Source organism: Taudactylus pleione, unplaced genomic scaffold (assembly GCF_031769625.1).
Source record: "Taudactylus pleione unplaced genomic scaffold, aTauple2 ptg000318l, whole genome shotgun sequence".
Classification (NCBI taxonomy): Eukaryota; Metazoa; Chordata; class Amphibia; order Anura; family Myobatrachidae; genus Taudactylus; species Taudactylus pleione.
The window spans coordinates 4,270,728-4,340,000 of record NW_028284719.1 but is presented as its reverse complement, the minus strand read 5'-3'; the positions used below and the strand labels follow the sequence as shown (position 1 = coordinate 4,340,000).

General features: G+C 43.8%; 1 protein-coding gene across 1 annotated transcript; it reads right to left on the bottom strand.

Moving 5' to 3' along the window:
- Window positions 1-11,832: 11,832 nt before the first annotated feature.
- Window positions 11,833-21,679, bottom strand: LOC148509681 (indolethylamine N-methyltransferase-like). Its single transcript, XM_088442947.1, has 3 exons — window positions 21,532-21,679; window positions 12,482-12,689; window positions 11,833-12,259 (listed from the first exon to the last, which is right to left on the bottom strand). Exons 1-3 carry the CDS (start codon window positions 21,677-21,679, stop codon window positions 11,833-11,835), a joined length of 783 nt encoding a protein of 260 aa, XP_088299073.1.
- Window positions 21,680-69,273: the final 47,594 nt, after the last annotated feature.

Below are 69,273 nucleotides of genomic sequence, written 5' to 3'. Positions count from 1 at the left end.
AAGGGTGATGACGCTATCCCTGGCAGGGTGATCCAGCAAACTTAACAAGTCAAAGAGGGTGAGCGCACCCAAAGACTATAATACTAAAAACTGAAAGATATTTGTACCCCAGGCGGTGACCTGCCATTCTTTCCAGCCACAGTAAACAGCTAACTCAGACAATCCCACTGAATCCACATAGGGAGGGATGGTGGGAAGACAGGAACAAAAGAGGCTTTGTCTCAGCCCACATAGTCTCACATTCCAAGTTAAAACACACACACCTATCCTAATAGGGCAAACTAAGTCACATGGTGTTACCTAAGCCAGCCCCCCAGACTCGAAGTTTAACCCACACCGTTGTCATGCAATCACTCTGTTTGTCTTCTATTCTAAACTGTGTTTTGGGGGAACTACTACTGGGGGGGAAACTCAAGAAAAACCTGAATCCTCACTCCGGCTCCTGCTCCCTCTGCCGCGCTCACCTCGGTCTTCCTGGGCAGGCACGCATTGCATTATGGGAGAGATTTCATGATGTCTCTCCCATAACCCATTGCAGGAGCTGGAAAGCGGAGCTCATGAGTGTCTTCTGCCCGGCTCTTGCAGTGGGCGCAGCAGCAGCCAATGACAGTCTGACTATCAATGGCTGCTGAAACACACATTGCCGTCGCGTTGGCAGTGATGTGTGTGTAAATGCACTGGCTAGCCTGAGCCCGCTTCCCACTCTTTGTCTGGCGCTATTGGGTAAGCACTCAGGGGGAGGTAAGGGGCGTGGCTGTGCAGCACAGGACGGCACTCGGTGGTCCCGAGTAAATGTGTAGTGCTGACCGCACTAACTCGGTTGGCACTACACTGGCTAACTAGGACGGGCCAGTACCATGGCCAGCGCCGGCCTCCCCCACGCCGCTGGTCCCATGGTGCCCAGGGCACAAGCCTTGGTGGCCCTGCCCTAGTTATGCCACTGGACAGAGCACAGCTGGGGAGACCTGATTGCCGCTGCTTTGTGACAGTACCCCTCCTTTAGAAGCAGCCTCCGGATGCTTTTTGGAACTTGATGTCTAATTTCATGATAAGTAGAGGAGCATGAACATCCTCTGAAAAGACCCAGGACCTTTCCAGTCACATAAATATTGAAGACATCTGTAGCTTAAGCAAGGACCCAGAATTCTTTCTATCTCAAATTCCACTCCATGTTGGGTTTGAACTTTAGGTCCCTTTAGAAGCATAGGGGGTGATTCATACCCGGACGCTATGCTGTGCTCTCTCGCAGCTGTCAGGGAGCAGATATTCAAATGCTGTGATCACCCAGCCCAGCTAAAGGACGCCCTCTATGTCTCAGAGAGCAATGGTAGAATGATTGCACGCTGGTGTAATGACACCCACTTCTCTTTTTTATCACACATCATCTCCAGAAAGTGTATGATTAATCTGTAACATCGAGAGCCATCGGAGCTGCTCACAGTCCTTAAGGTAGACCCTACCCTGCCGCAAGCACTGCGATTACTGCAGGCTGAAATACAACCAGGTGACGTGTACAATGACACTTCCATGTTAAATATGGATGCCCGAAGAACGCCATTTTGATGCTCAGACACGTCTGCGTACGCACATCCACTCCCCTGTTTTTCAGGTCCTTCCCGTTACCACCCACAAATGGCACTATCTGTCACTCATAGGAGTGGCCCATCTGCTGGCTTCGAGCAAGCACTTCCCCATCGCACAGACTGATTTGCGCACTGCGATGCATACGCATGCGCAGATGGCCGACAAACGCCCATACCGAGCGATTGCAGCTTAGCGTCCGGGTCTGAATCGGGCCCATAGTTTGGAAGCGATTCAAGACAAGATGCTTAAGCAATGAGATATGGAAAGTATTTGGTATCTGAAGTGAAGGAAGTAAATGAAATTGGTAGGCAACTGGGTTTATGACTTTTAAGATAGGAAATGGCCCAATGTAACAAGGTGCGAACTTCATTGAAGGTACTCTTAATCTTATATTTTATGTAAATGAAAAATCTCTGAAATAAGCAACTGGGCCAAATGTGGAGCTAAGTTTATGCCGAACAAAGGAATAAAATGAGCCATTTTCAAGAACCAGTCAACTATGACCCAGATTGTGTTAAATCCTTTAGATGGTGGAAGATCGGTCATGAAATCCATTGAAATATAGGACTAGAGTCGGAATGGAATGGATAAAGGATGAAGAGGACTTGCAGGAGCTTGACATGGAAATTTGTACTTGCCAAAGTTTACACAAGAGGTGGTTTTGGATGAGTTTTTTCTGTATCTCAGGTTTCATGAAGGTTTTCCCCCAGAGCCGGCCCTAGGCATAGGCATTCTAAGCAAATGCCTAGGGCGACTGGAATGCCTAGGGTCATCCACAGCTCTGCATCTCTGCCCCCCGCTGCCGCGAATGGAGCTCAGATCCGATCGGGCAGCCCAGCTGTCAGCCGATGAGATGACTGTGTTTACAGCTGAACCTTGCTGTGCACTGCGCGCATGCGCCACTGCGCCCACACTTCAGTTAGATCAGGCGCACACAGGCTCTGACTAGTGTGGCGGGGAATCAGATAATTCCCTTATGGGCCCCACTGCATTGTAATCACGCCCCTTTCTTTGATGAGGCAGGGCTTTGCGGGCCGTGAATGGGGGTGGGGGCAGGGAATGCTGCTATCAGGCCTGATTTACAATGGGCGGGTTAAGCACAAGAGCCCCTTGCCTATTCAGCCCCCTGCCGTGTGAAGCCCCACCCACCTAGTAAGCTCCGCCCACCCTCGGCAACAGAAGCTCCGCCCATTCCCGGGTTAATGACGTTCCAACTGCACCCACCTAAACCTCCCGAGCACGAGCCTTTGGAATGTCCCTGGATGCAGGGCAGCAACATGCACCCTCACAGGTCAGTGAGTGTAATATCTGGTGCTGCTCCGCCTGCTCTGGGAAAGTGATCATTCCTTGGGGCTGATATATATATATATATATATATATATATCTGTATATATATCTATATCTATGTATACATATGTCAACATATATATATCTGTGTATACATATGTCTACATATATATATATCTGTATATATATATATATATATATATATATATATTAATATATATATATCTTTGTAGACATATGTCTACATATATATATCTGTGATATACATATGTCTACATATATATCTGTGTATATAAATATATATATCTCTATATATATTTATATATGTAGAAATATGTATGTAAATATATATATATATATATATATATATCTATATATATGTGATAGCGGTCTGCCCTGCACAGACACAAACACACAGCCACCAGCGGCAGCTGTGTGTTTGTTACAGCAGCCAATGAGAGTCACACAGACTCTCATTGGCTGCTGCATGGAGGGAGCCGGCTAGAGCTCACTCATGAGCTCCATCTTCCTGCTCCCTCCTCATCGCGTGGATGCAGAGCGGACGGCGCGGGAGCGGGGATACAGGTAAGTTTTTTATTTTTTGAAGTGTGTAAGGGCCGGGGGCGCTACAGGGGGGCACAGCTACTGGGGGGCTCAACTACTGGGGGCCATTCTACTGGGGGGGCCATTATACTGGGAGGGCCATTCTACTGGGGGGGCCTGCTTCTGGGGGGGCCTGCTTCTGGGGGGGCATACTACTGGGGGGCATACTACTGGGGGGCCACACTACTGGGGAAGCCTGCTACTGGGGGGCCATAATACTGGGGGGGCATACCACTGGTGGGGTCATACTACTGGGGGGCCTGCTACTGGGTTGGGGTCTGCTACTTAGGGGGGCCTGCTACTGGGGGGGCCTGCTACTGGGGGGCATAATAATGGGGGCCTTCTACTGGGGGGCCATACTACTGGGGGGGCCTGCTACTGGGGGGGGCATACTACTGGGGGGGCATACTACTGGGGGGCATACTACTGTTGGCATTGTGTAAAAGGGGCACTACTGTGGGCATTGTGTAAAAGGGGCACTACTGTGTGTCGTAACATAAATAAGAGACACTACTTTATGGTGTAATGTGAATCAGGGGCACTATGTGCGGTGTAATGTGAATAAGATTGTGCACTGTGACTCCTAGGGCCATAGCCCACTTGTTAACAAGTACTGTGACTCTGCAGACCGTACCCCACTGGGTGGGTGCAATACTTTTAATTTCTGCCAGTGCTGTGTGGCAATGTGTCATTGATGTGCTTTAAATTGTGGTGTCTGTGTCGTTGTGCCGCTGCTTTGTCACTTAGTAACCAGTCAGCTCACTGCAACCTTTGGCCAATAATGTTGAAAACAATATTATGAGCTGTTTTTTGGTCTAAATTGACTGGAAATTAATGTTAATGAGGTTAATAATACTCTAGGAAGAAAAAAAAGACCAATTTATGTGATTTTAGCTTTTTTTGTAAATTTTTGTAAAAAATCCAAATCCAAATCCAAAGCCAGTCACCACAGTTTGGCAAATCTAAATCCAAATCCAAAGCCGGACGACGAATTAGAACCAAATCCAAATCTGGCAAAAATGGTCTGGCGCACATCCCTACTTCAAAGGCGCATGCACTAGTGCCCCAGTCCCATGCGTCCTGCCCTCCCCTAATCCTAGCGGGAACACTATGTATAATTACTATTTATATAATATATAAATATATATACACACACACAACTCCAATACGGCGGCATTCATGGACTGAGACACAGCAAGGAAGGAGTTTACTTCCTTGTTGTGTCTCATTACATGAATGCCGCCGTATTGGAGTCCCGTATACAGCTTCACTACCTGTGTTTAGCTCGGAAGGCATCGGATTGTAATTATGTATTTGTTTGCTATATTTGCACATTAGAGGAGTGCCGCTTTCAAGAGTGAGTGTGTGTGTGTGTATATATTATTATTACATTGTTTTTAAACATATGCTGAGATATATTGATTTGTATTATGTTTTAAATATTGACAATATATTTTTTTATTTCAAACTGCTTTAAAAATAATACACTGATAACATTTAGGGACATATTTATCAAATATAAAATTTTAGACCCGATATAATTGAAATTTCTTATCGCTGTTATTCATGGTAATAAGAAATTTACCGCACAAATGTATAAAGAATACACATGCAGGGACATGGGCTCCTAAAGGAGCCCATCCCTGCAATGTGTTAGTAGTGAAGTGATCGCATTATCGGTCACCTCACTACTATATCGGGGCCCCCGGCACGCTACTGTGCATGCGCGGTGAGGAACTCTCACCCAGTAAATGTAGCAAATTATAGCCCATAGGTTACAGCAGCTAATGCCATCTTCAGATGGTGTTTGCTGCCAAGGCCAATCTCCGGAATGGTTAATCTGACAGTTTTGCTGCCCCCATAGAAACCAACAGGACTGCAACTGCTGTACAAAGTGGAGAGGCCACCGGAGACCTGGCGGTAACACATTAGTGCATACGGAAAATGCGGTAAAACCCTGGAAACAGGGTTTTTACAGCATTTTTTGTTTAGTACATTATGTCCTCCGCTTCAGGGTAATTTTCAAGAAGTCAACACATTCAGTTTAAACTTTAAACCATCCCCCTCACCCTCAAATATATAGGGGTATTCCTGCTATCTTTCAGTTGAGGTTTGTTGCGCTGTGACACTGTTGCGCTTCTGCTTTCCCAAGATTTCTGCAGCCCTATCACTGCTTTTGCCGCAAATACCCATCCAATCAGTGCGGAGATGTCAATCAGTCTTTCTGCTGCTGATTAATACGAAAGTGCTGCACTGATTTCCTGGGTTACACGCAGCACAAAAGGGACTGTGGGGCCGGTCTTCCTGTTGCATGGCCCCACTCCCAGTAGCGCATCACGCATATTCAAGCCAGGCTGTCTGTCAGTGGCCCGGTTGCTTCCAGCCCACTCTTAACCAACGCTGAAGCACTTACGTGTGGTAGCGCCGCCGGAGTCCATGATCATTGGCTGGAGGTAGGACCGGCTCCAGGCACGTTAAGTCTGTGCGGCTGTGAGTAGGATATCCCCGCCCTCCACCCACCACCAGTAGAGAAGCAGTTATGGCCAGGAAGAGGGTGCAGGCTGAGGAGAACTACGGAACGGCACTGGGTGCAAAGGCAGCTAGCCCCGACACTGGCTGGAGGGAGCAGTATGCATGCAGAAGGGGCCTGTGAGCAGGGTCCACTGGTCTCCCAGGTCATGGCAGCAGCTAGATACGAAGCAGAGATGGGGGCTGAGGAGCACCTCACGGCTGCTGTGGGTTTGCTGGGCCAGGCTTGCTGTCAACTCATACTGCAAAACAGGTTAGTGCTCTATACCCCCAAGCCCAGTAACCCCCTCTCCCCAGCCCTGTGCCCCCCATACAAATGACCCCAGTGTATCCCCCTTCTCCAGCCCAGTGAACACCACCATCTCTGACTGCCCCAACCCAGTGTCTCCCACCAAGCCAGCTCAGTGTCTCCCCTTTCTCTCCCTGATGGCTTGTGGGCATGTCATGTCACATGAGGTCACTCCCCTTGCAACAATACCACACCCACTTTTTTGGGCACGCGCCTCCGGCGTGTGCATGCAGGGCCACTTTTGGATCTAATTCCAGGGCCACGTTCATTTCCCTATCCATCCCTGTATATATGGCTACATAAGTCAATACGTGTTATTTTTGGTGTCCGGTTAAAAACACCAAGATTTTTTGTGGGATTATCTGCTAGGGGGCACCAGCCCAAATTTTGCCTAGGGCACCAAATTGGCTAGGGCCGGCTCTGTTTTCCCCAGTGGAGGATGGAAATACAGTAGGAACAAAGTATTGAAACAGTTCCTCTGGAGAGAGATCTTCCTCTTGTGACAAAGAGTGAGATAAAGCATCCTCCTTCACATTCTGGGATCACTGACAGTAAATTAATTTGAAATTGAAGCACTTAAAGAATAAGGTCCATCTAGCTTGCCTGGAAAACTGACATTGCACGGTTTTTAGGAAAAGGAGATTGTTATAATCTGTGAATACTGTGATGGGAAATTGAGCACCCTCTAATAGATAGCACCATTCTTTGAATGCCAATTTTATGGCAAGAAGTTAATTCTCCCTGATTGGGTAGTTTCTTTCCACTGGAGACAATATTCTGGACAAGAATACACATGGATGAAGCATTATTATCTGTGGACTTTTGAGAAAGAGAAAGAATTGCTTCTACTCCCAAGGTAGATCGGTCTATCTCCACGATAAATGGGCATGCAACATCTGGTTTTGATTTTGCTTTTGGAGGCTATTGAGTTGGGTTTGTATCCTTCTGTGTAAGGGCAGTTATGGGAGCTACCAAGGTGTGGAGAAACCATGAATAAACTTCTTATAGTGATTAGCGAACCATAAGAATCTTTGAGTCACCTTTAGTGATGAAGGTTCGGACCATGTTTGAATTGCTTTTACTTTCTCAGGGTCCATTTGAAGACTTATTCCAGATATGATATAGCCTAAGAACGCAATGGATGGAACAGGGCAGGGGGCGCTGTTTGGGCCTGTCAATTTTCCTGTTTATTATCATTCTCACTTGTAGCTTCCTTTTCTTTTATCCCCAGCATCTCCTGGCCTCCCCTATCTATTCCCTGGCCCTTCCCCATGAGGCCATGGCCCTTTTTCAGGTGCACTATCTTATGTCCCTATTTCAAAAATGGGGGGAGGCACCAATGCTCTCTCAGCACAGGGCACCAAAAAGTCTAGTTACAGCTCTGGGAGAAGGGCAGACAGGGGCTAGCGGGGTCTAGGGAGGTGGCTCAGGCTGGGGCACAGTTCCAGAGCTGTAACTTAACAAAACCCAACACAAAATAACAATGAAATATTTAGGGGGGATGGCTGGTTCCCCTCTTGGGCTTGATAGTTGAACTTTCAACTGGACAATGCTGGTTTCAGGTCCTGGACTTTCAATTTTCTATGTCTGGCCCCTGAGTTCCAGCAAGCACCCCCCTGTTACCATTGGAAAGGCAGTGGCCAAGGCTACCAGGGGGTACCAGTCTCGAGTGCCCCCATAGAACTGAAGATATGACCAGTCAAATGAGCAATGCAATGAGGTGCAGTGTAATGAACAGCCTGTGAAAGGTGAGGTGCTTTGCAGCCAGACCCAGAGAGGCATTATTGGTAGACTGAGAGGTGAGGTGCTGTGCTGCCAGCTTGTGAGAGGTGTGATGCTGTGCTGCCAGCTTGTGACAGGTGTGATGCTGTTCTTCCAGCCTGTGAGAAGTGAGGTGCATGAAGGTCACCCCTAAGGATGAACGGGTTTGGTTCTCAGAGAACCAAACCCACACGAATTTCGGGGATCCGGGGCGATCCGAGCCAAGCTCAGATCTCCCTGCCTGCCCCGGATCCTTCACCCGAGGCAAAACCTTGTGATCCTGTTGTCAGTCATAAAGCACACAGTCATAAAGCTAAGGAAGATGGCGCCCGCCATCCCCTGCTGCTTGATACCGCCTGCACCCCCCGCTGCCAGCACCGCTGGCACCCACACTGACAGCATCCCCCGCTGCCGACACCACTGCTGCCAACACTGCCGGCACCCCTGCACTACTGCCCCACGTGCTGATGACACCATCAGTGACCCCCACACTGCCAACACTGCCGGCACTCTCACACTGAGGACACCACCAGCACCCTTGCACTGCCGACACTGTCAGCACAAATGCACCCCACTCTGCCGACACCACCATCACACATGCACTGAGGACACCGCTAGCACCCCTGCTCCAGCACCCTGCATTGAGAACACCCCAGCACTGCCGACACAGTCAGCAAAGCTGCACTAAATTCCACCACTGGCACTGCCGAAATCGCCGGTACCCTTCACTGAGGACACTGCCAGCACCGCAGCACTGCCATTCCATGTACTGAGGACACCGTCAGCAACCCCTGCTCTGCCAACACAACCAGCAAACCTGCATTGAAGACACCGCTGGCACCCCCTCTCTGCTGACACCGCTAATACCCTGCACATGTACTGAGGACACAGTCAGCAATCTTGCTCTGCTGACACTTCTGTCACAGTAAGTGCAATATTGGTGTATCCAAACCACACTGTATAACACACTGTATCTGTGCTGGAAGCTGAAATGCTACTTGTTAATGCTGCCCACTGCTGTCACTTAGCTTAGCAAGCCAGCTAGCTGGATGCAACTTTTTGGCCCTAAACTAGATGAAAAAAAATAAATATTGTGAGGTGGTCAACATTTATTGGAAATGACGGGAAATAAATGTTATTGAGGTTAGTAATACTGTAGGAACAAAAACAGGACCACATTATGTTATTTTAGCTGTTTTTATGATTTTTTTAGAAAAAATACAGATCCAAAACCAAAACAAAACATGCAAGGGCGGTTTAGGCAAAACCAATCCAGATCCAAAACAGGAGGAAATACAGATCCAAAACCAAAACCAAAACACGGGGGTCAGCTCACATTTCTACTTTTGTATCATTCTTTCTTATTGTTTAGTTCCTATGCTGTCTGTAATGTTCCTGTTGTTGACTGTAGAGAGAGACATGATGTTGTGCCATAAGCATTATACTGGCTGGTACTTGTAAGGTGTATTAATCTTGGCCCATACCTGCTGGATCTACCTATGTAACTTCATGTATTACGTGCCCAAGTACATGTATTGTGTTCCAAATTTAAACTTTGATTACTTTAAATAAGTCAAACATCTAGTGTGTCTAATTTCACTCAGGGGGAAGTGAAGTACAGCCTACCCACTCTGTTACCATGTAGTATACCCCACCCACTCTGTTACCATGGAGTATAGCCTAGCCACTCTGTTACCATGGAGTATAGCCTACCCACTCTGTTACTATGGAGTATAGCCCACCCACTCTGTTACCATGGAGAACAGCCCACCCACACTGTTGCCATGGAGTATAGCCAACCCACTCTGTTACTATGGAGTATAGCCCATCCACTCTGTTACCATGGAGAACAGCCCACCCACACTGTTGCCATGGAGTATAGCCAACCCACTCTGTTACTATGGAGTATAGCCCACCCACTCTGTTACCATGGAGAACAGCCCACCCACACTGTTGCCATGGAGTATAGCCAACCCACTCTGTTACTATGGAGTATAGTCCATCCACTCTGTTACTATGGAATATACCCTAGCCACACTGTTCCCATGGAGTATAGCCCACCCACTCAAAGCCCATGGAGTATAGCCCACCCACTTTGTTTGCATGGAGTATAGCCCACCCACTTTGTTTGCAAGGAGTATAGCCCACTTACTCTGTTCCCATGGAGTATAGCCCAACCACTCTGTTTCCATGGAGTATAGCCCACCCACTCAATGCCCATGGAGTATAGCCCACCCACTCAATGCCCATGGAGTATAGCCCACCCACTCAATGCCCATGGAGTATAGCCCACCCACTCAATGCCCATGGAGTATAGCCCACCCACTCAATGCCCATGGAGTATAGCCCACCCACTCAATGCCCATGGAGTATAGCCCACCCACTCAATGCCCATGGAGTATAGCCCACCCACATGGTTACTATGGTGTATAGTCCACCCACCTGGTTACTATGGAGTATAGCCCACCCATTCTGTTCCCATGGAGTATAGCCCACCCACTCTTTTAAACACAACTTTCTATTTAGGTTTTTCTGGCCTCTACACCTTCTCATTGTCATTAGTTTTGAGGTGCTCACTCTCTTCTTCTGTCTTCAACTTATACTTCCGGTTTTCACTCATATCTATTTTTCTTACTCTCTTGCTCTCATTCAATTTTTTCTTTTACTTTCACACTATTTCTATCTTGATTATCTCTAATTTTTCTCTCATAGATCTGATAATCTAGTGGTTAGTATAAGCTACTGTAAGTCAGACAATAAAAGTAACCTCTGACTGGCTTGTGTTTTGCACATTTATAAGTAAATATCTTACATTGAGTCAGGAATCACATATAAATATAGCCTTAAACCATATTACCATCATTGTGATCAGATATAATTTTCGATGGTCTCCTTTGTCTGTGGCCTAACCAATGGTGCATTGCCATCAGATATCATTTTCGATGGTCTCCTTTGTCATTGGCCCAACCATGTAGAACTGATTATATTTTGCATTAGTGATATTTTTCTGAGTGTCTTAATGGTTCTGTGGCAAAAGGGAGAGTCTACTCTGTAAGGAGCCAGGGGTGGTTGGTAGCAGGACCAGGAATATTAGGCATTTAAAATATAAAATGGGTGTTTTACCTGCTTGCAGAAAATGCTGTGTGTCTCTCACTCTCCCTCTGCAGGATAGCAGAATATCTGGCCAAATCTTAACACCTGTGAAAGCCTCTCTTTTAAAGATAAGGAGGGTGTGTGGTTTGCCTGTCAATCTGGGAGGGGTTGTAGGAATCTGGGATATATAAAGCCTTTGCAGGCCATGTGTCAGTATGATCAATGCTAGATTCTGGACAGTGACCAGGTCTCTGTTAGTAAGTGACAGGGCTTTGAACATACTTTTCTGTGAAATTCATTGTTTTGTGGTCATCCTGGAAACAAATAAACAGTAGTGGAGAAGACCAGAATCGGTGTGCGTGCTTCTAGTATAAGACTACCTAACCACAGTACTAAGTACCAACATTTCTTTTTCAGAAACAGGATAGTTCTACAATAATCCTGGGAGAGATTAACAGTCCTACCTGGAACTTGTATCACATAACTAGTCCATTCCAACAACTATATGGACCAGGGAGTCACTAACCTGTCCACAGGCCCTTCAGCAGGCTGGCAACTTTTATCCATAGTATCAGAATCTTTACCATTATATGCCCCAACCCCTTGCTTTGAATAAAAAACACAAAAACAAACCATTTTAGCAATTTTTACTTTTGGTTTATTAGAAGCATGAGTAAAACAAAGAATTAACATTTACATTTCTCAGCAGTAAGAACCATCCTTTGCTTATAATCTATGAGATCACTCTCTACTTTTCTATCAAGTAACTCACAGGAAATAATTACAAATCCTTCATCGGTGAAAGTCTTTCTTACAAAACTTTCTTCATAAGTAAATGCATGTAACCTATCATTACCAGCTGTGTAATATGTGGCATTTAGTATCCCAGTTGCAATAAAGTATCCCCCAGGTTTAAGCAGCTTTGACATCTTTCTCAGGTTTCTGATGTAATCTTCTTGGTCCTGACTAACCACATCCAGCACCCCCACTGTGACTATACAGTCGGCTTGTGGTAACATCCCCGGATCTGTGAGGTTTTCTTTGCTGAAGTCAATTTCCACAATGTGTTTTATGGTTTCCTTCACCTTTTCTTCCTTCTCTTGTTCTTTGACACTAAAATAATTAAACCATTACATTATATAGTACAGCAAGCTCAAGGGACACTGCAGAATTGTGTGTTTCACTTCCATTTCTTTAAACATCGGCCACAAAAAAAAAACAATCAAACAAAAAAATGCTCTTTGTGTGTAAGTTATCTTAATGATTTCTTAAATTTACATTTTTGTTAGTTTGACTTATCCTTTATGTTCTTATTTGTTTAGAATCACATTTTACCTGATGCCTCCCAGCTTGGTAACAATCTTAGATGCATGAGTCCAATCAAAAGCCCCAGTGCGGGTGTTCACCCATTTCTTGAGTTCCATAATACAGGATTCTCTTAATTTTAGTATAGTGATGTCTTTAAAAAATTCACTCATGACAAAAAGATGATGAACCAAGGATCCGATACTGATGTCAATCAAAGTTTCTCCTTTTATACGACCTGTAGGGAAGATTCAGATAAGAAGAAATGTAACATTCTATATAGTCACAGTGAGTTAGCGGTAAAGATAGACAATGTGAGTCCCAGCATTGGTCCCATACTGAAACGTAATTCATATATGACGTATGTTTCCTGGTGTAATACTGCCAATTAAACAACTTACTGGCAATCTGAGAGTGAATGCATTGCTCACACATGGTATAAATGATACATTGTGTTGGTAAAATAGCTTTTATTAAAAAAAAGCGTGACATATCTTATGTAATTGGTATAACACTCTTGGTTGTGTGGTCGCACCCTGATATATGCACGCATTTGTCTTCGTGCATTCAACCACCCACGGAGTGCTTAAATCAGAGCGCTGCTGTCAGGGGCGGACCATTTGGTTGCTGGACCGCTTCTCTCTTGTGGCCCCGCCCTCCTGATTTGTGTCACTCGGCCGGCTATTATTTTTTTATTTCTCAGCTGCCCGTGGCCACTATCAGCTGCCCGCGTCTGAGCCTCTCTCACAAGAGCAGTCTATCCTATTAAACCTCACCCAGAACTCCTGCTGCTTAATATGCCGCAGCACCATCGAGGAAGTGTGAATTGAAGTACCAAGCGTGGATCTGTAGGTGGTTGCGGCTGGTATGGGGTACGTTGCGGGGCCAGGTGCCATCTATGCAGTCAGCCCGATTGTCTCCTCTCTACTCGATCCCCTCCCCAGGCTGTGAAGTGTGAAGTTAAAGTTTACACCTGGCAGGCTGTGAAGTTAATGTCACATCCTGGGGACGAGGCAAAGTGGAGAGGAGACCATTGGGCTGGCTGCAGTGCCTGGTAACAGTTGTAGTCCAGAATTCAGGAAGACCTGAGCGGGGGGTTTACTTAATATTCATGAGATCCCCGACAGGGGAAGGACAACTAGGGACATAGGGCACATAGGGCCATTTTTAGAGTTTTTTCCAGAGCTAATTTACATTCCCAATCCGCTCCTGGCTGTGGTACACCCAGGAGTAGTATATCTATCTTATAAAATGGTCCCTTTTGTGACAAAATAGTCCTGGAGATGATATTAGGTCAAACAAATACAGAATAGGAGATAAAAATAGTTAAATACAGGATGTTTTATTTTAATTATTTTTAATGAATAAACATTTAACTGGATAACAGAGTTGAACATTCAGAATAAGTTGTTTAAATAGTTGTACATTAATAGCTACTGTCAGTGTAAAAGTGGTTAATTTTGGAAAGAAAACATTATGAAAAGTGAATGGTACTGGCAGGAAATGCTTAATACTTCTTCAAGGCAAAGGCTGGCATGTCTGCTCACTATGTGCTGTGCTGGATTCTGAAGTGGCTGCTCAGATAAGTCCTATTCAAGATCTTTTTTTGTACTAGTCAATCTTTGGTGAGAATTGGTGTATCTTGGCATTTGTTAATATTTTTCTGTCAGAAATGTGTATTTCAATGAGACATTGATGTGTACTGTATGTTTGTCAGTGAAGCAGTGATGTGTACTGTAAGTTTGTCAGTGAAGCAGTGATGTGTACTGTATGTCTGTCAGTGAGGCAGTGATGTGTACTGTATGTTTGTTAATGAGACATTGATGTGTACTGTATGTTTGTCAGTGAAGCAGTGATGTGTACTGTATGTTTGTCAGTGAAGCAGTGATGTGTACTGTATGTTTGTCAGTGAGGCAGTGATGTGTACTGTATGTTTGTCAGTGAGGCAGTGATGTGTACTGTATGTTTGTCAATGAGACATTGATGTGTACTGTATGTTTGTCAGTGAAGCAGTGATGTGTACTGTATGTTTGTCAGTGAGGCAGTGATGTGTACTGTATGTTTGTCAGTGAAGCAGTGATGTGTACTGTATGTTTGTCAGTGAGGCAGTGATATGTATGTTTGTCAGTGAGGCAGTGATGTATATGTTTGTCAGTGAGGCAATGATGTGCACTGTATGTTTGTCAGTGAGGCAGTGATCTGTACTGTATGTTTGTCAGTGAGGCAGTGATGTGTAATGTATGTTTGTCAGTGAAGCAGTGATGTGTACTGTGTACTGTATGTTTGTCAGTGAAGCAGTGATGTGTACTGTATGTTTGTCAGTGAAGTAGTGATGTGTACTGTATGTTTGTCAGTGAAGCAGTGATGTGTACTGTATGTTTGTCAGTGAGGCAGTGATGTGTACTGTATGTTTGTCAGTGAAGCAGTGATGTGTACTGTATGTTTGTCAGTGAGGCAGTGATATGTATGTTTGTCAGTGAGGCAGTGATGTATATGTTTGTCAGTGAGGCAATGATGTGCACTGTATGTTTGTCAGTGAGGCAGTGATCTGTACTGTATGTTTGTCAGTGAGGCAGTGATGTGTAATGTATGTTTGTCAGTGAAGCAGTGATGTGTACTGTGTACTGTATGTTTGTCAGTGAAGCAGTGATGTGTACTGTATGTTTGTCAGTGAAGTAGTGATGTGTACTGTATGTTTGTCAGTGAAGTAGTGATGTGTACTGTATGTTTGTCAGCGAGGCACTGATGTGCTGCTTTTCTGTGAGCAGTCTCTGTGAGAGATGTTATTGTTTACACTTGTGGAGTGATACAGCTGTGGACTTGTTATGAGGTTTTTATAAAATTGAGAAGTAGATCAGGCCTGAGGTGTGTGGTCACTGGGAAACTAAGCGCGTCATGTGATCTACTGTGTCCAATTATGTTGGTGGGATTGGTCTCAATATACCACGCTATTTTATAAATATCTCTATACCCAAATCATTTTATTTTATTCCTCAATTTTCTCTTATTCAATAATGGGAAGATACTTCTATGATTCTCATGTCTGCTGCCATTTCTGTGCTGTGTGCATAATGTTTGGTGGGTTAGCGCTCTTCCACCTGAGAGACAAAAGACCACGGGTGGAAGTGACATCTGTAGTAACATCTTTCTGTGTGCAGGGAAAGTTTCACCTGTTCCAATTACGCACAGCAGAGGAACAATGTTGCTATCCCTGTTCACAGAGGTATAGCATAGAGCTGCGGCACCCAGGCACTTGCTGTGAGGACCCCCTTCTTGCAGTACTGAAGTGTGTCTGGGGACTACGCATAGCCGGGGTACGTTTAAGATGCCAGCGGTCGCAATCCCGACCGCCGGCATCTAGAATCCTTAATCCCAGCTACGCTTAAATGACAGGCATCTATAATCCAGACGCCTGTCATTTTCCTGATGCCGGCACACCGGCACCCGGCATCCCGATTGAAGGGATGCCAGGCGCCGCAAATGGACAGCCGCAGGGGGGGTGGGTTAGGTTTAGGCCACCCGGCGGGGACTTAGGGTTAGGCACCCCCCCCGGGAGGGTTAGGGTTAGGCTAGGGGGAGGGATGGTTAGGCACCCCCCCTGGGTTTAGGTTTAGGCAGTGGGGAAGGGGGGGTTAGGTTTAGGCACTTAGAGGGGGGAGGTTAGGGTTAGGCACTTGGGCGGAGGTTAGGGATAGGCACCCCTAAGGAGGGTTAGGGGGTTAGAATAGAATAGTTTATACTTACCTTTAGACGATCGGGATTTCCAGCGCTGTTGGTCTTCCGCTGCCGGGCTCTGCAGTTCTTTCGGGCTACTGCAGCTGGGATTCGAACTGCCAGTCATGCGGCAGCCGGAATTCCATACCGAATGTGGCATAGCCAGCACATGGGGCTGAGATGTAGCAAGTGTACAGGAAGAGCAGCAACTATTATGGAACTAGAGTAATTTTTTTATTTAATTATATTCTCAAGTAAGCAAACAAAATGTACTGTGCTCATAAAATAGAATAGAACATGATCAATACAAAACCGCCTGAAAACAAAATAAGGAGAGAAGCCATGGAGGTGTTTAGGGGTTCTGGGGATCTTGGGTTTACTGTATGTCCTGGATGCCAGGGATGGGTGTACTGTATGTTTTGGGGGTAGGGAGGGTATTGTATGTCCCTGGGGCTTGGGGGATGGTAGGGTGGATAGTATATATTCCTGTCACAAGGGAGGTAGGGTGGGTAGTTTACGTCTCTGTGGCCAGGGGTAAGACAGGTAGTGTATGTCTCTTTGGGCCGCTAGGGTGGGTAGTGTATGTTCCAGAGGCCAGGGAATAGTGTGGGTAGGGGTAGTGTATGTTCCTGAGCCATGGGGTAGCACTTTATGTCTGGGGAGTAGTATATCTCCCAGGGGCCAGGGGGTGGGGTAGGTAGCGCATGTCCCTGGGGCTGGAGGGTACGGCAGGGAGTGTATGTTACTGGGGCCAGAAGGTATGGCATGTAGTGAATGTTAATGAGACCAGAGGGTAGGGTGGGTAGTGTATATTATTGTGGCCGAAGGGTAGAGCGGGTAACTTATGTTGCTGGGGTATGGTTAGGGCAGGTAGTGTGGGGAGGGTATTTTTTCACACACCTGATTCCCTGAGCCTGCACACACTTATGGTGAGGTATGAGGGACAGAAGAGATGGTGGTACCTGGTGATGCAATTTTGGGCAATGAGCTAAGGGTGAGTGGATGAGATAACAGGATAGTTCTGTTAGACAAAGGCTACTACAGGCTCTATTTGGAAAAATGCTCTTAAAGCTGAGGAATTGTGGTGTGAGGCTCTGTACAGACTGAGACCTAGGGGTAAATTTACTAAAATTAGAGGTTCTAGAAGAGGAGATGTTGCCCATAGCAACCAATCATATTCCAGCTATAATTTTCTAGAAGGTGCTAGTTAAATGTTAAGTAGAATCTGATTGGTTGCTATGGGCAACATCTTCACTTGTAAAAATTCTCACATTAGTAAATATACACCCACGTCTCTCTTCAATAACATGGATCTGAGCACTGGCTCCATGCATTTATACACCCATGGATAGAAGATCATTAATGCAATGCTGTCGCACCCCCTACTTCACACACACCTACATGCACACCCACACGCACACACACACCCTACCCTACTGGTCGCTCTACTCATTCTGTCTTATGTACAGCACTTACCAGCTCCGCTCCATGACCTGTTCTTTTCTTCACTGCTGCATCCGTGTGGCTGGTTACTGGATACCACCAGTGGTGCAGTGTTGGACCAGCGGCTGAGTGTGAGCCTCTGTGACTCTTCGCACAGTGCCTGTGTTATTTCTGTACAGCTGCAGTACCATTTGGGGCAGTGGAGTAACTAGAGTTTTTGAAGCCCTGGGCAAGTCAAAGAATGCCCCCACCCCACACACACAGAAAAAAAAAATGTGCGATGGCGCGTTGGAAAAATGGGAGTGCTCACGTTCCGAAGGGGCGTGTTCACATACCGAAGGGCGTGGTCACTGAAAATGGGGTGCGCCAACAGGAGGAGTAACCCATTTCTCGTCACTGTGGGAACATTCCTTTCCATTCTATATGCACCTTACCTATACGGTGGTTTCTCACAATGCGGTACCTCTGAAGATGTGTCCTCCCTGGGACAACGGCGTCTTCAGTCGGTATTCAATATTTATGTACTGTATGTCACATTGTACAGAAGATGCCTGTTTGTGTAGGAATATTAACAAGGTCATCATCATACAACAGCGGTTCAACCAGACTCCTTCCCCCTGTGTACCTTCCTTCCCGCTGTGTCTCTCAGCGACACCATCACATCCCCCCTTGCATCGTCTTTCAGCAACACCATCACAGATACACGCACACACTGACACACACATACTGACACAGATACACACATTGACACACACACTGATACAGATACACACACTGACACAGATACACACACTGACACACACACTGATACAGATACACACACACTGACACGGATAAACACAGACAAACACACACTGACACAGATACACACACACTGACAGAGATAAACACACTGACACAAATGCACACACACACATTGACACACACACTGACACAGATACACACACACTGAAACAGATATATACACACACACACACTGACACACATACACACACACTGACACAGATACACAAGCATTAACTGACACAGATAAAAACACATACACACACTGACACAGATACATACACACTGACACAGATACATACACACAATGACACACACACAGACACTGGCACAGATACACATACACACTGAAATAGAAATAGATATACACACACACTAACACAGATACATACACACACACTGACACAGATAAACACACTGACACAGATACACACACTAACACAGATATACACAATGGCACATACATTGACACAGAAACACACACACACTGACACACACACAAACACACAGTGACACAGATACACACACACACACTGACAAAGATGCACACACACTAACACAGATACACTGACACGCACACTGACCCAGATACACACACTGATACAGATAACACACACACTGACACACATACTGACACAGAGACACACACACACTGACAGATAAACACACACTAACACACATACACACACTGACACAGATACACACACACACTGACACAGATACATATACACACTGAAACAGATATAAACACACACACAGACACTGACACAGATACAAAAACTGACACAGAAACACACATTGACACAGACACAGGTACACACACACTGACACAGATACACACACACTGAATCAGATACACACACACACACACACATTGACACAGATACACACACAGTGACACAGATACACACACACTGACATAGATACACACACATACAAAGACACAGATATACACACATACTGACACAGAAACACACACACTGACAGATGCACACACTGACACAGATACACACACACTGACACAGATACACAGATACACATTGACACACACACACTGACACACACACTGACACACACACTGACACAGATACATAGACACACTAACACATACACACACACACTGACACAGATACAAACACACACTGACACAGATGCACACACACACACACTGACACAAATACACATACACACTGACACAGATACACACACATACACTGAGACAGACACACACACACTGACACAGATACACACACACTGACACATGCAATGACACACACTCTGACAGATGCACACACACTGACACAGATACATACACACTGACACACACACACTGACACAGATACACACATACACTGACACACACACTGACACAGATACTCACACACTAACACAGATACACACTGACTGACACAGATACACACACTGACACAAACACTGACACAGATACACACACACTAACAAAGATACAAACATACACACACTGACATAGATACATATACACACACTGACACACACACACTGAACAGTAACACACGCAAGGACACAGATACACACACACTGACACACACACTGACACAGATACACATACACACACTGACACAGATACAGAGACACAGATACACACACACACTGACACAGATACACACACACTAACACATGCACTGACACACACACTGACAGATGCACACACACTGACACAGATATACAAACACACACTGACACAGATACATACACACTGACACACACACACTGACACAGATACACACACACTGAGACAGATACACACTGACATACACACACTGACACAGATACACATATAGACACAGATACACATTCTGACACACACTGACACACAGATACACACACTGACACAGATACACACACTGACTCACACACATTGACACAGATACACACACACTGACACAGATACATAGACACACTGACACACACACACTGACACAGATACACAAACACACTGACACAGATACACATACACACACTAACACAGATACACACACACTGACACAGATACATAGACACACTGACACACACACACACTGACACAGACACACACACTGACACAGATACACATACACACACTGACACAGATACACACACACACTGACACAGATACACACAGACTGGCACAGATACACACACACTGACACATGCACTGACAGATGCACACACACTGACACATCTACACACACCGACACAGATACATACACACTAACACACACACTGACACAGATACACACACACACTGACACAGATACTCACACTGAAATACACACACACTGACACAGTTACACTTACAGACACAGATACACACACTGACACAAACACTGACACAGATACACTGACACAGATACAAACACACATACACACACTGACATAGATACACACACACACTGACACACACACTGACACAGTAACACACACAAGGACACAGATACACACACACTGACACACACATTGACAAAGATACACACACACTGACACACAAATACACACACTGACACACACACACACTAACACAGATACACACACACTGACACAGATACACACACACATTGATAGAGACACACAATGACAGGCACACACACTGACACACATGCAAACTGACACAGATACACACACTGACAGAGATGCACTGACACACACACTGACACAGACACACACACACATACACCTTTCACACAAATGCATCCAGCCAAGTAAAACATTGCTGACATCAATTTACAGTCACCCTCCTCACCCTCGCGGCAGTCCAAACCCCCCCCCGCAAAAAAAAAAAAATACTTACCTGGTCCGGAGCAGAGAGGGCGCCGGGGACGGAGAACCCTGTCACAGTCACCTCTGGCAGCAGCTCTCAGTATAGAGAGAATGGGAAGACTGCCTGAGTGCCTGCCACGGCACCCCGGGCACGTGCCCCACTCACTGATTTGGGGACCAGTGAACTGAGCAATCGTGGCAGTCTATATATGAAATGTTTAAAGAAAAAAAAATACTGCCTATCCACCACACTTGGTGCCCTCTGCTGGAGCCAGCTCCGGCTGTTCTCCCCTGACTACACCCATGACTGTACACTATATAACCATGTTATATATCTATAGCAACAATTTATCCTGAATACAAACCTGTTACTAATGCACTGTGCAGCTTCTCCATAACAAATACCACTGACTCATCTCTGAATGCACTTTCTAAATCATAGTAACATTGTAGGAAGTCCCTGGAATCCATCCCATGCTGATGATAAAGCTTCAACTTAGGTCTGGCTTCCATTCTCTTGTCTTCTGTCACACAGTACAGGATGAGTCTCTGATCTGTATTTGTAGCCTTATAGTAATATGTATGGCTGTTCTGTTTATATACAGAAGAATCCTATAGTTATTTACTCTCATTTAGAATGTTATCATACACAGCTGACTATAAAGGTATCACTATATGCAGAGATCTTATGACAATTAGTGATGAGTAAATATTTGACCTAACCAGGTGATAATGCCACAACGCTACAATGTGATATGAATAATCAATATTATGTTTGTGTTTATGATTAAACCTCTACACTTCATCCTAGTAAGCTCCATCTTAGTAAGACCCATTAGATATTTGTCTTTAAATTAAAAATACCCCCCCCTTTCAGTGTGGTGGTTCATTTTATGTTTAGTAAAGATTAATTGTGTGTGTATATAGTGAACAAGTAACAACTTAATAATTCTACGTTTAAAACTCGAAAAATGTATAGTTACCAGCAGGTGACATTCTATTTAAAACCTGCAACTGCTCTGACACTGACATATAGTTATGTAGAGAGTTATTATCTTTAGTTAAAGCCACAAGTAGCAAACTTTATTTTTAAACCAGTGACTTCATAACATAAGAAACTGACCACTATTGCAAGCAAGAAACACTTTAAAGTACTGACTACACACAATAAGGTAACATTGGCATAGCCAGCATATCTATTTAGTCACATCATCCATGTCAGAACAAAATGTCTAAGTTGCGTTTGATGCAAAGAGCCCTGTTCTACAAAGAACGTGCACCACCGAAGGAATGGCCAGCGATAGTGGGTAGTAGCCAAAAACATTTTACCTTGTAAACTTCTCATTTATTTAGGTACTGTTGGTAGGTAGAGAGCTTAGTTAGAGAAGTGTAAATGTGTGTGTGCGTATGCGTGTGGGGTTTCATAATAATTCTCAACTTAAACATTCATTGTACTTGTATATTAAAGTGTATTACTATTCTGGTTTATTGAGACATTATCTCTATCAATGGGGGGAATTCAATTGAATACGCTATTGAATAGCGATGGGAGGAACTCCCAAATCTATTCAATACACTGTGCTGTTTGGTCGCGCTAAGGATTTCTTCTCGCACCCCCCTGGGGATGCGAGGAGAAATCCTACCAAAGTGCCGGGCGCGCAGCAGTTTTTCTGCATAGCGCTGCGCTAACAGCCGTGCGCCCAGCACTTTGGTCAGAGAATGCCGGTTAACGCGCCTTAACACCCTTGTTAAGGCACGACAGGCACGTTAGCCGGCAATTCTCCGACCACACAGCGCAGTGTATTGAATAGCTTTGGGAGTCCCTCCCGTCACTATTCTATAGCACGTTCAATTGAAGTCCCCCCTATGAGCTCTCAAAAGGGAGCAAATAGTAGAATAACTTTCCCTACATACCTCTGAGATTTATATGATATAAACCTAAAGTTAAGCAGTTTGTTTTTCATCGTACTTTAAACTTCACACCTTATTCTTAAAGGAAAAAGAACTTCCAGTATGAGGTGAAGCTGTAGGAAGGAAATTGTTGCATACTGTATATAACCAAAAGATGTTGTTTAACAAATTGTAATGCCGAATGTGTAAATAATGCTAATTGAATGTAATAATTGTTAGATCATTTTAAATCTAGTTACATGAGAAGGGAAGTGACTGGATACTCTCGGCTTGGAGTTCATAATCCACAGCTTGAAGAAGTACTTATTGCATGAAATGTGCGTTGGAGTTAACCAGCACTGTGGACTGTGAACTCCAAGATGACAGTATACAGCCTCTCCCAGCTCCCAATCACTGGATAGCACAGAGACTACACAGGTGTTCCAGGTATTCCTGTGAGCACACAGCTGTGAATAAGCAACTCCACCATTTTGTGAGTGACAACAATTTCACTCCATGAGAATGCTGAATCTGCAGTTAACCACAGGGCGTGATGGCACCATATCTGTATTGCTCAAGGAACATTGGTTTTTCAAGTTTGAGTGGAAGAGTTACAGCAGTTTTCTGAAAATTTTAGATCATATATAAGAAGCCTTAATGATACATGTGAAATCATAAGGTGTTTATCTATGGAGTGTATATATACTCGTGTTGGGTATGGGATGCCGGCGCTCAGTATCCTGGTGGTGAGAATCTCGATGCCAGCTTCCTGACAGGGTTAGGATACCAACACCTGTTGGTCAGTATCCTAACCCTTTCCCTTCCCCTAATCCTTCCTCCCTGCAGCCTAAATCTAACCCTCCCCCTCGCAGCCTAAATCTAACCCTCCTCCCCACAGCTTCAACCTAGCCACTCCCCCGCTGCCTTAGCTTAACCCTCCCCCTAATTGAAATACTTACCATCAGGATACTTCAGGTCGGGATGCTGGCACCGGGATTCTGACAGGTGTTGGGATTCCGGCACTTAGAATGCATTCTAAGCCTCGGAATACCTGTAGTCGATATTATGACCTCATCCCATATACTTGTGTTTGTGTGTGCATATATTCATTGCATATATTCATTCGGGCTCAATGAAAAGTTATCATGGAATGTATTCATATGATCTCTACATATTCGTCATACTAATATTTATTTAATTGATTTTATATCTGAGATAAGAATTTTGCATGTTACACAGTTCACTTCCACTGTCACATTATCACACTTTTTCTTGTGGCACGACATTTCACTTACACATTCAGCTTTTAGGCACATTACCATCCGTCTATTTTATTTTCATATAGTTCTTGATACATACACCTTACCTTCTTTGACATGGTCACATTTCATACAACGTTTTGATATTTTATCACATCACCATCATGTTTTAGTTTTAGTACACTTTTTGTTTTTACATATTTTTCTCATACATCCTCACATATTTTATCTATTTGGCCATATATTTCATACACTTTAGTTTTTATGTTCACCATTTTTCATTTCACTTTTGTTCTCATTTACATTTTGCTTCAGAGACAATTGGCTCTACATGACATTTGTGACATTGCCCTGGGCTTTTTTATGCTGTTCATACTATTGACTTATACATTTGTGCATGCTTCAATTTGTTAGGATTCATAAGCTTATCGATCGTTTATTATTGTATTTTATTATTATTTTTATATTTCCTCTGAGCCCGTGGTCTCTGTGGTCACTCAATTTCCCCCTACGGGGTTAAGTGGGTGGCGAGGCACTATTATGACACCTGGCTGTTTTTATTTTTACACATGTAGCTGCTTTTGGCGTCCCAATCACCATGGTGACTGGACGCGTCTTACGTGAAGACGTCACCAGTACTGGATGTGGTGTCTATTGGTGACCGACTTCCGGTTTTTCTGTGGTGTGAGCACACTGTGAGTGCTTCTCCCTATATAAGGTTAGTAAATGTTTGTATGTTCATATACCTTGATTAAGGGACGTGTGTGTCCCGAAACATTGGGATTATGTATTGACTGCAATACACCAGTTATATTTCTACTACAAGTCCTTGAGTGACGCTGTTTGTTTTCAAGCTGTTGATTGTATATATATATATATATATATATATATATATCAATTCCAATAGCCGGCACTCCAGTGCTAAAATTAAATGTATTGCGTCCAGTGCCCTCCTTTTCTCTCCCTGTGCGGGGGGACAAACTGTAATACAATCCTACATAGGCGGCACTCGCGACGACTCAATAAAACTTCAACGCCAGTAAGTAGATCAACGTTTCAATGCTTGATGCATTTTCGTCAGGATACAAAAAACATTTAAGAACGTCTTACCTAAATACATCAGATAACCAGTGAACAAACGCCTCGGATCCCGCCGGAAGCGAGCCTCTGATGACGTCATCTTGTGACAACCGTCCACCAAATTTTGCAAAGTACAGAAGCCTACAAGGTACAAAATATCACAGAAGTAAAAACTTTTGTGTACTGATATATAATATATTGATTATAAGTTCTCACTAAGTTCTCCACGTTGAGTAAAGTGATCAAAAAACAAGTTAAATGTTATTAGCCATTAGTTACATCAGACAGGGAATTACCTTCATTAAGTAACCAGTCGATCTTACATTGTCATACCATGGGTAAAAACCTCAAAGATATATTAGTCAAATCTGATATAACAAGTGTTGATAAATCTAAGCAACGCTTGAGATCATTGAAACCAGGCTGTTTTAAATGTGCGGGTTGTATGACCTGTAGATATATGATAAGTGGGGACAGTTTTCATCATCCCCAGACAGGTGAAAAATTACATATCAAACATTATGTGACATGTTCCAGAAAATTTGTTGTATATATGATAGTCTGCCCTTGTAGTAAGTGTTACATAGGCAAAACGGACCGTATGTTCAAAGAACGCATGGCGCTACATAGGAGCTCTATTAGAGCTGCAATAGAAAAGGGACATGCGGAACAACCTTTAGCAAAACATTTTTTGGAGGCCAAACATAGTTTGGCTACTTTAAAATATCGCTTTATCGATCATGTGCCTCTCCAGATCAGAGGGGGGGATAGGTCTAAACGTCTCCTTCAGTTGGAATCGCGTTGGATCTATAGATTAGAGATGCTGACTCCCAAGGGCTTAAATGAACAATCAGGCATACAATAGGAATGAAGACATTAGATATCAGACTAATATTATATTACATATGTCATTAAATTTAATTTATTAATAATTGCGCAACATCCCTTATTGCCCTACTAGGCTTGATGAGGGATCCCCGGTTTTGATCAGTATGTTTACTTCTACACATCAGATATGGGTACTCATTTGAATACCTATGTCTTTTGTGGACAGGCTGGTGCCATTAATTAAAAACTATGTTCACTAGGCATAGAATGTATCCAATGCTTATAATGTGTCCCTGTTAGGTTAACAGGTTGGATATGTATACAACTACGACCTCAGAATTGTGCATAGTCACTCAATAGATTATTTATCAGTACAAAAAAGTTTTTACTTCTGTACTATTTTGTACCTTGTAGGCTTCCGTACTTTGCAAAATTTGGTGGAGGGTTGTCACAAGATGACATCATCGGAGGCTCGCTTCCGGCGGGATCCGAGGCGTTTGTTCATTGGTGATCTAATGTATTTAGGTAAGACGTTCTTAAATGTTTTTTGTATCCTGACGAAAATGCATCAAGCATTGAAACGTTGATCTACTTACTGGCGTTGAAGTTTTATTGAGTCATCGCGAGTGCTGCCTATGTAGGCTTGTGTATATATATATATATATATATATATATACAGTATATATATATATAGAGAGAGAGAGACTTAATGATTACATCAGTAGTCTGCATATAAAAGACTTTTAATACTATTATTATTATCATCATTTATAAGGTGCCACAAGTGTTCTGCAGCACCTTACATAATATAAAAACAAATGCGTGACCAAAGACTTACAATACAATACAATACAATGCAGGACAAGGATACGGATAATATACATTGCTACTTTAGCGACCATAACACCCACATAGACAGCATCCAAGTGTTAGGTGCCCTAGCGGGGAGTAAGAAGTAGATGAAAGTAAAGAAGGGAGAAGCATAAGAGGGTAGAGGGACCTGCTCATAAGAGCTTACATTCTAGAGGGGAAGGGCAGACAAACAGGTGTGACACTGATGGGGTAGACGGGGAGGAAGGGCCATATAGCAGCTAGTTAGGATGAGAGGTGGGAGGCTTTAATAAAGTAGTGGGTCTTGAGAGCCGTTTGAAAGATTGAAGAGAGTTCGTGAGTCTGATAGGGAGAGGGAGGGAGTTCCAAGGTGTGGAGCAGCACGGGGAAAATCCTGGAGGCAAGAGTGAGAGGAAGTAATCAGTTGGATTGAAAGGAGGCATGCATTAGAGGGTGAATAGGGCGGCCAGGAAAGTGAAGGGAGATTAGATCAGAGAAAGAAATAGGAGAAGATTGGGAGAGGGCTTTGTAAGCAAGGGTGAGAACCTTGATTTGGGTTCTGAAAGGGAAGGGGAGCCAGTGAAGGGCTTGTAGGAGAGGTGAGGCAGATATAGAGCATTTGGAGAGGAAGATGAACCTAGCAGCAGCATAGAGGACAGACTGGAGAGGAGAGAGATGGGATTTTTGGAGGCTAGATAGGATGAGTTTACAGTAGTCCAATCTTGAGATGACCAGTGAGAGTATGAAGATTTTAATAGCATCCTGGGTGAGATACAGTCTGATCTTGGAAATATTTTTGAGATGAAAATGACAGGACTGTGAAAGGTTCTGGATATGTGGTTTGAATGAGAGAGATGAGTCCAGGATAACTCCAAGAAAGCGCGCTTTGGGACTAGATGAGATAGTTTTCCCATCAATAGATAAAGAAATAGTGGGAAGTGAGGTTATGGTGGAGGGTGGGGAGATGATCAGCTATGTCTTAGACTTATAAAGTTTAAGAAATCACTGGGTCATGAGAGGAAACAGAGAAGGATCGGTCAGAGAAGTAGGAGGGCAGCCAGGAGAGGGCAGTGTCACGTAGACAAAGAGAGTGAAGGATTTGCAGAAGGAGAGGGTGGTCCACAGTGTTGAAAGCAGCAGAGAGGTCAAGGAGAATATGCAGAGAGTAATGGCCCTTGTATTTGGCAGCGAGGAGGTAGTTGCTGACTTTTGTGAGGGCAGTTTCAGTGGAGTGGAGAGAACGAAAGCCAGACTGAAAACGGTCAAGATGGGAGTGTGAGGAAAGAAAGGTGGTAAAGATGGTTGTAAGCAATGCGCTCAAGGAGTTTGGAGGCAAAAGGGAGAAGAGAGATGGGTTGGTAGATAGAGAGAATATTAGGATCAAGGGTAGGTTTTTTTAAAAATGGGGAGACAAAGGCATGCTTGAATGCAGAAGGGACAGTGCCTGATGAGAGGGAAAGATTAAGCAGGTGGGCAAGACGGGAGCAGGCAGAAGGAGAAAGGTAGTGGAGGAGGTAGGAGGGGACACGGTCAAGGTTGGAGGTGGAAGAGGAGGAGGACCGGATGAGAGCTATGACCTCCTCTCCAGATACAGGGGAGATTGATGTCATCACTGGTAAAATGGATGGGGAGGGTTGATCCGGGAAAGGAAGAGGTGGAGAGTTGGGGGAAAGGTTGGATATGATGTTGTGATATATGGAATAAATTTTAGATGTGAAGTAGGTAGCAAAGTCAAGGGCAGAGAGCGCGGAGGGGAGATGATGAGGGGGTGGGCATAGGAGAGATTTGATGGTGGAGAAGAGATGCTGGGGATTTGAGGACTGGGAGGAGATGAGGTTCTTGAAATATGACTGTTTAGAGAGGGAAAGGGCAGCACTGTAGGATGACAGCATTAATTTGAAATGGAGAAATTCTGCCTTAGAGCGTGATCTTCTCCACTGTAGCTTGGCAGTTCACAAAAACTTTTGAAGGTATCTGGTGCATTTGGAATGCCATGGTTGAGGTGTGGATCTTCAACAGAATCAAGAGCAGAAGTAAGGGAGGCATTGTATAGGGAAGCAGCTTGTTCAGGGCAGGAGAGATAAAGGATAGGGGAGAGAAGTGAGTCAAGCAAGGAAAAAAAGGAGACTGTTGATAGCCTCAATGTTACATTTAGTGATGGTAGCTCTAGGAGGTAGAGGAGGGGAAGGAGAGAGGGATAAATTAAAAGAGACAAGGTGATGGTCAGAGAGGGGGAATGGGGAATTGGAGTAATTAGAAAAATCACAACGGTGAGTGAAGACCAGATCAAGTAAATGCCGACTCACATGGGAGGGTGAGGAGGTACTTTGGTTGAGGCCAAATGAAGATGTTTGGGTGAGGAGCTTGGAGGCAGAGGATTCTGCGGAGATATCAATTGGAATTTTGAAGTCACCTAGGATAATGGAGGGAGGTCTGAGGAGAGAAAGTGAGGGAGCTAGGAAGCAAAGTTGTCAAGGAACTTGGTGGGAGGGCCAGGGTGATGGTAAATGACAGCAACTCGGAGATGTACTGGTTGGAAAAGGCGTATGGCATGAACTTCAAATGTAGACAATGTAAGGGATGGTTCAGAAGGTATTAGTTTGTATGAGTAATGGAATCGGTATGAAATACCGCCGGCGCCTGGCCGGCAACAGCAGAGTTCCCAGCAGCGGAAGCCCGACAGCGCTGGAAATCCTGATCGTGGATAGATAAGTACTAACTAACCTATCCTAACCCCCTAACCCTGACCCTCCTTAGGGGTGCCTAACCCTAACCTCCCCCCAAATGCCTAACCCTAATCCCCCCTCTAAGTGCCTAACCCTAACCCCCCCATTCCCCGCTGCCTAAACCTAAGTTCCCCGGGGGGGGTGCCTAACCCTAAGTCCCACTTGGGAGTGCCTAACTCTAACCCTCCCTCCCTCTAGCCTAACCCTAACCCTCCCATGGGGGTGCCTAACCCTAAGTCCCCCCGGGTGCCCTAAACCTAACCCTTCCCCCCACGGCTGTCCGTTCGTGGCACCCGGCATCCCTTCGGTCGGGATGCCCGGCGCCTGTCTCCCAGTATACCTGAGTAACTGGGGGATAGAAGGAGGTGTGGGAGAAGGTGAGGCCCCGAGAGGCGAGAGCTGCAGGACAAGTGGTGTCAGAGGGTGAAATCCAGATTTCAGTAATGGCTAGTAGATTCAGGGAGTTGGAGATGAAAAGGTCATGGGTGGGGACCAGTTTATTACAGACTGACCTGGCATTCCAGAGGGCACAGGATAGAGGGACAGAGTTTGTGGAAGAAATGTGAATGAGATTATCAGGGTTGCTGTAGCGTGGAGGTGAAATTAATTTTGGGGACTGAGATGAATAGAGTGTAGTGATCATGCGGGCTCCAGTGCTAGGAGAGAAACCTGTAGGAGGTGGGCAGGGAGGGAGATTAATAAAATGTGGATGGAGGTTGGATGAACTGACAGGGAGAGGAGCTTGGGAGGAGAGATTAGCAGTGTGGTAGTAGGTCCCCGCTGGGGTATAAGAGAATGAAAGTGGAATGGTGGTAGAAGAGGTGGAGGAAGGCATACAGAGCAGTGGCGAAAATGGGATAAGGAAGTGGAGGAGACCAGGTGGAAAGGATAAAGGTGGAAGCAAGGGGCAGAACAAATGAGTAGGTAGACACTGATGAGTGAAGGGGGGAGTTGAAAAAAACATGGTCATAGTAAGGATGAGGTAAATAGGGGAAGGAAGAGTTGAAAGTAAGAATGAAGGAGTGTACAGTAAGAGAAAGTGCTGATTTCCAAAAATGCTGAACAACAATGTGGGAAAAGTGTCTGTACAACAGAAGTTTATTAATGAGTATAATAAAAGTGGAGATTTGATGTTAGCAGAAAGTGAAGAATAGACAGTGGTAGTAGCTAGATGATGTAAAACTAGGCACAGGAGCTGGATGATGTAAGACAAGGCAAAGGAGCAGGATGATGTAAAACTAGGCACAGGAGCTGGATGATGTAAGACTAGGCACAGGAGCTGGATGATGTAAGACTAGGCACAGGGGCTGGATGATGTAAGACTAGGCACAGGAGCTGGATGATGTAAGACTAGGCAAAGGAGCAGGATGATGTAAAACTAGGCATAGGAGCTGGATGATGTAAGACTAGGCACAGGAGCTGGATGATGTATGACTAGGCACAGGGGCTAGATGATGTAAGACTAGGCATAGGAGCTGGATGATGTAAGACTAGGCACAGGAGCTAGAAGATGTAAGACTAGGCACAGGAGCTAGATGATGTAAGACTAGGCAAATGAGCTGGATGACGAAAGACTAGGCACAGGAGCTGGATGACGTAAGACTAGGCACAGGAGTTGGATGACGTAAGACTAAGCACAGGAGCTGGATGACGTAAGACAAGGCACAGGAGCTGGATTATGTAAGACTAGGCACAGGAGCTGGATGATGTAAGACTAGGCACAGGAGCTAGTTGATGTAAACTAGGCACAGGAGATAGATGATGTAAGACTAGGCACATGAGCTAGCTAGTTGATGTAAGACTAGGCACAGGAGCGAGATGATGTAAGACTAGGCACAGGAGCTGGATGATGTATGACTAGGCAAAAGAGCTGGATGATGTAAGACTAGGCACAGGAGCTGGATGATGTAACACTAGGCACAGGAGCAGGTAGATGTAAGACTAGGCACAGGAGCTAGATGATGTAAGACTAGGCACAGGAGCTGGATGATGTAAGACTAGGCAAAATAGCTGGATGATGTAAGACTAGGCACAGGGGCTGGATGATGTAAGACTAGGCACAGAAGCTGGATGATGTAAGACTAGGCACAGGAGCTGGATGATGTAACACTAGGCACAAGAGCTGGATGACGTAAGACTAGGCACAGGAGCTGGATGATGTAAGACTAGGCACAGGAGCTGGATGACGTAAGACTAGGCACAGGAGCTGGATGACGTAAGACTAGGCACAGGAGCTAGTTTATGTAAGACTATGCACAGGAGCTGGATGATGTAAGTCTAGGCACAGGAGCTAGATGATGTAAGACTAGGCACATGAGCTAGCTAGTTGATGTAAGACTAGGCACAGGAGCTAGATGATGTAAGACTAGGCACAGGAGCTGGATGACGTAAGACTAGGCACAGGAGCTGGATGACGTAAGACTAGGCACAGGAGCTAGATTATGTAAGACTATGCACAGGAGCTGGATGATGTAAGACTAGGCACAGGAGCTAGATGATGTAAGACTAGGCACATGAGCTAGCTAGTTGATGTAAGACTAGGCACAGGAGCTAGATGATGTAAGACTAGGCACAGGAGCTGGATGATGTAAGACTAGGCAAAAGAGCTGGATGATGTAAGACTAGGCAAAAGAGCTGGATGATGTAAGACTAGGCACAGGGGCTGGATGATGTAAGACTAGGCAAAGAAGCTGGATGACGTAAGACTAGGCACAAGAGCTGGAAGATGTAACATTAGGCACAAGAGCTGGATGACGTAAGACTAGGCACAGGAGCTGGATGATGAAAGACTAGGCACAGGAGCTGGATGACGTAAGACTAGGCACAGGAGTTGGATGACGTAAGATTAAGCACAGGAGCTGGATGACGTAAGACTAGGCACAGGAACTGGATGATGTAAGACTAGGCACATGAGCTAGCTAGTTGATGTAAGACTAGGCACAGGAGCTAGATGATGTAAGACTAGGGACATGAGCTGGATGATGTAAGACTAGGCAAAAGAGCTGGATGATGTAAGACTAGGCAAAAGAGCTGGATGATGTAACACTAGGCACAGGGGCTGGATGATGTAAGACTATGCACAGAAGATGGATGACATAAGACTAGGCACAGGAGCTGGATGATGTAACACTAGGCACAAGAGCTGGATGACGTAAAACTAGGCACAGGAGCTGGATGATGTAAGACTAGGCACAGGAGTTGGATGACGTAAGACTAAGCACAGGAGCTGGATGACGTAAGACTAGGCACAGGAGCTGGATGACGTAAGACTAGGCACAGGAGCTAGATTATGTAAGACTAGGCACAGGAGCTGGGTGATGTAAGACTAGGTACAGGAGCTGCATGATGTAAGACTAGGCACATGAGCTAGCTAGTTGATGTAAGACTAGGCACAGAAGCTAGATGATGTAAGACTAGGCACAGGAGCTGGATGATGTAATACTAGGCAAAATAGCTGGATGATGTAAGACTAGGCACAGGAGCTGGATGATGTAACACTAGGCACAAGAGCAGGATGATGTAAGACTAGGCACAGGAGCTGGATGATGTAAGACTAGGCACAGGAGCTGGATGATGTAACACTAGGCACAAGAGCTGGATGATGTAAGACTAGGCACAGGAGCTGGATGATGTAAGACTAGGCACAGGAGCTGGATGATGTAAGACTAGGCACAGGAGCTGGATGATGTAAAATTAGGCACAGGAGCTGGATGATGTAAGACTAGGCACAGAAGCTAGATGATGTAATATTAGGCACAGGAAATAAGGTAAAAAGACATTATTAGAGAGGGAAGCTGACATTAACACAGATACAGTATGCATTTAGATTCTATATAAAGGACAGAGCCTGCACAAATAGTAGCAGTTGAGGCACCAAGTTTTTGTAGTGTCCAAACAGGAAGTCCAGTGATGACAGTCCTGGTAATGTAGGCTAATGGATCATGTAGTAAGGAGATTGTGAACTCACAGTGGTTGTTTAAACTTTGTTCCTGTAGAGCTTTGGTTCTTGAATGTTTGTAGATTTGTTGAATTCCTTCTGTTTCTCTTCAATTTAATTCCAGTATAACACCAATATTCAATTTAAAATGCAAAGTGCACTTTTAAATTGGGCACTTATTAGATTGGGCACTCCAGTCAGGTCTCCAGCCTAATAATTACCCTTACATAGGAGACCTGGCATGTGAATCTACTGACTGCTAACAACCCCCAAACACTCCCACTAATATGGCTAGCAATAAATTGACTTAAGCAAACAAACAGCACACACCTCTAAGCAAAGATCTGGGTCTAGTATCATTTCAATAGCACATGCTAGTCAGTAATAATAGTAACCATGATCAGGGCTGCCATTAGAAATCGTGGGGCCCGGTACTGACAATGAAGGCCGGGCCCCCCGGGGGATGGCGCCGACGTGGGTGGAGCTGTGTATAATGTGGGAGGAGCTACACAGGGAGGGTTGGATGTCAATTAGTGTTAAACCCAGTTTGAAAATTCTCAAAGTTTGGGGTGGGGAAGGTAGGATGGGCATGGGGCACAGGGCTGGGAAGGCTGGACTGGGGAGGGGGACAGGGCAGGGAAGGCTGGCTGGTTTAGGGTGAGCACAGAACAGGGAAGGCTGGCTGGACTAGGGGAGCATGGGGCAGGGAAGGCTGGCTGGGGGTAGAGGGATAGGGCAGGGAAAGCTTGCTGCACAGTGCAGGGACTCCTACCTTGTTTCTTCAGTGGAGAGAGCGGGGGCCCGGGTGGCAGAATATATGAATCGGCAGCCGGGGAGACACAGCACCGCTGGTGGCATTTGAAATATGATGGTGCCCGTGAGCCAATCACAGCTCATGGACCGGCAGCCAATCAGGAGCGGCCGCAATGGCTGCTCCTGATTGGCTGCTGGTCCGCGAGCTGTAATGTATTGTGGCCGGTGTCAAATTTCAAATACCGCCGGTGGCGCTGTGTCTCCCCGGCTGCTGATTCATATATTCTTTATTGCTGTCACACATGCCCCGCTCTCTCCGAGCCTGGCAGTCCCCCCTGACGGCGGCCCTGATCATGATTATCATCAAATAGTCTTGGTTAAGTATTCTTAAAGATCAATACACAATCTGGCCAGATTTTAGTGCTAATTTATCTAAACAAAATATTAGTAACTTCTAAGTGCATGTTTATTACATCTGCTAACTGGAGGAGGAGATGGCATCATGGTTACCCGGGTAACAGCATGACGTGCCGTGGCAACACCATTGGGCAGCGTCCTGCCGGGCGGGAGCGATTCTCAAACTTAATGGCTTTCACAGATTAGCACAAAGGGATAAAGGTAAGATGATGGATTCTATGTCTATTTATGTATGATGATGAATTGAATACACAACTTAAAAAGCAGTAGTGCCGTGTGTGGTTATTTTATAGCAGGAGTGCTGGGAGTACAATGGTACTATATATATATATATATATATATATATATAGACACTCCACAACCCGGCACTCAGGTCAGCCAACAAGAGGCTGTATATGCTCCGGTGCCTTCCTCAAGAGGGAAATACCTCCAAATGCATAGGAATCGGATCAGCAGGCGGCACTCAGAGACTTTCCACAGATGGATAACAAATTTATTCACACATTGTTCTCGATATCAACGTTTCGAGGAACTTGTCCCCTTCATCAGGATAACACAAACATAGTACAAACAAACCTTAAATACCCTTACCTCCATGTTACCCCCGAGTGAGAGCCGCGATCGCGTCTGTCAGCTTCCGGTACATCTACTTCCGGTGTCAGCGTAATCCTGTACACCGGAAGTGATCACCTTACCGCATCTACTGCAACCATGGCAACATACAAAAAAAACGTGTTTAATAAGTAAACACATCTATCAATCAAAATTTAAATAAGTGCTAATAACATATAACCGTGATCAAAATAGTGCTATGTGACCAAGTAAGATGTATGGCTGATTAGTCATACAAATATCGTAAAAAAACTAAGATATATCACAAAACTATGATATATCTGTGCACAAAAAATATTTGAAAATAAAAATAAAAAAGTGTTTTATATATAATGGAAAAAGTGTAAATATGTGTATTAAAATATTACTTATAGAAAATAAAAAAACTGAAGATAATATATAAAAAAATATATCTATAAAGAAATATATATAAAAAAACTGTGAATGCAAGACTAAATAACAAACAGAGAAGGAATGTCAGGCAAATATCGTACCACCTGTCAAAAACAGGCTATAAGATCTCATGTAAAGATAAATCTGTAAATCGCATTGAAAAAAGATAATACGTGAATCTTTTATAAAAAAACATTTTTTCAATATATAACCAACATCAATTTAAATCTAATGTTGTATTGCTTATTTAAAAGAGAAAAGAGAAAAAAATCTCTAAAAAATACAAAGATATGTCCCTCCATATAGGAACATACAGATATCTCTAATTAGTGAAAACCAGCCAACGGAGCTGACACTAATGAACTCTTAACTAGACCACGATGTCAGCTCTCACTCCTTAGTAAAATGACAAAATCCATACACTTAACGACAGGCGCATAAAGATCCCATCACATACTATATACACACAATACCACCATATGTCTAAATATACAGATACATAGTATACACAAATATATGTTTTAAAAGATATAGCACCCATAACAGTAGCTAGACTCAGATTTTACAAAAAATTGGACAGACCTAATGTATCATTTAAACCTCTGGGCTGTAGCTTTCCCAGGCGATGAATCCACTTCGCCTCCAGTTGTAGCAACTTTTTTGCTCTATTACCCCCTCTAAGTGTCACAGGCACATGGTCCACAATTCTATACCGTAGTGTTGCCATACTATGTTTGTTTTCAGCAAAATGTCGGGCTACTGGTTGCTCACTATCGCCCGACACCAGAGCTGCCCGTATGGCACTTCTATGCTGGGCCATACGTTCTTTGAATTGTCGCTCAGTTTTACCCACATAGTGCAGGCCACACGGGCAGCTAATGACATACACCACGAATTTGGACGTACAGGTGAGGGGCCATCTGATCTCAAATTTTTTACCAGAAAAAGGATGTCTCATCTCGTTCCCCACAACGAGATAGTTACATGTCACACATCCTAGGCACTTATAGCAACCATTTTTTCTGCTACAACTGGAGGCGAAGTGGATTCATCGCCTGGGAACGCTTCATCCCAGAGGTTTAAATGATACATTAGGTCTGTCCAATTTTTTGTAAAATCTGAGTCTAGCTACTGTTATGGGTGCTATATCTTTTAAAACATATATTTGTGTATACTATGTATCTGTATATTTAGACATATGGTGGTATTGTGTGTATATAGTATGTGATGGGATCTTTATGCGCCTGTCGTTAAGTGTATGGATTTTGTCATTTTACTAAGGAGTGAGAGCTGACATCGTGGTCTAGTTAAGAGTTCATTAGTGTCAGCTCCGTTGGCTGGTTTTCACTAATTAGAGATATCTGTATGTTCCTATATGGAGGGACATATCTTTGTATTTTTTAGAGTTTTTTTTTCTCTTTTCTCTTATAAATAAGCAATACAACATTAGATTTAAATTGATGTTGGTTATATATTGAAAAAATGTTTTTTTATAAAAGATTCACGTATTATCTTTTTTCAATGCGATTCACAGATTTATCTTTACATGAGATCTTATAGCCTGTTTTTGACAGGTGGTACGATATTTGCCTGACATTCCTTCTCTGTTTGTTATTTAGTCTTGCATTCACAGTTTTTTTATATATATTTCTTTATAGATATATTTTTTTATATATTATCTTCAGTTTTTTTATTTTCTATAAGTAATATTTTAATACACATATTTACACTTTTTCCATTATATATAAAACACTTTTTTATTTTTATTTTCAAATATTTTTTGTGCACAGATATATCATAGTTTTGTGATATATCTTAGTTTTGTACGATATTTGTATGACTAATCAGCCATACATCTTACTTGGTCACATAGCACTATTTTGATCACGGTTATATGTTATTAGCACTTATTTAAATTTTGATTGATAGATGTGTTTACTTATTAAACACGTTTTTTTTGTATGTTGCCATGGTTGCAGTAGATGCGGTAAGGTGATCACTTCCGGTGTACAGGATTACGCTGACACCGGAAGTAGATGTACCGGAAGCTGACAGACGCGATCGCGGCTCTCACTCGGGGGTAACATGGAGGTAAGGGTATTTAAGGTTTGTTTGTACTATGTTTGTGTTATCCTGATGAAGGGGACAAGTTCCTCGAAATGTTGATATCGAGCACAATGTGTGAATAAATTTGTTATCCATCTGTGGAAAGTCTCTGAGTGCCGCCTGCTGATCCGATTCCTATATATATATATATATATATATATATATATATATATATATTAGGGATGAGCGGGATTGGATTTCTGAAATCCGAACCCCCACCGAGCCCCCCCAATCCGAGCCAGGAACCGAGTCCGGCTCGGGTTTTCCCGCCTGACTCGGAACTGAAATCGAGGCAAAACGTTGTCCTCCCGCCTTCTGGATCTCGCGGGGTTTGGATTTTATAAAAGGTCCCTGCGTCTGCACCATTTCTCACTCTGGCTGTGGACAGTGAAGAGGGAGGGTGGGAGCTAGGGCTGGCTGGACTGTGTTGTGCTGCTGTTGTCCATAGGGGCTGTGTCCACTCAGGCCATAGGGGCTGACTGGGCTGTGTTGTGCTGCTGTTGTCCATAGGGGCTGGCTTCGCTGTGTTGTGCTGCTGTTGTCCATAGGGGATGGCTGGGCTGTGTTGTGCAGTCAGTTGTCCATAGGGGCTGTGTCCACTCCAAAGTCTATAGGGGCTGGCTGGACTGTGTTCTGCAGTGTCCCCATAAAGGCTGTAGTCATAAAGGGTTGCTGTAGGCTGTAGTATTGTCCAGGGGGTGATCTGTCCATCAGGGGTGCGCCCCCAAAGTGCACTCCCAAAAAAATTTTAATTGTTTTTTTCAGTGTTTGTGAATTGTGTGTGCAGTAGCCGTACGTGCATCAACAAAGTAACGCCAAGCGTGCACCTGTGTCATAAGTAAAGGGCCGGCTGGCTTGACCATTAAAGGGTACTGTAACTCCCAAAGTGCACTCCAAACAAATAAAAAAATATTTTCTGTGTTTGTGAATTGTGTGCACTGTGGTTGCACGTGTATCAACAAAGGAGCAGCGCCAAGCGTGCACCTGTGCCTGTGTCCCATAATTCTGTTAAAGGGTGGTGTAACCCCCAAAGTGCACTCCAAAAATTATTTAAAATTATTATTTTCTGTGTTGTGAATTGTGTGCGCTGTAGCCACATGTCCATCAACAAAGGAGCAGCTCCAAGCGTGTGCCTGTGTCATAAATCAAGCACCGGCTGGCTTGACCATTAAAGGGTGCTGTAACCCCCAAAGTGCACTCCAAACAAATATTTAAATTTTTATTTTCTGTGTTTGTGTGCACCTTAGCCGCACGTATATATCAATCAATATAACATAAATGGAGGACCAAACTTTGTACCCTATAAATAAAATAGGGAAATATCAAGAACCACTTCCTCCTAGTGCTGAAGCTGCTGCCACTAGTCATGACCTAGATGATAAAATGCCATCAAAGTCGTCTGCCAAGGTCGATGCCCATTCTCATAGTAGAGGGCATATAAAATCCCAAATGACAAAGTTCAGGATAATGAAATAAAAAAAAAACATTTAAACCATCTGAGGAGAAACGTAAACTTGCCAATATGCCATTTTACGACACGGAGTGGCAAGGACTGGATAAGGTCTTTCCCTATGTTCATGACTAGTGGTTCAGCTTCACTTGACGATGGAAGCCCTCCTCCCGCTACAAAAATCAAACGAGTTAAGCTGGCAAAAGCACAGCAAAGAACTGCGTTCTATGCGTTCAAAGAAGATATCACAAATCCCCAAGGAGAGTCCAAGTGTGGTGGCTGTTGCAATGCCTGACCTTCCAAGCACTGGATGGGAAGAGGTGGCTCTTTCCACCATTTGCATGCCCTCTGCAAGTGCTGAAAGGAGCACCCACAGTCCACTTGCTGATATGCAAATTGAAGATGTCACTGTTGAAGTACAACAGGATGAGGATACTGGTGTAGCTGGCGCTGAGGAGGAAGTTGGCGAGGAGGATTCTGATGGTGATGTGGTTTGTTTAAATCAGGCTCCGGGGGAGACAGTTGTTGTCCATGGGCAGAAGACCAAACATTCCACCTCTTTGGTCTGGCAATATTTCTATCCAAATCCGGACAACAACTGTCTTGCCATATGTACCATATGTAAAGGTGAAATAAGTAGGGGTAGGGAGGTTAACCACCTAGGAACATCCTCCCTTATACGTCACCTGCAGCGCATTCATAAAAAGTTACTGTCAAGTTCAGAAACTTTGGCTAAGACCATAAGCAGTCCAGGGACACCTAAATCCCTTTGTCCCATTGTATCCAAGCGCCTGCAAACCACACCGTCAACTCCCTCCTCGTCAATTTCCTCCTTAGTCAGGATCGGAAGTAGTCCTGCAAGCCATGTCACTGGCATGACTGACTCTCCTATCCGGGATTCCTCTGGAAGATCCTGCATTGCTACACCTACTGCTGCCGCTGCTGCTGTTGCTGCTGGGAGTCATTAATCATCCCAGAGAGGAAGTAGGAACACCACTACTTTTACTAAACAATTGACTCTCCAACAGTCATTATCGAGGAGGATGAAGTACGACAGCAGTCATCCTGAAGCAAAACATATAACTGAGGCCTTGACTGCTATGTTGGTGTTAGACGTGCATCTGGTATCCGCCATTAGTGCAGTGGGATTTAGACAATTGATGGAGGTAGTGTGTCCCCGGTTCCAAATCCCGTCTAGATTCCACTTCACTAGGCAGGCGATACCGAGACTGTACAGAAACGTCAGAAAAGTGTCCTCAGTGTCCTGAAAAATGCAGTTGTACCCAATATCCACCAAACCACGGACATGTGGACAAGTGGAACAGGGCAGACTAAGGACTATATGACTGTGACAGCCCACTGGGTAGATGTATCACCTTAGACAGCAACAACAGCAGCGTCACCAGTAGCAGCATCTCAGAAACCTCTTAAGAGAAACTGAGGGAAATCATCGCCCAGTGGCTTAACCCACTTAGACTCTCCTGGGGATTTGTGATATCTGACAATGCCACCAATATTGAGCGGGCATTACTTCTGGGCAAATTACAGCACGTCCCATGTTTTCCACACACTATTAATTTGGTGGTGCAAAATTTTCTGAAAAGCGACAGGGGCGTGCAGGAGATGCTTTGGGTGGCCCGAAAAATTTCTGGCCACTTTCGCCATTCAGCGACTGCGTGCCGAAGACTGGAGCACCAGCAAACATTCTTGAATCTGCCCTGCCATCACCTGAAGCAAGAGGTTGGACATTCAAGCCTATACATCCACCTATGACATAGGCAAAGGAGGGGGTATGCACATGACTCAAGTGCAGTGGAGAATGATTTCCATGTTGTGCAAGGTTCTCCAGCCCTTCGAACTTGCCACACTTGAAGTCAGTTCAGACACTGCCAGCTTGAGTCAGGTCATTCCCCTCATCAGGCTTTTGCAGAAGCAGCTGGAGAAAGTGAAGGAGGAGCTAAGATGGAGCGATTCCGCTCAGCATGTGGGACTTGTGGATGAAGCCCTTCATTCGCTTTGCCAGGATTCCAGGGTGGTCAATCTGTTGAAATCAGACCAATACATTTTGGCCACCATGCTCGATCCTAGGTTTAAAGCCTATGTGGTGTCTCTCTTTCCGGCCGACACAAGCCTGCAGAGGTGCAAAGACCTGCTGGTGAAAACACTGTCAGCTGAAGTGGAACGTGACATGTCAACAGCTCCTTCTTCATTTTCTCCCACAACTGGGGCTGCCAGGAAACAACTTAGGTATCCTAAGCAACCCGCTGGCATGATGCAGGGCAGGCAGGACCAAGTTTGGACATATGGTCTGGACTGAAGGACCTGGCAACAATTTCTGACATGTCTACTGTCACTACATATGATACTGTCACCATTGACAGAATAGTGGAGGATTACATCGGTGACAGCATCCAAGTAGGCATGTCAGACAGTCTGTACCTGTACTGTCAGGAAAAAGAGTAAATTTGGAGGCCCCTGTACAAACTGGCTCTATTTTAACTGTGTTGCCCCCCACTCCAGTGTGTACTCCGAAAGAGTGTTTAGTGCAGCCGGGATCCTTGTCTTCAAATGGTGTAGGAGGTTGCTTCCACAAAATATGGAGAAGATGATGTTCATAAAAATTAATTATCAACTCTTCCAGGGAGACCAGCCTCCAGATCGTACAGAGGGACCTGTTTTGGTGGATTCCAGCGGGGACGAATTAATATTCTGTGAGGATGAGGATGTACACAACACTGAAGAGGGTGAGGAATCGGTGGATGAGGAGGATGAGAATGACATCTTGCCTCCGTAGAGCCAGTTTGTGCAGGGACAGATTAATTGTCGGCTTGTTTTGTGGGGGCCCAAACGAACCAATCATTTCAGCCTCAGTCATGTGGCAGACCCTTTCGCTGAAATGAATGGTTTGTTAAAGTGTGCATGTCCTGTTTATTCAACATAAGGGTGGGTGGGAGGGACCAAGGACAATTCCATCTTGCACCTCTTTTTTTACTTTGCATTATGTACTATTTGGGGCCTAATTTTTCAAACTGCCATCCTGTCTGCCACTGCAGTGTCAACTACTAGATGGGCTACGTGTTTGTGCCACCCACTCATGTCATTTAGCATAGTCATCCAGCTACCTCTGGTGCAACCTTTTTGACATAAAAACACTATTGTGATGTGTGAAGTGTTCAGAATAGACTGGAAATTAGTGGAAATTAAGGTTATTGAGGTTAAAAATAGCATGGGAGCAGAAAAACCCATAAATTCTGTGATTTTAGCTGTTTTTATGCTTTTTAAAAAAAAATATACAGATCCAAAACACAAAACACAGAGCACAAAACACGGAAGGGTGGTTTTGGCAAAACCAATCCAGATCCAAAACATGAAGAAAGATCCAGATCCAAAACCAAAACACAAAAGTGGCCGGTGCACACCCCTTATATATATATATATATATATATATATATATATATATACAGTATATATACGTATATATATATATATATATATATATATATACATATATACATTTTTATCAATAGCTTAAGTCTTATGTAAACAACACTCTCTCCCTTGCCTCCAGTAATAACCCCTCTGTTCCTCCAATGACAGGATACAGTAAATAGTTTTCCCTCCAAGGATAGGATCTACTGCAAATAGATGGATAAGAACAAGGTGTTCCCAATCCTGGATTTACTGTGAAGCAACCACCAGTAGCATAACTTTCCAAAACCATTCTACTGTATACCAAAGGTGATATCCCAGTATATAAGGCTGGGCTGTTAGGGGATATTTTCCCAATCATACAGCCCCTTCCAGCTATGTATAAATTAAGTTAGGTACACTGGTTTAGTATAAAAGAATGCCAGGTTTATTTATATATGTGCACCCCCTCACGGAGAGCAAATGGAACCAGCTACTCACCATGAGTCCTGGAAGCTAAGGGGCATGAGGGTAGGGACATTGGAACTGTGGCTGCAGCATAGGGGGGAACTGTCCCCATAGTGACCAACGGTACAGAGGGAGCGTGAGCAGTGGAGCGGCGCATGTGGTCAGGTGGGAAGGAGCCCCGCACGCGACTGCTACTATAAGAGAAACTCCTGCAGGTGCAGCTGGTTGAGGTGTGCCTGAGGTGGCAGAGCGATAAGGGTCTCCTGTGTCAGTGGCTCTTACCTCAGGGAGACAGCGGAGGCAGAGACACAGCAAGAGTGAGCTTCCTGTGGTATAGGGAGAGACTGGACTTACTGGAGAGCGCTGTGGGGGCCGAAGTCGCTGGTTAGGTGATTGACGCTGGAAGGAGAGCCAGGTGCAGAGCAGCCAGAGAGCTGTGAAGATACAGACACTGCAGGGAGGAAGCAGTGTCATCAGCGGAAGCAACCAGAATCCTCCACCGGGGATGGTGACTGACAGCTGGTAGGCTGAGGGGCAGTCCTGAGCCAGAGACTAAGAGGCAGATCCGGTTGGAGCTGATGCAGAGGCTGGAACATCTCTTCCGCGATCAGCTGGTGGAGTCAGAGACTGAAGGGGTGGCTACCTCAGTCAGGAGTTGAGCCGGAGGTGGACTTGTGAGTAATACAACCAGCCTTGTTAGTAAGGCATACACCTCACCACCACAGTGCCAGGGTTTGGCAGGACTCAATAGTTAGGTGCAACACTTGACCCACCCCATAGTCAGCAGTGACTTTGCTATCAGCTGGGGGGAAGCTAATTAATCTCAACAATTTACTGGAGCTGATAGTTTATATGCAGGGTATAACACTATGTGACTGTTTCTGTTATTTCCACTTGTGGAGATAGTTGAGATCTCGAACATCATCCTGCAGTATTAATCTTCAGGGACAGAACAGCCACAAGTCAATAATAAAGATTGGATAGCACTGCTGAGAACCCCTGTGTTAATGGTCAGCATAAAAACTAGAAATGTGTGTCAACCCCCTGTGTTTTAGTTTTGGATCAGTATCTCCCCTGGTTTTGGATCTGGATCTGGTTTTGGATCTTTTTTCTTTGTGTTTTGTTTTTAGGTTTTGGTTCTGGATCTGTATTTGTTCCAAAAAATTATATAAACAGGTTAAACCACATAATTTGGGCCTATTTTTGTACCTACATTATTATTAACCTTAACAGCAATCATTTTCAGGCATTTCCATGCATTGTTAATAGGGATGAGTGGGTTCGGTTCCCTGAGAACTGAACCCGCCCGAACTTCAGGGACCCGAGGCAGATCTGAGTCGGCTCGGGTTTCCGGCCTGACTCAGATCTGAATACGAGACAAAACATCATCATCCCGCTGTCATATTCTCTAAAGGTCCCGTGATCGCCGCCATTTTCCATTCTGGCTGTGGAGTGTGAAGAGGGAGGAAGCTGGGATCTGTTGTTGATGCTGATGCTGACCATAGGGGCTGGCTACTGTTGTCCATATAGGGTGCTGGCTGGCTACTGTTGTCCATATAGGGTGCTGGCTGGCTACTGTTGTCCATAAGGGCTGGCTGTTGTCTATTCTGTCCATAAGGGCTGTTGTCTCTATATTATAGAGGGGCTGGCTGGCTGGCTGTTGTCCTATCCATAGGGGCTGGTTGGCTGGTTGCAGTGCTCTGTTGTCCAGGGGATGCTTTGTCCTTCTGGGGTGCTCTGAGTTTTCACCCACTCCCAGTGTGAAAAAAAAAATATTTTTTTTTTCTTTGTGCATGTTAGCCAACTTGTCATCAGCATAGGTGTGCAGGGGTGCTGTGCTGCTGTCTGTCAAGGGGCTGCTGCCTCTTTCAGGGGTTCACCTCCAGTGTTAAAAAAAAAATTTGTTGTGTGTTATCTACACGTCATCGGCGTAGCTTCACAGGGGTGCTGTGCTCCTGTCTGTCAAAGGGCTACTGGACAAAAAATAAAAAAAATATTTTCTGTGCCTGTTAGCCAGACCTGCCATCAGCATAGTTGCGCAGGGGTGCTGTGCTGCTCCTGTCTGTCAAAGGGCTGCTGGCCAAAAAATAAATAAACATTTTTTTTGTGTGCATGTTAGCCACACCTGTCATCGGCGTAGCTGCACAGGGGTTCTGTGCTCTTGTCTGTCAAAGGGCTGCTGTCGCTTTCAGGGGTGCTCTTCACCCCCAGTGTGAATAAAAGCAAAACAATATTTTTGTGTGTGCGCATTAGCCACATTTATCAGCAATGTCGGTGCGCAGGGGTGCTGTGCTGCCTTTGTAGTTTATCAAGAGGCTGCTGCCTCTTTTGGGTGCTCTCCCTCCCTAGTGCCCCCTAAAAATAATTAAGTAATCAATTAATTAATGTGTTTTTTTCTGTGTGTGTGTGCGTTAGCCATGACATCCCAAATGCCTCTGCTGAGATTTGCATTAACGTTCTCTGACTATAGTGTCCCTACTCCCTACCAATGGCCCCTCTACCTGAATTTCAGTGAGTCAGAGGGGCAACTCCATGCAACCATATTCAAGAGTGCAGCTGCTCCTCCTGTAGCCCAGGTCAGAAGAAGTATAGGGTGTGTGGTGATGATATGGTCTAAAATGGATCTCACATCCACTAAAGTGGACAATGAATGCCCAATCTAACTGGGAGCACAGCTGTAATTTATACACACAATTTTCTTCATGTGGCCTATAGCAAGTGGTAACATGAACACTTTTCACTTTTATTTAGAAACTTAAAAATATATCCCCAAATTGCCTCTTTTTCCTGACAGTAGTTATTTACACGTATCTCTTTCTCTTCAGATTTGTGTCCATTGGGAAGAAAAAACAATCTCTTCATCCCTTCTGGGATGAAAATCCACTCCCAGCAAGCAGGCATGGTGCTCAAGAATTCCCAAAAAAGACACAACCTAAGACTTAAATATTAAATCTGAAAAATTGTTTTTAATGCTCTGTTCTGCTTGTTCGCATATCTGATCTGGTTAAGTGAACAGTGGGAACAGTGGCAGTTTGAAAGCCACTAACTAAAGGTGCATACACATGGTACAATCTGTATACCAACGACTTGAAAGATATCTTTCAAAGATATCTTTCAATGAGTCATCCTGCCACATCTCTGAACAGGGAAAATTGACGATATCATTCATGTTGGCCTGCATGCATGGACGATGAAAGATATCTTTATCGTCCATGCGGGAACGCGCATCGTTGGTCGTTGGTTGATCATTCACTGCCTAAAAATGAACAATATGAACGATATATCGTTCAACAATATTATTATTGTTCATATTGTTCAGGAAAATCGTCCCGTGTATATGCAGCATTACTCTGTGTTTTTTTAATGTCCCTGTACAGGTTGGGAAATGCCTTTACAGAAGATTTGCAAATGATTAATTTAGTCAATTGTTTTTGGAAAGCAAAGCACTCTTCCTGGTCACCTACTGGGATGAAAATCCACTCCTAGCCACATAAGCAGGCACAGGATTCTCAAGAAAGACATAACATAAGGCCTTAAATCATGGGTCCTCAAGAGCTACTAACAGCTCACATTATTTAGAACACCTAGCAGGTGCACAGGTGTATTCATTACTCAGCACCACATTTGAAATGATCCATAGGTGGAGTTAATTATTTATTACAGTTGTGATTCTGTGAGGAGACCTTTAAAACATGCACTGTTGGTAGCTCTCGACGACCAAGGTTTGCTACCCCTGCCTTAAATCATAGATCTATGCTTGTCCACATATCTGTGCTGGTTAAGTGGCACTTTGAGTCCACTAACTAACTATGGGCCTGATTCAGAGCCGCTCGTAAGTGGCCGTTCGCTCGTTCGGTGCGATGTTTTCACTTCTGCGCATGCGTACGGATTTTAGTACGCATGCGCAAACCAGTCAGTGCGGCCTGAAATCGTTTGTTCGCTATATAGCGAGTGCCTGCTATTTTGAGTGACAGAATGAGGCGTTTGTGGGTGGTAACAGGGGAAGATGCTTGAAAACGGGGAGTGGAGATCCGAACGCAGGCGTGCTTAAAGGTCAAAACGGGCGTTTTATGGGTGTGCATAATTAAAACAGCAGCGTCATTGACCACGTCACCTGGTTGTTTAATAGTCAAAACTGCTCGCAATATAGTGGTAGGAAAAACCAGCCACAACAATAGCGAGCAGTTCATACGCTGTTCGATGTACTCGATTAATCTATTAAATAGCGGACATGAAGTATGATGCGAGCAGCCAGGGGTTTTTTTTACAAAATAGCGGCCGCAGGTTTTGATCGCTCGTTCAGACATGGAGGCGTCAACAGACCGCAAAGAGCGAACGGTTCATTTGAATAGCCACCCCCTTTTCCTGAACGAATGACCACAAATTGCGAACGGCTCTGAATCAGGCCCTATGTTTTTTTTTATGTCCCTGTACAGGTTGGGAAATGCCTTTACAGAAGGTTTGCAAAGGATTATTTAAGTAAATTGTTTATTTGTTTTTGGAAAGCATTCTTCCTGGTCCCCACCTGGGATGAAAATCCACTCCTAGCCACAGAAGCAGGCACAGGCTTCTAAAAAAAAGCACAACATAAGGCCTTAATTCAAGGGTAGCCAACCTCGGTCCTCGAGAGCTCACGTTTTCCAGATGACCTAGCTTGTGCACAGGTGTATTCATTACTCACAAACACATTTAGAAAGATCCACAGATGGAGTTAATTATTACACTTGTGATTCTGTGAGGAGACCTGGAAAACATGCACTGTTGGTAGCCCTCGAGGATCAGGGTTGACTACCCCTGCCTTAAATCATAGATCTTACGCTTTTGGCCACTAACTAACTATGTTTTTTTTAATGTCCCTGTACAGGTTGGGAAATTCTTTTTCATGTGGAAAGCACTACTAGAAGGCTTCACAGTCCCCTGATGGGTTGAGAAAATCAACTCGCAGTGGCAGCAGCAGCAGCCATGCTCAAGGATTCTTCTGTGGCAAGGACTGATGTGAATGTATCACATTTTTTTCCGTAAATTTATTTATTTAAATAAATAAAAATAAATCCTGATGTGCCAGGTTTGAAGTTGAACTGCCATGTGTTTATGCAACCCACTGCTTCAGCTTAGCTTAGTAAGCCAGCTAGCTTGGTGCAAATGTTGGGCCTAAACTTGATGAAAACATTATAGTGAGCTGGACAAAACTGACTGGAAACAAATGGAAATAATTGTTATTGAGGTTAATAATTCTGTAGGAACAAAAGAAGGCCCATTTTATGTGATTTTAGCTGTTTTTATGATTTTTTAAGAAAAAAATCCAGATCCAAAACCGAAAACCAAAACACGGTGGTGAGGTTTTGGCAAAACCAATCGAGATCCAAAACCAAAACACAAGGGTCAGTGCACATCTCTAATTTTTAACCACCTCACAGCTCACAATATTGATTCCACTATTTTTCAACAATATAGGATAGAGGCTGCAATGAGCTGGCTGGCTAAAGTAAGCAACAGAGCAGCGGCACAAATGCACAGCAGTTTAAAAATTGTAGGACATCTATGAAACATTACCACACAACAGTGGCAGACAGGATGACAGTTTAATAAACTATAATAATGTCAGTCGGCAATGGCCCAAATTGTGCAAAATTGTAAAGAAAAGAGGTGCAAGATGGAATTGTCCCTCCCAACCACTCTTATGTGGGATATTAAAAAGGATATGCACAGTTTAACAAACCAAGTACTTTAGTGACTAGAACTAACACTTTCGTGGCTGAACTCTCTGATTTGTTTGGGCCCCAACAAAACATTTTTTGGAAGGACTACCTTCAATTAGTGGTGGAGATTGCATGTGCTGGTCCAAACTGCTGGCAGCTGATACAGCACTGCTTGTTATTAATTTACAAATTATTATAATTTTGTTAAACAAATTGAATGAACTCGCTGCAAATGACTTAACAGGGAGGAGGTGCCTAGATGATTAAAGTATCTTCCTCTGCTAACTTTGGCTTTACAAATGGAACAGATGCCTTCAAAACTGTTGTCAGATTTTAGATTAAAATAATTCCACACTTAAGACGTGGCTTTTCTAGCTTTCTTTTTATCATGAGCAATGATTTATGCAAAACACATCCTCCTCAACATCCTAATTAGCGTCAGATAGGGCAAAAGTTTCCCCCTCATCCTCTTTTTGCACTTCCTCCACACTATCATCCTCATTTTTTATTATTTCACCATCTAATACTAGCACAGCCGTCATGGCGTCAGTGATCTGCTGTGAAACTGGGTGACAGCTGTTAAAATTCCTCTGTTTAATAGTCAATTGTTTTTTAAATTACTACTAGTAGTAGTCTTCTTGGTCCCTTTCTGGCATGAAAATAAACCCCCAGCAGCAGCAACATGCATAGCACTCAAAGATCCTTGTAAGGAATCATGTATAGGAGAGGAGTCAGTCATGCTTAAGAAATTAGATACAGTACTACTTCCGGTCACAAATGAGAATGTTGATGATGATAATGCAGGTGTTGGTGGTGGAGATTGCAGGCACTTGGATCCAGATAGACAGGAGCAGCTAGGTGACACTGGACTGATTGTTGTTCATTTTTTTGTTCCCAAAGTCTTAGAATTTGAAACACCCTTTCCAATTTGATGAATGCGCTGAAAGTGATATAACAGCGAGGAGGTTCCAAGATGGTTAAGGTCCTTATCTCTACTCACTGTTACTTGGCAATGGTTACAAATGTCTTGGCAAAGGTTGTCCGGATTTGGGTGGAAAAGATTACACACAATGGAAGTGGATTTTTTGGTCCTTTGCCCAGGCATGGCAACAATGGGATTTTTCCCACCATGGGCAACAACTGTTACATGATTTACAGTTTTTACCCTAACATCCTTGGCATCAACATCCTTATCATCCTTATTGATATCGCCAACTACATAAATATCCTCCTCATCCTCCTCATGCAATTCCACAGAGGCATCCTCGATTTCTATGTCAGCATGTTGACTTGTGCTGCTCATCCCCACATTTACAGAGGGCACACAAATGGTGGAAGAAGGATCCTCTTCAAGTACAGCATTAGAAAGGTCAGGCTCACACATGGCAACCGCAGACACACTTGGACTCTCCTCAGGGATTTGTGATTTTTCAGAGCTCACAGTTAGTTCCAGTGGTACCTCTCCTACAAGCAGAGGGGCTTAAATCATCACTAGAACCAACAGTCATAAATAATAAAGGCCAAGGCCTTATCCTTTCCTTGCCACTTTGTGTAGTGAATGGCATATTGCCAATTTTTTTTTCTCTAAAGCTGACATACCTTTAGATTTTTTTTTCTTTAACAGGGTAAAAGTTGTTATTTTTACCCTGACTTTTTGGCCTGACTTAAGCCCTGGTACATCGGCCTTCATAGATGGTGTTGACGGCCTTGCATCGTCATCATGACTGCTGCCGGCAGCTACAAGACTGGCATGTAGATCCTGCTCTCCTGTCATATGACTGTCCTCTATACTCACTGTGGACTTACAGCAGTGTCACTAAAAACAAAAAGTATGGTGGTCGCTCACATAAACTTAATGACATTGCACAGGTGCTCGTAGAGGGTGGGGTTTACACTGAGCTACAGAAAAAAAAGGGATTTTCCCTCCAGCACACAGCAGAAAAAACAAAAATACTTGAATCCTACATGATAATAAAAATTCAGAGGTATTGGTTTACATACATTTGCAAATATATGAATAAGCGCTGGGCCAAACGTCAAGGCTCCTCTATACCAGCATCCCTAACATTATGGGGTTCACGTCTGAGACGCAGGGAACCCCAAAAGAATCCAGCCAAGGACCATCCCCAGGGCATCACATGATTAATGGAAAAAAGGGTGTAAGTGAAGTGTAAAGTAGAGTTGTTTAAAGATAAATCAATAAGTGTTAATGGTAAGGGGTTAAAATGACATAAATAATAGACAAACAAATAGAAAGGTAATAAAAAAATATCTATGTGATTTAAGTGGTGATGCCCTGAAAAAAGGCCCAGCCAGAGCAACCCTGGGGGCCCCACGCCCAAACGCTCACCCCAAAATAATTGTTGCTACCTAATAGTAGCACCCACTCTGGGTCATATAATTACAAATTAATGTACTGCATAATAACAGTACATGTATAAGCTGAGAGCAGACTCACCTAGAAGGTACCCCAGAAACCTCCTAATGGCACTATTCAGACCAACACATCCTCCATATGCTGGCTCCTTTCATGCCTCACAGAACTGCAAACAAAAAGTATGGTGGTCGCTCACATCAACTTAATGACATTGCACAGGTGCTCCAGCACACTGCAGAAAAAACAAAAATACTTGCAAATGTATGTAAACCAATACCTCTGAATTTTTATTATCATGTAGGATTCAAGTATTTTTGTTTTTTCTGCAGTGTGCTGGAGGGAAAATCCCTTTTTTTTCTGTAGCTCAGTGTAAACCCCACCCTTTACAAGCACCTGTGCAATGTCATTAAGTTGATGTGAGTGGGTGCTACTATTAGGTAGCAACAATTATTTTGGGGTGAGCGTTTGGGCGTGGGGCCCCCAGGGTTGCTCTGGGTGGGCCTTTTTTCAGGGCATCACCACTTAAATCACATAGATATTTTTTTATCACCTTTCTATTTGTTTGTCTATTATTTATGTCATTTTAACCCCTTACCATTAACACTAATTGATTTATCTTTACACAACTATACTTTACACTTCACTTTCACCCTTTTTTCCATTAATCGTGTGATGCCCTGGGGATGGTCCTTGGCTGGATTCTTTTGGGGTTCCTTGCGTCTCAGACGTGAACCCCATAATGTTAGGGACGCTGGTATAGAGGAGCCTTGACGTTTGGCCCAGCGCTTATTCATATATTTGCAAATGTATGTAAACCAATACCTCTGAATTTTTATTATCATGTAGGATTCAAGTATTTTTGTTTTTTCTGCAGTGTGCTGGAGGGAAAATCCCTTTTTTTCTGTTGCAGTGTCACTAAGCAATTATAATGTAGTTAAGTTGCAGCTAACGCACACAACCAACCACACACAATTTTTTTTTTTTTTGAACACTGGTGGTGTGGCAGGCTAACACGTACACACACTTTTTTTTAATACTGGTAGTATGTGACAGGCTAACACGCACACAAAAAAAAATTTTTTATGTGAACACTGGTAGTATGTGGCAAGCTAACATGCACACAAATTTTTTTTTAGTTTTTTTCACACTGGGTGTGGGTCAAGTGAAGAGCACCCCTGAAAGAGGCAGCAGTCCCTTAACAAACAGCAGCACAGCACCCCTGAGCACCTACATTAATGACAGGTGTGGCTAACACGCACACAAAAAAAAAATATTTTTTTATTTAACACTGGGGGTGAAGAGCACCCCTTATGGACAGAGCACTCCCTGGACAACAAAAAAGAACAGCCAGCCCCTATGGACAACAGCCAGCCCCTGTGGACTACAGCCAGCCAGCTCCTACTGGATATGATGATGGCCAGCCAGCCCCTATATATGGACAACAGACAGCCAGTCCCTATGGATGGACAGGACAACCTCAGTCACAACAATAGCAAGCCAGCCCCTATATGGACAACAGCCAGCCTCTTAGGACATTAAGCAACACAAAGTCTGTAGCCAGCCCTATGCACAGCAGCACAACACAGCACAGCTCCCAGCTCCCTCCCTCTTTACTCCTCACAGCCGGAATGAAAAATGGCGGGACCACAAGAATCCGACAGTGGGATGATGATGTTATACCTTGTTTTCAGATCCGAGTCAGGCGAGAAAATCTGAGTCAACTGGGATCTGACTCGGATCCTCTAAGTTCAGGTGGGTTCGGTTCTCAGGGAACCGAACCCGCTCATCTCTAATAAAAAACCTTATAGTTATTCTACCAGTGACTACATAGTCCCCATTGGAGGTATTGGAGTTTTTACACTGTTAAAGTTATAAGAGGAATAAGGCCGGAATATCAACATAAAAAGAATTGCATGTTTAAATCTCACTGTATAATTCACCATTTAGCTGTTATTTTAACTTTCTGTCATCTGTAATCACAAAGGAAAGGAAAATAAAGAGTCAGGAGACCATAAACTTATTCTGCATACCCAATATTTAATTCGGTCTGCATTTCCACTAGGAGTGTAATAATGTGACTTCAGTAAATATCCCGGGGACCGTTTGCAAACATTAAAACTAGTCACTCACTTGCATGCATAAGTGACGAGAAACTATTATTTGTTTTGTTTACAAAATAACAGAGGGCTATATTTCATATAATATTGACATTGCGTATTTCTATTTTTCATGTTTGCACGTCTATTGTTTAACCTTTTTTTTACTAGTCGGATCCTGAGGTCTCAGAGTTCCAGTTATAATAAAATTTCTGGATACCAGTGTACTTTTCTGTCTGAAAGTGTGTATAACAAATCGCATTGTGAATTGTTGTTCTGTATTGCTAAGGTAAAAGTTGTCACTAATCTGATTTTGTTTGAATAAATTAAGGGTGTTCACTGGCCATTTTCATGTTTTGTGTTTTGGTTTTGGATCTGGATTTTACTTTGTGTTTTGCATCTGGATTGGTTTTGCCAAAACCACCCTTCTGTGTTTTGGGTAGAGATGTGTGCTGACCCTCATGTTTTGGTTTTGGATCTGGATCCCCCCTGGTTTTGGATCTGGATTGGTTTTGCCAAAACCTCACCTCCGTGTTTTGTTTTCGTGTTTTGGTTTTGGTTCTGGATTTTTTCTTAAAAAATAAAAAAAACAGCTAAAATCACATAAATTGGCCTTTTTTGTTCCTACAGTATTAATAACCTCAATAACATTTATTTACACTCGTTTCCAGTCAATTTTGACCACCTCACAGCTCACAAGGGGACCAGGAAGTGTACTTTCCAAAAATAAATAAACATTTGACTTAAATAATGCTTAGCAAATCTTCTATAAAGGCTTTTCCCAACCTGTAGAGGGACATAAAAAAAACATAGTTAGTTAGTGGCCTTCAAACTGCCATTGTTCCCACTGTCCACTTAACCATATGAGATATATTGTGAATAAGCAGAACATTTTAGACCTAAGGTTTACGTATTACGTTGTGTTTGTGTCTGCGCCAGGTCTGCTTGCTGGGAGATGATTGTTTTCATCCAAGAAGGGGACCAGGAAGCGTGCTTTCCAAAAATTAATAGGCAATTGACTTAAATAATCATTTGCAAACCTTCTGTTCTTTAACGGAATTTTCCAACCTGTAAAGGGACATAATAAAAAACAGAGTTAGTTAGTGGCCTTCAAATTGCCATTGTTCCCACTGTCCACTTATTCTTGGACCGGAGCAACCATGGCGACTGAATTAGTGTCATAAGGAAGAGGAGGCTGCAAACTGGGTGTCATGTTATGAGTTGGCCATATGGGGTATGTTGCTGTTAAGGGATCAGGCTGGTTATAAGTGGACACATTATTATAGTTATTGTTATTCTGGGTTGCCATCTTCTGAAGGGTGTTTAGTTTACCAACAGAAAGAGAATACCTACCTATCAGTTCAGGAATAGACACTTTCTGAGGAACAGAGCTCTATTCTCTGGAGGGAAGCCAAATAGGTGTGAGCCCCTGTACTTCCAACATATGAAGCTCTTATGTGTCCACATCATCTATGATAGAAGAAAACGAATGTCATTAGGGACATCTAGCTCCTTTTTCTGTACCCTGCTTACCCTTTTTGGACAGGAAGTCCAGCATGGATGGTTTGTAAGAAGAAGGCCTATCAACAGATGGGGATGGTCATTATCAAGACCTGGTCCCCCTAGTGGGTGTAGTCTTGGAGGTATTGGTTGGCATGCAGGCAGCAGAATTACAAAGGCCTCCATGTTGTCTGTGCTTACTATTCCGTACTTCAGTTTGCGATTCAGGTAGGAATAAAGTGGGCTACAGAACACTGACAGAATCACTGGATGTCTAAGTGCAGTCAGGCCAAATACAATCCATGAATTCCTAGACAGATTCCGGACAGATGAATCCTTTGCTTGTAATAATCTTTGGTAATTCCTGGCAAAGGTGGATGTTATAGCCAGACACTTTGAAGGCTGTAACTTTGAACTGCTTTATAGAAAACATGTAAATGAAACCTTTCCATAATGCAGAATATGTTGGAGAAATCCCTTGAAGTTTAGCACCTAGAGCATCTTTTTTCATGTTCTCTGAGGCCTCTCCTGACTGTGAAGAAGATTGTCCACACTGTAGTCTTCCATTGTGACTTTTTAATGGTGATTTCAATGTTGTCCACTGGCTGAGATTCATCTCATCTGAGGGTTGGGTTTTCCCCATGCAAATGGCACAATTCTCATCCAGAAGGTGACTCTTATGTTTAGATGTGGTGTCAATCTCTCTTTTGGCAGAATTAGGCTTTAGTGTTTTACAAATATAGGCTTTAGTTTTTTAGAGCATATAACTTTATAAACTGTTAGGATAACATTTCTGCTATGTTTAAGATTAAAAAAAAATAATTTTGTAACCCAATAACTTAAAAAAAAGTTTTCATTGCAATATTCATGCAGCCCCTTGACAGACAGCAGCACAGCACCCCTGCGCTGCTATGCCGATGACAGGTGTGGCTGACACGAACACAAAAAAATGTGTTTATTTATTATTTTGGGCAGCAGCCCCTCGACAGACAAGAGCACAGCAACCCTGCATGGCTACACCGATGACAGTGACAGCCAGGTGTAAAATTGATCATAAATTAATGAAATAATTCATTAGTTGCAGCCCCTGGCTGTTAAATTCATCATAAATTAATTCAAAAACAATTCATTGGGTGCAGCCCCTGACTGTTAAATTGATCATAAATTAATTAAAAAACAAATCATTGGTTGCACCCCTGGCTGTTAAATTGATCATAAATTAATTCAAAAACAAATCATTGGGTGCAGCCCCTGGCTGTTAAATTGATCATAAATTAATTAAAAAACAAATCATTGGTTGCACCCCTGGCTGTTAAATTGATCATAAATTAATTAAGTAATTCATTGGTTGCAGCCCCTGGCTGTTAAATTTATCATAAATTAATTCAAAAACAAATCATTGGGTGCAGCCCCTGGCTGTTAAATTGATCATAAATTAATTAAAAAACAAATCATTGGTTGCACCCCTGGCTGTTAAATTGATCATAAATTAATTAAGTAATTCATTGGTTGCAGCCCCTGGCTGTTAAATTCATAAGTTAATTCAAAAACAATTCATTGGGTGCAGCCCTTGGTTGTTAAATTGATCATAAATTAATTAAAAAACAAATCATTGGTTGCACCCCTGGCTGTTAAATTGATCATAAATTAATTAAAAAACAATTAATTGGTTGCAGCCCCTGGCTGTTAAATTGGTCATAAATTAGTTTTAAAACAACTCATTGGGTGCTGCCCCTGGCTGTTAAATTGATCATAATTTAATTAAAAAACAATTCATTGGGTGCAGCCCCTGGCTGTTTAATTGATCATAAATTTATTTAAAAAAATGTATTGGGTGAAGCCCCTGGCTGATAAATTGATCATAAATTAATTTTATCAAATCATAGGTTCCAAAACCTACCATAACATTAATTTAAAATGTCAGGCAGCAATGCCCCAATTAGCACGTAATGGAATGGATAAAGGTGCAAGATGGAATAGTCCCTCCCACCCACACTTATGTTGTAGTACACACTGGAGGGTGGGCAACTTAAGTGATGCAAAGCCAGTTTGTGTATGGGACTCCAAATTGCCTCTTTCCTGTCAGTACTGAAAGGGACAGTCTGACATATCTATTAGGATGTTATCTCTGAAATAGTCCTCCACCATTTTGTGAATGGAGACCATATCACACATAGTCATGGTAGAAGACATGTCACTAGTAGGCAGTTCTCTCAGGCCTGACCAGATGTCAATTTTTGGTGACTGATCTGCATGACCAGCAGGCATTCTGTAAGGAAAATTTAGTTTTTTCCTGGCATCTGTTGAAACTAAAGGAGGAGATGAAGGCGTTTCACATGCAGCTGCAGCTGACAATTTTTTGACTTTTGGAAAAAAAACTGAAAAGGTAGGACTTAAACCTAGGATCCAGAATGGTGGCCAAAATATAGTTTTCAGATTTCAATAGATTGACGACTCTTGGATCCTGGTGAAGTGAATCAAGGGCTTGATCCACAAGTCCGACATACTTTGCGCAATCGCTCTGTTTCAGCTCCTCCTTCAGTTTCTCCAGCTGTTTTTTCAAAAGTCTGATGAAGGGAATAACCTGACTCAAGCTGGCAGTGTCGGAACTAACTTCACGTGTGGCAAGTTCAAAGGGTTTGAGAACCTTGCACAACATTGAAATTATTCTCCACTGCGCTTGAGTAAGGTGCATTCCCCCTCCACGGCCTATGCCATAGTCCGCTGTTTAGGCCTGGATGGCCTTTTGCTGTTCCTCCATATGCTGAAGCATATAGAGGGTAGATATAGAGGGTAGAATTCCACCGAGTTACTACCTCTTGCTTCAGCTGATGGAAGGGCAAATTTAACTGTACCTGCTGGTCATGCAATCTTTGACAAGCGGTCACTGAATGTCTAAAATGTCTGGATATTTTGCGTGCCACTGAGAGCATCTCCTATACTCCCCTGTCATTTAAAAAAAAATGCTGCACCACCAAATTAATTGTGTGAGCAAAACATGGGACATGTTGGAATTTGCCCAGATGTAATGCTCTCACATTATTGGACATTGTCCAAAATCACAAATCCCGGGGAGAGTCCAAGTGGGGTAAGCCATTTAGCAATGATTTCCCTGAGTTTTTCTAAGAGGTTCTCAATGGTATGCCTCTTAGTGAAACCAGTTATACAAAGAGTAGCCTGCCTCTGTATCAGCTGTCTTTTGGTAGATGTTGCTGCTGCTGTTGCTGTTGTAGGCAATACACCTACCCAGTGGGCTATCACAGTCATGTAATCCTTAGTTTGCCCTGTCCCACTTATCTACATATCAGTGGTCAAGTGGACTGTGGGTACAACGGCATTTCTGAGGACATTAATAAGGTTTTTTTTAATGTCCTTGTACAGATTTGGAATTGCTCTTCTAGCGAAGTGGAATCTAGAAGGGATCTGGTAGCGAGGACACAGGACATGAATTAACTGATGAAAACCCACTGCAGTAATGGCGGATACTGGACGCACATCTAATACCAGCATAGCTGTTATGGCGTCAGTAATCAGCTGTGCAACTGTGTGATTGCTGTCATACTTGTTTGCCCTTGCAAACGATTGTTTAACAGTTAATTGCTTTTTGGAGGATACGCTACAAGTAGTCTTCCTCCTGGTCCCCTTCTGGGATGAAGATCCACTGACAGCAACAGAAGTAGCAGCAGCAACAGGTGTAGTCATCAAGGATCCTTCTGAGGAATCACGGATAGAAGAGAAGTCAATCATGCTTGGAATACCAACATTGGATGCAGCAGGACTACTCCCGATGACGAATGAGGATGTTGATGATGCAGGTGTTGATGTTGGAGATTGAAGGCGCTTGAATCTCACAGAGAGGGAGCAGGTAGGTGACACTGGACTTGATACGTTTTGAGTTTTGGAACTTGGCAACGTACACTTTGATATTTGATGAATGCGCTCCAAGTGACGTAACAAGGTGGAGGTACCAAGGGTGGTTTAGGTCCCTCCCTCTACTCACTCTTGCATGGCAACGGGCAAATATGGCTTGACTACTGTTGTCTGGAGCGGGATGGAAATAATTCCACACGTGAAAAGTAGATTTTTTTGTCTTTTGTCCCGGCATGACAACAATGGACTTTGGCTTTTTCAAACCATGGGCAACAGCTGTTGCCTTACTTACACAAAGGACATCCTCGGCATCAACATCCTCATCACCAACATCTTCATCATCAACATCCTCATCATCCTTAGCGCCTTCATCCACCAAAATATCCTCCTCCTTCATGTGCAATTCCACAGAAGCATCCTCAATGACTACGTGTGCAAGATGTTGACTGCCCTTCCCCCCATTTAGAGAGGTCACACAAATGTTGGAACTCAGAGGATCCTCCAGTACACTATTATTTAGGTCAGGCTCACACATGGCAACCGCGGACACACTTGCACTCTTCTCTGGGATTTGTGATTTTGATTTCTCAGGGCACACAGTTGGTTTTTCCGGAGCTGTCTTAACAACTTTCACATTTTGAATTGGACCACCACCACTACTACTACAAGCAGAAGGGCTATCAGAATCAGCAGTCTTCTTCATAAAGTAGTGAATGGCATATTGCCATTTTTTGTTTATCTAAAGACAAATATCCTTTCAATTTTTTTTTCTTATTTTCAGTAAAATCTGCTTTACCATATCGATTGCGTGACTTAAGCCTTGGGGCATGGGCCTTCCTAGATGTCGAGGAAGTTGACGGCCTTGCACTGCTGGTGGGAGCTACAACATGTGGTTCTTGGCCTTGCTCTCCTGTCATGTGACAGCCCTCCATATTTTTTCTGCATCTAGAAGCAGTGTCACAATCACCAATAGTGTAGCCAAGGTGCGGTTACAAAATTCACACACGTGCAGTCGTGCGCACAAACAAAAATATTAGAAAAAAGACAAATGATGATTTATATTTTTTGTCAGCTCCAGAAAAACTTGGCCCCAGAGTAATGATTGATCATGACTGGAGTCGGGCAGCACAAGGTTGCAACTTGTGTTGCTGGCTGGATCTTGTGCACTACTGCGGTTAAGCCAAAAACCCACCCACACAAACAAGAAAAAAATATGACACTGTTTTTTTTTTTTAAGAATGACTGGAGTCAGGCAGCACAAGGTTGCAACTTGTGTTACTGGCTGGATCTTGTGCACTACTGCGGTTAAGCTGAAAACCCACCCACACAAAGAAGAAAAAAATATGACACATTTATTGTTCTTTTTTTTAATTGAACATGACTGGAGTCGCTGGATCTTGTGCAGTACTGTAGTTAAGCCTAACACCCACGCACACACAGAAGAAAAAATATATAAGACAGTGACACTTGTATTGTTTTTTTTCTTGATTGAACACGACTGGAGTTGCTGGATCTTGTGCGCTACTGTGGTTAAGCCTAACACCCACGCACACACAGAAGAAAAAAATATATTACAGTGACACTTGTATTGGTTTCTTTTTTTGATTGAACATGACTGGAGTTGCTAGATATTGTGCGCTAATGTGGTTAAGCCTAACACCCACGCACACACAGAAGAAAAAAATATATATAAGACAGTGAAACTTTATTTTTATTTTTTTTAAGAATGACTGGAGTCAGGCAGCGCAAGGTTGCAACTGGCTGGATCTTGTGCACCACTGCGTTTAAGCCGAAAACACACCCACACAAACAAGAAAAAAATATGACACTTTTATTGTTTTTTTTTTAAGAATAGACTGGAGTCGGGCAGCACGAGGTTGCAACTTGCATTGCTGGCTAGCTCTTGTGCACTACTGTGGTTAAGCCTAACACGCATGCACACACAGAAAAATATAAAAATACACTTTGATTTTTTTTTTTTCTTTTTTTTTTTTGTGGAGTCCAGAACATGGGCCCAGAGATGGACACAGCACAAGCCCAGGACACAGCAGACAGCCCAGATGGATCACCAAACAGCACAGTGACAGTGACAGCACTGTGACCAGAGACCAGAATGGATAAGCACAGACAGCACAGTGATAGTGACAGCACCGTGACCAGAGACCAGAATGGATAAGCAGACAGCACAGTGACAGTGATAGCACCATGACCAGAGACCAGAATGGATCAGCAGTCACCAGCCCAGGACACAGCAGATAGCACCAGCACCTCTCCCAGCCCTACACTACCCACCATCCCTGTTCACTTTACACAGCCGGAGTGGAAATGGCGTCCATCGTGTGGTCCCTTATATACTACATTGATCATAGAGACGAAAGCTCGCGAACCACAAGTTTTCCATCTCTCTGGTTTTGCCTCGGTTTCGAGAACCGAGTAAGGCGGGAACCTCCGAGCCTGCTTGGATCCTACTCGGATATGCTAAATTTGGGTGGGTTCGGTTCTCTGGGAACCGAACACGCTCATCTCTAGTTTTGGGTTCTGGGTTTTGTGTCTTGGATCTTTATTTTTTTGGACAAAAGCAGAAAAACAGCTAAAATCACAGAATTTGTTTTTTTGTTGTTGTTCCTATGCTATTATTAACCTCAATAACATTCATTTCCACTCATTTCCAGTCTATTTTGAACAACTCACACCTCACAATATTGTTTTTATGCCAAAAGGTTGCACCGAGGTAGCTGTATGACTATGCTAAGTGACATAAGTGGGCGGCACAAACACCTGGCCCATCTAGTAGTGGCACTGCAGTGGCAGACAGGATGGCAGTTTGAAAAACAAGGCCCCAAAGAGTACATATTGCAAAGAAAAAAAGAGGTGCAAGATGGAACTGTCCTTGGGCCCTCCCACTCTTATGTTGAATAAACAGGACATGCACACTTTAACAAACCAATCATATCAGCACCAGGGTCTGCCACACAACTGTGGCTGAAATTAATGGTTTGTTTGGGCCTCCACAAAACAAGCTGCAAATTAATCTGTGCCTGCACAAACTGGCTCTACAGAGGCAAGATGTCATCCTCATCCTCCTCATCCACTGATTCCTCACCCTCTTCAGTGTTGTCCTCATTCTCACAGAGTATTAATTCGTCCCCGCTAGTATCCACCACCACAGGTCCCTCTGTATTTTCTGGAGGCTGATGTTCCTGGAAGAATTGATAATTCATTTTGATGAGCATCATCTTCTCCACATTTTGTGGAAGCAACCTCCTACGCCTTTCACTGACAAGGTTCCCGGCTGCACTAAAAACTCTTTCGGAGTACGCACTGGAGGGGTGGCAACAGATAAAATAGAGCCAGTTTGTACAGGGGCCTCCAAATTGCCTCTTTTTCATGTCAGTACAGGTACAGACTGTCTGACATGCCTACTTGGATGCTGTCACCGATGTAATCCTCCACCATTCTGTCAATGGTGACAGTATCATATGCAGTGACTGTAGACATTTCAGAAATTGTTGGCAGGTCCTTCAGTCTGGACCAGATGTCCAATCTTGGTCCTGACTGCCCTGCATCACCACCAGTGGGTTGCTTAGGATATCTAAGTTGTTTCCTGGCAGCCCCAGTTGTGGGAGAAAATGAAGAAGGAGCTGTTGACATGTTACTTTCTGCTTCAGCTGACAGTGTTTTCACCAGAAGGTCTTTACACCTCTGCAGGCTTGTGTCCACCAGAAAGAGAGACACCACATAGGCTTTAAACCTAGGATCAAGCACGGTGGCCAAAATGTTGTGGTCTGATTTCAACAGATTGATGACCCTCGAATCCTGGCAAAGCAAATGGAGGGCTTCATCCACAAGTCCCACATACTAAGTGGTATCTCTCAGTCTTAGCTCCTCCTTCAATTTCTCTAGATGCTTCTGCAAAAGCCTGATGAGGGGAATGACCTGACTCAAGCTGGCAGTGTCTGAACTGACTTCTCGTGTGGCAAGTTCAAAGGGCTGGAGAACCTTGCACAACACAGAAATCATTCTCCACTGCACTTGAGTCAGGTGCATACCCCTTCCTTTGCCTATGTCATAGGTCAATGTATAGGCTTGAATGGCCAACCTCTTGCTTCAGGTGATGGCAAGTTAGGTTCAAGAGTGTTTGCTGGTGCCCCAGTCTTCAGAATGCAGTCTCTGAATGGCGAAAGTGGGCTGACATTTTTTGGGACACCCAAAGCATCTCCTGCACGCCCTAGTCATTTTTCAGAAAATTTTGAACCACCAAATTTATTGTGTGAGCAAAACATGGGACTTGTTGGAATTTGCCCAGATATAATGCTGACACAATATTGGTGGCACTGTCAGATATCACAAATCCCCAGGACAGTCTAAGTGGGGTAAGCCATTGGACAACGATTCCCTCAGTTTCTCTAAGAGGTTGTTGGTGGTGTGCCTCTTACTAAAAATGGTGATACACAGTGTAGCCTGCCTTGGAACAAGCTGGCGTTTCTGAGATGCTTCTACTGGCGATGCTGTTGTTGCTGCGTAAGGTGATACATCTACCCAGTGGGCAGTCACAGTCATATAGTCCTCATTCTGTCCTGTTCCACTTGTCCACATGCCAGTGGTTAAGTGGATATTGGGTACAACTGCATTTTTTATGACACTGGGGACACTTTATGATGTCTTTGTATATTCTCGGTATCACCTGACTAGTGAAGTTGGAATCTAGATGCGATTTGGTACCAGGGACACACTACCTCCATCAATTGTCTAAATCCCACTGCACTAATGGTGGATATCGGATGGTCGTCTAACACCAACATAGCTGTCATGGCCTCAGTTATCCGCTTTGCAACAGGATGACTGCTTTCGTACTTCATCTTCCTCACTAAGGACTGTTGGAGCGTCAATTGCTTTGTAGAAGAAGTAGTGGTGGTCCTACTTCCTCTCTGGGATGTTGAACGACTCCCAGCAGCAACAGAAGCAGCACCAGCAGTAGGCATAGCAATGCAGGATCCTCCGGAGGAATCTCAGATAGGAGAGGAGTCAGTCATGGCAGGGACATGGCTTGCAGGACTACTTCAGATCATGACTGAGGAGGAAATTGACGTGGAGAGAGTTGACAGTGTGGTTTGCAGGCACTTGAATACAACAGGACAAAGAGATATAGGTGTCCCTGGACTGATTACGGTCTTAGCCACAGTTTCTGATTTTGACAGTAACTTTTTATGAATGCACTGCAGGTGATGTATAAGGGAGGACGTATATGATGTCCATGGCAAGACAGTTGTTCTCCAGATTTGGATAGAAATATTTCCAGACCAAAGAGGTGGAATGATTGGTTTTCTGCCCAGGCATGACCGTGATGGACTTTTTCATTCCATGGACAACAACTGTCTCCCCAAGTGCCTGATTTAAACTAACCATATTGCCATCAGAATCCTCCTTGTCAACTTTCTCGTCAGGGCCAGCTACACCAATATCCTCTTCCTGTTGTACTTTAACAGTGACATCTTCAATTTGAATATCAGCAACTAGACTTTCATGCTCCTTCCAGTACTTGCAGAGGGCATGCAAATTGTGGAAGGTGCCACCTCTTCTCGTCCAGTGTTGAGAGGTCAGGCATCGCAACCGCCGCCACACTTGGACTGTCCTTGGGATTTGTTGTATCTTCTTAGAAGAACACACAGTACTTTGCTGTGCTTTTGCCAGCTTAACTCATTTAATTTTTCTAGCGGGAGGAGGAGGGCTTCCATCATCATGTGAAACTGAACCACTAGTCATGAACATGGGGAATGACCTTACTCGTTCCTTGCCACTCCATGTCGAAAATGGCATATTGGCAAGTTTACATTTCTCCTCAGATGATTTCAATTTATTTTTTAAGGTCATTTTACTGAACTTTGGCTTTTTGGATTTTACGTGCCCTCTACTATGACATTGGGCATTGGCCTTGGCCAACAATGTTGATGGCATTTCATCCTCCATGTCATGACTAGTGGCAGAAGCTTCAGCACTAGGAGGAAGTGTTCTTGATATTTCCCTATTTTAATTTTATCCTTCAAATTTTGTCCTCCTTTATTTTTATGGAGTGACTAGCCCCTGTAAAAATTATTTGTAAGAGTGTACCCCTACAGCAGACAGGGCACCCCCGTAAAAAATATTTGTAAGAGCGTACCCCTACAGGAGACAGGGCACCCCTGTGAAAATTATTTGTAAGAGCGAACCCCTACAGCAGACAGAGCACCTCTGTAAAAATTATTTGATAAGAGCATATCCCTACAGCAGAGCAGACAGGGTACACCTGCAAAAAATATTTGTAAGAGCGTACCCCTACAGCAAACAGGGCACCACTGGAAAAAATATTTGTAAGAGCATACCCCTACAGCAGAGCAGACAGGGCTCCCCTGGAAAAAATATTTGTAAGAGCATACCCCTACAGCAGACAGAGCACCCCTGTAAAAAATATTTGTAAGAGCATACCCCTACAGCAGACAGGGCACTCCTGTAAAAAATATTTGCAAGAGCATACCCCTACAGCAGACGGGGCACCCCTGTAAAAATTATTTGCAAGAGCGTACCCCTACAGCAGACAGAGCACCCGTGTAAAAATGATTTGTAAGAGTGTACCTCTACAGCAGACAGGGCAGCCCCTGGACAACACAGCAATACAGCAAGTCTGCCCCTATGGACAGGACAACAGCCAGCCCCTATATGGACAAGGACAGCCCCTATATATTGTATATGGACAACAGTAGCCAGCTAGCCAGTCAGCCTCTATGGTCAGCATCAGCAACAGCTCCCTCCCACTTCACAGTAGCCAGCAAGCAGTACACTTTGTTATTTTTTATTTTTATAAAGTTTCACATTGAGATAACACACTTTGCTCCCAGCTCTGCACACTCCACAGCTGGAATAAAAAATGGTGGTGCTCACGGGACCTTTTATAGAATCCAAAACCTGCAAGAATCCAACAACAGGATGATGACATTTTGCCTTGATTTCAGATCCAAGCCTGGTGTGCAAATCTGAACCTGATTCGGATCCTGGCTCGAATAGGGGGGCCTCAGGGGGGTTCAGATTTTGGAAATCTGAACCTGCTCATCCCTACAATAAATACATCATCCTATTGCCATTATTGCCTGTATCTATTTGGTAACATTTTGGAAGAGGCCAAGGTGATCCAGAGACCGTATTACTGAAAAGGAATCACTCCAACACACAACACCGAGAATAGTACCCTCAGCGGGGTGTTACACAAGTGCAGATTAGAGATGTATGCCAGACCCTTGTGTTTTGGTTTTTGTTTTGGATCTGGATCTCCCCTGGTTTTGGATCTGGAAGTGTTTTGCCAAAACCTCACCTCCGTGTTTTTTGTTTTTTGCTTTTGGATCTGGATTCTTTCTTAAAAAAATCATAAAAACAGCTAAAATCACATAAAGTGGGCCTTACTTTGTTCCTACGGTATTATTAACTTCAATAACATTTATTTCCACTCGTTTCCAGTAAATTTTGACCACCTCACAGCTCACTATGTTGTTTTCATCCAGGTTATGCCCAAAATTTGCAAAAAGCTAGCTGGCTGACTTAACTATGAAGCAGGAGTGGGACGCACAAAAACGTGGCAGTTCAACTTTCAACATGGCACTTCAGGAAACAAATGTTTTTATTATTCAAGAAAGGCATGAGGGAGAGGTTAATTAATAGTAAATAGTAAATTTAATACATTTTATTATTCCAAAGTAAATTTATGAGGGAGAAGGTGAAGGGAGGGGTGGTGGCATTTACAAAAAAAACATTTTACTCATTCACATCAGTCCTTGCCCCAGAAGAATCCTTGAGTGCCATGCCTGCTGCTGGGAGTGGATTTTCTCATCCCAGAAGGAGACCAGGAAGACTTCTTGTAGTGCATTCCACATGAAAAAGCATTTCCCAACCTGTAGAGGGACATTCAAAAAACATGGGGCCTGATTCAGAGCCGCTCGCTAGCGGCAGTACGCTCGTTTCCGAGCGATGTTCGCACATCTGCGCATGCGTACGGATCGTTATACGCATGTGCGAACCAGTCAGTGCGGCCGAAATTCATGTGCTCGCAAAATAGCGAATGCCTGCTATTTTGAGTGACAGAATGAGGCGTATGTTGGTGGTAACAGGGGAAGGTGCTTGAAAACGGGGGAGTGGAATTCGAACGCAGGCGTGCTTAAAGGTCAAAACGGGCGTTTTAAGGGTGTGCATAATTAATACAGCAGCGTCATTGACCACGTCACTGGGTTATTTTATAGCCAGAACTGCTCGCAAAATTGTGGTAGCAAAAACCAACCACAAGAATAGCGAGCAGTTCAGACGCTGGTCGATGTACTCGATTAATCTAATAAATAGCGGACATGACGTATGGTGCGAGCGGCCAGGGGGCATTTTTAACAAATAAACGAGCGTATGTTTTGCTCGCTCATTCAGACTTAGAGGTGTGAACAGACTGCAATTTGCGAACGGATCATTTGAATAGCCACCCCTTGTTTTTGAACGAGCGAGCGCAAATAGCGACCGGCTCTGAATCAGGCCCATAGTTAGTTAGTGGCCTCCAAACTGCCACTTAACCAGCACAAAGATATTAAGGGGTAAATTCAAGTGATGTTGCCCATAGCAACCAATCAGATTCTTCTTAACATCATTTACCTAGCACTTTTTAGAAGATAATAGCTAGAATCTGATTATTTTCTATGGGAAAGCAACATCACTTCTAAAACTCACTTCTAAAAACTCTCACTTTAGTAAATTAAATTTACCCCTCAAGGTCTTACGTTGTGTCTTTCTTGAGAATCCTGTGCCAGCTTCTGCTGCTAGGAGTGGATTTTCATCCCAGAAGGGGACCAGGAAGACTGCTTTCCAAAACAATTAACTGTAAAAAAATCCATTGCAAAGCTTCCACATTGAATATTTCCCAACCTGTACAGAGACATTAAAAAAACATAGGCCCTCATTCAGAGCCGTTCGCTATTTGCAGTCGTTCGTTCAAAAACAAGGGGTGGCTATTCAAATGATCTGTTCGCACATTGCAGTCTGTTCACACCTCTAAGTCTGAACGAGCGGGCAAAACATACGCTCGTTTATTTGATAGAAACGCCCCCTGGCCGCACGCACCAGACGTCATGTCCGCTATTTATTAGATTAATCGAGTACATCGAACAGCGTATCAACTGCTCGCTATTCTTGTGGTTGTTTTTTTCAACCGCTATTTTGCGAGCAGTTCTGAGTTAAAAAAAAACAAGTGACGTGGTCAATGACGCTGCTGTATTAATTATGCACTCCCTTAAAATGCCCGTTTTGACCTTTAAGCACACCTGCGTTCTGATCTCCACTCCCCGTTTTCAAGCACCTTCCCCTGTTACCACCTACATACGCCTCATTCTGTCACTCAAAATAGCAGGCACTCGCTATATAGCGTACAAACGATTTTCGGCCGCACTGACTGGTTCGCGCATGCGTACTAAAAACCGTACGCTTGCGCAGATGTGCGAACATCGCTCGGAACGAGCGTACTGCCGCTAACGAGCGGCTCTGAATCAGGGCCATAGTTAGTTAGTGGCCTCAAAGTGCCACTTAACCAGCACACATATGTGGACAAGCATAAGATCTATTATTTAAGGCAGGGGTAGCCAACCCTGGTCCTCGAGAGCTACAGTACAAACAGTAAATATTTTCCAGGTCTCCTCACAGAATCACAAGTATAATAATTAACTCCACTTGTGGATCTTTTCAAATGTGTTACTGAGTAATGAATACACCTGTGCACCAGCTAGGTGGTCTGGAAAACATGAGCTGTTAGTAGCTCTCGAGGACCGAGGTTGGCTACCCCTGATTTAAGGCCTTACGTTGTGTCTTTCTTCTGAATTCTTGAGCACCATGCCAGCTGCTGGGAGTGGATTTTCATCCCAGATGGGATGAAGACATTGTTTTTTCTTCCGAACGGACACAGATCTGAAGAGAAAGAGATACATGTAAATAACTACTGGCAGGAAAAAGAGGTAATTTGGAGGCCATTACACAAAACTGCCTTTGCTTTATTTGAGCTGCCCACCTTCCAGTGTGTACTCAGAAAGCGTTTTCAGCACAGCCGGGAACCTTGTCAGTGATCGGCCTGAGACTATTTCCACAAAATCTACGAGAAAGACCTTTTACTGTCAATTATGTGCAGAAATTACAGAGGCACCTGTGATGGTGGATTCCAGCGGGGACAAATTAATATTGTGGGAAGAAGATGATGTGTACATCACCCCAGATTATACCATCACCCAAGCCTATATCGTTATCCCATGCTGTGTTGTGTATAAATTACAGCTGCGCTCCCTGTTAGATTGGGGATTCATTGTCCACTTTAGTGGAAGTGAGCTCCATTTTAGTCCATATCATTGCCACACCCCTACATAT

Coding starts and splice junctions, on each gene's coding strand:
- LOC148509681 (XM_088442947.1), bottom strand. CDS start 21,679: ATGGAAGCCAGACCTAAGTTGAAGCTTTATCATCAGCATGGGATGGAT. Junction 12,690..21,531: donor GCACAGTGCATTAGTAACAG/GTTTGTATTCAG, acceptor TCTTCCCTACAG/GTCGTATAAAAGGAGAAACT. Junction 12,260..12,481: donor ACCAAGCTGGGAGGCATCAG/GTAAAATGTGAT, acceptor TAATTATTTTAG/TGTCAAAGAACAAGAGAAGG.